Genomic DNA, 72089 nt, shown 5'->3' with positions numbered 1-72089 from the left:
ATACTTGTCTACGATAGGCAACCTATGCTAGTCTTAATATTTACGAACTGGTTTGAAAAAACTCCTGACAAGTAAGGGAAATTCACTTAGTAAGTGAGTAAACTTCACTAAATATTTCTGTCAGTGTGTGGTTATTTTGGTGATGTTTGGTAGCTCTGTGTCAATATATTGAGGCGGGAGATGACATGAATAGTCGTGTTTGTCAACGTGTACACTCGTAGTACGTTGTTCAGCAGCTATTAACAACCGTCACATACATCCGCAAGCATCTTGTGCTGCCTTTGTAGAAATCAGGATAATTCTGGGATATAGAAGGTGTGTCCAGAAACCTAAAGGTGCGTTCTTCCCTTTTGTACTTTTAAAGATCTCTATCTGACTACAATGCATCCAGATGTTATTGTGTGCATGAAACACAGGTGTGGTGTGTGTTTATCAAAATGTGATCAGGCGGCGACCTCTCTCATGCCACAACCTCTCTCATGCCACAACATATTTTACTTTTAATCTAATCTCTGACCAATTCAAAACTAGAGCATGATGTGAAATGTTATTTTGAAAATAGCTCATTGCTTTCGTTGCTTTACAGATCATTGTTGTATCTGACACGCTTAGAATCGGTAAAATACCTCGTGCATGTTACCTAAATAATGACCTATATTTCAACAAATATTATACTGAGATCATGCTGTCCACTGCATGATGACTAATGGTATCACTACATGAAAAACCAGATAACAAGGAATTATCTAGTGAAGTACAGTGCCTTTGCACTATAGGTCCTTGAAGGTTGAATGAATGAATACCATAAACAATTAAACGGAATATTAGGAGAAGAAAATGAATGAAAATATAAACGAATAAATAAAGACTTGTGTAAGACCTTTTATGCTTATACAGTGGATTTGATCACTTTGATCGCACTGTGTACAAGGGCATCAAATGCATGTTTCATGCAAATGCTAGCATAGATGTTGTATCCAACGTTATTTCGTTTGTTATTTTATGAAATTGTGATTGAGAGACGGTGAGTACCACGCTGACTAAAATAAGGTCCATTCTTCGTTACAAACACCGGGTTCCTACATCACAACTATCTACAACATAACGTACCATTGGTCAGTCGACTTTCCCCCTTGAAATAGGCCATCCTCTCGTCGCTCAATTCCCTTTTTCGCTTTCTGGGTGGTGAATTTCGCAATATCCGGGAATTGGTAGCTCACTTCCCAGAACTGACAATCATTCATTACTGGCCAGTTATGACCTATTTCTGACAGTTCTGGTGCTATTCGAATCTGACATCGATCAACTGTTTGTTGACTGTGAGTCATCTGGTCATGTCTGTTTCGACTGTTATTACTTGAGTAAGTGGGTCTGGCTTTTCGCATTCTATTTTCCATAATCCATGAAGGAACTGAACAAATGCCTTACAGAAAAAACGTGCCTCACACATAATATACATGTTGGGGGAATCGAACTCTGGTTTTAGGGTGAACTCTCGTAAACTTAAACCATTTGCCTCCCACCACAGAAACAACACACAATCTAACAAATACACCCCATGTTTATAATATTTGAGGAGCGATCTTTCTTCTGTTTGAATTTACTTTTGAGTCCGTCTACAGGAAAAATAAGTATTTTCACGGACGTCTAGTCGCTTTGTGTTTAAAAATCAGCACTGCTGCAGACAAACCACACATTGTCTTCATTGTGGCCGATGACCTTGGCTGGAATGATGTTGGCTGGATTAACCCCGACATCAAAACCCCGACACTTGACCGCCTCGCCCATAGTGGTGTCATCCTTAACTCCTCCTACGTCCAGCCACTGTGTTCCCCCTCCAGAAACTGCTTCATGTCAGGCAAGTTTCCCTACCACACAGGGCTCCAGGACAGTGTGGTCTTCATAGAACAGCCCAAGTATATGCCAGCTAATCTGACCACCATCCCACAGAGGCTGAAGACCCTCGGCTATGATACCCACATGGTCGGCAAATGGCACCTAGGCTTCTGTGATTGAAAGTACACGCCCACCTACAGAGGCTTTGACACCTTCATGGGCTACTATGCAGGTATGGAGGACTACTTCACACATGTCAGGGACGAGGTGGCTGAATACTATGGTTATGACTTCAGGAACATGACAGATGTGTACAAAGGCGCTCAAGGGGAATACTCCACATACGTGTTTGCACAGAGAGCCATTGACATCATAATGAACCACGACAAGTCCAAGCCGATGTATCTATATCTGCCGTTTCAAGCTGTACATGGGCCACTGCAGGTGCCTGTCAAATATTCAGACAGATACAGCCACATTCATGATTTAAATAGGAAGGTTTACAGTGGCATGGTGAGCGCTTTGGACGATGCTGTGTACAACATCACCACTGTCCTTGAGGACCGTGGATTCATGGACAACCTACTTCTTGTGTTTACAACAGACAACGGTGGGCCTCCTTCAGAAGGTGCCAATAACTGGCCTCTGAGGGGCGGAAAAAACACACTATGGGAGGGAGGTACCAGGGGAGCGGGTTTCGTCTACAGCAAGACTCTGCTGAAAAAGAAAGGTTACACTCACCCTGGTCTGTTCCACGCTGTGGACTGGTACCCCACGTTACTGGACATAGCAGGGGGAGACTCCAGCCAACTGGACATTGATGGGTTGAGTCAGGTCGACATGATCCTCAATGGAGACAGTAGCGTAAGGAATCAATTTGTCTACAACATCTATGACGACCACTATGCTGCAGCTCTCAGGTGGGGAGACCTGAAGTTGATCGTTGGAGACCCTGGATACTCGGGATGGTACCCTCTCCCTGGTTTTGACTTAGACGTCCCAATCATGGACGATTCTCCCCTTCCTAGCGTCATGCTGTACAATATCAGCGCCGACCCAACAGAGCACCAGGACATCTCCAAGGACAACCCCGACCTTGTCAACTTCCTGCTGCAGATGCTTGCCCGGAAGAATGGGACTCGGGTGCCTGCAATGGACCCACCCTCTGACCCTCGATCTAACCCAGTCAACTTTAATGGTAGCTGGAGCCCCGGCTGGTGCTAGAAATTGCTTCGATATAGTCACGTGACCAGTTGACCCACCGAGAGACGTGTTGTGCCTAAAGTCACGTGACCATTCGATCCCCCGAGAGACGTGTTGTGCCTAAAGTCATGTGATTATTTTGTATCTGATTTGCTTGACTATACGTAATTCCTCTGTAAAACCGGATCATGTAGGAAAATAATGTCCTATTTTGGAATAAAGTGATGCATTCCTCTCTGGAACTGTGATATAAATCTTGTTTGAAAAAATTAAATTGTCAGTCTACGATGCCCTTTCTGTTGGTTTATTGTTTCATTCGAGGAAGCAATTCTTGTTGTTGTGACACTTCCATGGGTATTAGAGAAGTACTTCCACCTTTATCAGAGCGCTTCAGGACCATTGATGTCATCGTGACGTCAACATTATATGGGATAAATATATCAACGCATCGCGTCCAAAGGGCCGTTTTTATTATCTATTTATTTGTATTTTAATGGAAAGTGCATTTTTAGAAATTATTTGTTCAACATTATTCCAGATTAGAACAACTCCTCAGGCTACCGTCAGCTTCTAAATGCTTGTCAGAGATGACATTAAGGGACTATTTTACTCGGAAATTGAAATAGAATGATGAAATATTGAGATTCGAATTGAAGGAAGATTCCGGCATGTGGGCGAATACTTATAAACGAAGAACAAGCCATTCTGGCGATGAGGAATATTACTTACAAAAATTGTGCAGTGCACTTTTTGCAAGCGAAATCAGCATTGATTATGGTAGATAAGGAGTGGCAGTCTGGTGACCGTGGGCGTTTACATCTACATGTTCTTGCTGTTCGTGCTGTTAATACAAGTTCAGCACTATTGATTCTATTTCAAGTGGTGATGTCCATACATGATCCGAAAAAATGTAATGGTTATTGCCAGGTTTCTGTGATTCGCCATTTTAGGAAATATTTGTATAACCTCCCTGTTTAAGATAACATGACAATTGTAGACAAAACAGTACCACTCATTCACAAATCAAACACCACATGAATACAGGGCCCTCGACACACTGCAGCTAACAAACAGGAGTCTCTGAATTTGTCACGTCCTTACCAACGAAGGTTTATGATATACGTCCTTTTGTCCTGCCACAACGCAAGGTGAAATAATCCTGCCACTGAAGAAAGTTCTTGGTCACTCCAGGTTCCTCAGGACATCATTGAAAATAATGTCCGTGACACAATTACACTCAACAAAGTGTTGGATCGTGAGGAGATTTGACACACAATTGAAATTTTGTTTAATGATTTGGATACTCCAAAGCCAGAAGCCGGTACACATGTAAGGTTGGTCTTGTATGAGTATTTTTGTAACCAGACAAACCTAAATGAACTAAAAACATCGTGGTCGTTAACGACTGCTCTGTTGACTACAGTTCTCCATGGTGTTTTGTTAGGAAACACTGACTCATATAGTAAAATACAAGAAATGTTCTGATGCTTTTAACACGGCAGCAAACTCTTTGTTTATCAGATTACATATACAAAAACATAATTCTTCAAATTTGTTCAACAAGCTGTGAACTCCCCTTGTGAACGTTGAAAGGCTAAGAACGGCTGATGGAATCAGAACATCAGAACATTATCTCGAAGAAAATACATTGTTGATTCAAATTTAAATGGAAACAAACTGCACTGAGAAAAAGGTTACACAGACACATTTAGAAGAAAAGAAATCAATATTCATTCACTAGTTCCTTTTTGATATGTTTCATTCTTATTTGCGGTTACCTCCCATACTTACCGAATTCATAAACACCGTCCAGAGGGTGTTAAAGTGTAATAACTTTATTGTCCCCTTGAGAGGGTATGTGAGACCATATCATTCAAAGTATGTATGTTTCTACCACCATTTACTCGTTGAATACTTGTTTCTTTTAATTTTGGCCTAAACTTACTGAAACAGAAGGAGGAAGCAGAAGTATCCGCGCGCGCGCGTGTGTATGTGTGTGTGATTGTGGTTATGTGAGTGTGTGTGTGTGTGTGAGAGAGTCCATTCCTTAAAAACAATGGAGCCAAGGCCCACAGAAATCGTTAAAGTAAATAAATAATTTGAATATTATGTTGTGTTATAGTTTGATTTTATAACAATGTTCATATTTAAAGCAATTTTAACCTTTTAACCTTTGACGAGAAAAACATCAGGCAAATATATATATCCTTGTTCTGGTCTCTATATTTCCTGTGAGCCCCGTCAACATGTATATATCGTGCAAGTGATTGATGAAATGCTACTTTAGGACCCCAAGAAAATATGAAGAGTTGGATACCATGCATTATAAATGTTAGCTGGCGATGGAGATTGGTGCATGTGCAACAGCAGCAACGGACATATTCTTCATGCATCACTCAAGGGAGACTCACGCAGAATGAATACTGGCTTCAAAAAGCTCTCGTCTATTTTGTACATATTTTCCATAAAACAGTATTTCATCAAAGTGTAAATGTAGGGGTGTGTTTTAATGAGTAGAATATTCTTGTTAATGGTGCCTTGTTCCATTTTTTTTAAAGGAATGGAGAGAATGACCTCACATATGTGTTGTCCGGGTCGCCATTTTGAGACAGGTAGATAATTATGAGTCAGAGTGTTAGGTAGATATTGACCTTGTAAAGTTGTTAATGTTATTTGTTTATGACTGACAACATTTAACACTTAATAGCATGTGCTCAATGAAGAAGCGAGGTTTGTTAAGTTTGCCAGTGAAAAACCAAATGGCTTATTCTACCATGCCGCTCAAAATCATTATGTTTTACCTGTATTGTTTATGGTTTGATATTTTTTCTTTTGCAAATTGTAATCAGCAGGTGTCAACAGGGTTCGCACAATGAGCAAGAAACGACCCTTTATTGAAATGTAATTAAAGTAAAACTAACTAAAAGTTTAGTAAATGTACCATTGCAATTTGTAAATTATGAGAGGAAAATTCTTTGAAAGATGTTCAAGTAATCGCAACGAACTGTTCAGTAAACTAAGATCATGCTGTCCATTTAGGAGATAAATATTTCGTTTTGTAAAAACAGGCAAAGATTTTGAGCCAGTGAAGCGTTTGAGTCTCAAAACTTTGGGAGACATGAACAAGAAGATCAGCGTTACAACCACTGCAAACAAAGTAGTCCAGTATAAGCAACAGGGAAACATTGCTTTTCAGTTGTTCATCAAATTCCAAAATCAAGGGATACAACTCGATATGAAGGAATTCCTGACATAACTCCAGCATTGGGACGGCTTCCTTGCAAGGACAGACAAGGCAAAGGCTTTCCATCACCTGACCAAGGAACTGGAGGACGCTGGTGTCCCTCCTGCTAATGAAATTATTGTAATCCATGATGGCAACGCTTGTTTTTACTACTTGAAAGACATTCCTGGTAACTTCAGACAAATTTGATATCATGTCAAAAACCGGTGATGTTGTGATCAGCACAGAAAGCTTTGTGGCAAACTCTGCCAAATCCATGGAGCGACAAAGAAAGGGATGTGGAGAGAAACTCATTGTCAAAGGAGAGAATACGAACAAACCCACGTACTGGAAGCAGTTCCTATCCAATGATATGAACAAGCACCAGTTCATCACTTTTCTTACTGGACTCTGGAGCCAAGATAAATTCGCAAAAACCTACACGGTAGAAAAGAAACAGTAGTATGTGAAGGCTCTGCATACGAATGTACTTCTGATGACGGTCTGAAAACACAGTGTACAGAAATACCAGTCCTCAAGTCTTCCCAGGAGGAGACAGATTCCAGGATCATCCTTTATTGTGAATATGCCAGGTTCCAAAACTACAAGTATGTAAGAGTAAAGAGCCCAGATACTGACATTTAGTTTATCGTTCTCAATTATGTACTCAAGAATATCAAAATTCTCTTTAAAACCGACACTGGTAATAAAAATAGATTGAATGATGTAAGTGATGTAAGTGAAGTTGCTCTGTCCCATACTCAGCAACACTGAGGTGGGGGTGGGGGGCTGATGTTCATCGAATCTGCGTTGGAATTTTATGTATGTGTTCATCTATCTTTTTATGTTTCACTGTCTTATGTCAAAATATTTTAGCTCCCCAGGAGGTATTGCAGCCAGAAGATTTTGAAGAGGTTCCCATCCATGATGCCCTGTACTGTTTTTGCATCAAGCCATGCGAAGTGGTCACTGGAAATTAGTCTATTTTTTAAACTTTTTTTGTCCTTTGGTCAAGCCCAATAAAACTACATCAATTATGATTATGATTGTGTAATTAATGGGAAAAAAATTCATTTACCATCAGTGTCTTTATGTATCTCAGAAAATGAATAGACGTCCCATTTGCTCAATACTTCATCGAAATCTCCCGTGTGGAAGTAAGGGAAAAGTTCAATCTGTTCCTCCATGTTGATGATTTAAAAATAGTTCCATTGATTAATGTTTGCATACATGGTAATGAGACAAAACAAATTCAGTGATGTCATTCTCACTCGACAGCACTTTTTAACCAGTCAGATCAGAGAAAATACCTATTTTTTGGTCACAATGCTTAATGACTAACAGTATTACTACATGAAAAGTCAGCTTACTATGAATGTACCTAGTGCAGGACAGTGCTTTGGTGCTTTAGGTCCATGAGGCAAATGTTGAATGAATCTCACAAGCAATTAAACACTGAATCTTGATGACTGTTTGTGTTCTGGCTTAGACATAGCCAGCACATGGATTAACGGTCGCACCTTCACCTGACCTGGTTGCCACTTACTTAAGAGAGATAGTGTCAACTCTTCGTTATCACACGAGTTAGTGGGTCTGGCTTTTCGCCTTATTTTCTATAATCCTTGAAGGAGCTGGACATATGCCCTACAGAAAAAACGTGCCTTACACATGATATACATGTTGGGGGAATCGAACTCGGATTTTAGGGTGAACTCTTGGAAACTTAAACCATTTGCCTCCCATCACAGAAAAAACACACGCTCTTACAAGCACACACCATGTGATGTATTGAGAAACATTCTTATTTTCGTATGTATTAACTTTAAGTCCCTCACTCACACTAACTAGGAAAATGAAATAGTTTCACGGACATCTATGTGATAAGTTTTATAACATTAATGTAAAGATGATAAGAATGCACTTGTGTGTGCCCTGAAAAGAGTGAGAGAGATATTGCTCTTAACACTGCAGGAGACACAGATAAGGCTTTGTCATTAGGTATATATACTGACTCACCACATGTAGTGGTATTACTTCATAAATATGGAGCTTACAGTTGCCATTGCTCTTATAGTTCCTTCGTGTTTAAACATCAGCACTGCTGCAGACAAACCACACATTGTCTTCATCGTAGCAGATGACCTTGGCTGGAACGACATTTGATGGATCAACCCTGACATCCAGACACCGACAATTGACCGTCGCGCCCGTAGCGGCGTCATCCTCAACTCCTCTTATGTCCAGCCGCTGTGTTCCCCCTCCAGAAACTGCTTCATGTCAGGCAAGTTTCTATACCACACAGGGCTTCAGGATAATGTTGTCTTCATAGAGCAACCCAAGTACATGCCAGCGGACTTGACCACCATCCCACGGAGGCTGAAGACCCTCGGCTATGATACCCACATGGTCGGCAAATGGCACATTGGCTTCTGTAATTGGAAGTACACGCCCACCTACAGAGGCTTTGACACATTCATGGGCTACTATGCAGGTATGGAGGACTACTTCACACATGTCAGGGAGAGGTGGCTGATTACTATGGATATGACTTCAGGAACATGACAGATGTTTACAAGGGTGCTCAAGGGGAATACTCCACATACGTGTTTGCGAAGAGAGCCATTGATATCATAATGAATCATGACAAATCCAAGCCGATGTTCCTGTATCTGCCGTTCCAAGCTGTACATGGGCCACTGCAGGTGCCCGCTAAATATTCACCGATACAGCCACATTCATGATTTGAACAGGATAGTTAACAGTGGCATGGTAAGTGCTTTGGATGAAGCTGTGCTCAACATCACCACTGTCCTCGAGAACTATGGATTCATGGACAACCTACTGCTTGTGTTTACAACAGACAGTTGGGGGCCTCCCAGACATGGAGCAAATAACTGGCCTCTGAGGGGCGGGAAAGCCACACTGTGGGAGGGAGGTAACAGGGGAGCGGGATTTGTCTACAGCAAGACTCTTCTGAAGAAGAAAGGCTACATACACCCTGGTCTGTTCCACGCAGTGGACTGGTATCCCACGTTAATGGACATAGCTCGGGGAGACTCCAGCCAGCTGGACATAGACGGGTTGAGTCAGGTCAACATGATCATCAACGGAGGTGGCAGCGTCAGAAACGAATTTGTCTACAACATCTACGACGACCACTAAGCTGCAGCTCTCAGGTGGGGAGACCTGAAGTTGATGGTTGGTGAAATCTCACACGCAAATTGGACGACTCTCTCCTCCCTAGCGTCATGCTGTACAATATCAACGCCGACCCCACGGAGCACCAGGACATCTCCAAGGATAACCCCGGCCTTGTCAACTTCCTACTGCAGATGCCGGCCCTGAAGAATGGGACTCGGATGCCTGCGATGGACCCACCCTCTGACCCTCGATCTAACCCAGTCAACTTCAATGGCGTCTGGAGTCCTGGCTGGTGCTAGAAATTGCTTCATGACTACAGTGCTTCAGTAGTCACATAAAACATTCGAACCACCGAGAACTGTTTTATCACCGAGTCACGTGACAGTATGTGTAATTTACGTGATTATTCGTTCACATCTGTCTTTGTGCCTGTGTATTAGTTTGTCATATAGACCCTGAAACAAATATTTCCAATACAGCCCATGCAAGTCTATAATACACGTCTAGATTACGCCAGTATCACCACTCCCCATGACCCCACACTGAGCCCAGACGCGATCCTGCTCTTGACCATGCAGCTGCCACTCTGACAAAACAACATGGGTGATTACTTTGGAGACTTGGAAACATATCAAATGTCTGTGTGTTTTTTCTTTAGTTCGTTGATTGTTAACCTGCTGAGGACAGGGGAGGATTTCCAAACGTTTTGCATTTCTGGGTAAAAATGAATAGGGGCATTGAAGAGTTAAATCGCTTTATCGCTGATGAAAGCAAGTATGCAGAACATCAGTCTACAGTTCCGTAGGGTGGTTGGGAAGCCTAGTGGTTAGAGTGTTCGCTCGTCACGTCGAAGACCTGGGTTTGATTCCCCACATGGGTACAATGTGTGAAGCCCTTTTCTGGTGTCCCCCGCCGTGATATTGCTGGAGTATTGCTAAAAGCGGCATAAAACCATACTCACTCACTCAGTTCCGTAGAACTGTTACAAATAAATAAATGTCTTTTTAAATGATGTCAAAAGTCGTCTTACAATATTGTCCACTAAAGTTTCATCAACTAGACTTTTTCGACACACATCATACATTGAAAATTCCTGATGTACTAACACTTTTGAAACTTTTTCAATCAGAAGATATGCTCCGTCCTAGTGAAAACTTTTCCTCGTGTTCGATGCTATATCAATCAAACTGCCATTTATAGTGCAAACCAAACATTTTGACTTTGGAGAAATATTACGTCACTTTGAAATCTTTGGTTGAGTTTTGGAGAGATCAAGTTATCTAGCCATAGGAATCACACAAGACTAACATCTTGTCCCTGAAAAGAACATATTGAAAAGAAAACAAAGTTGTTAAATTATAGTTATTAAATATAATAAAAAGGAGTCAAGAAACGTTCTTCCTGAAACTGCAGTAATCTAGACTTATCAAATATTATAGACTTGCAATGGTTATATTGGATATATTGAGTATTTGTTTCAGGGTCTGTATGACAGATTAGAATCACGCTTAATGCCGACCCTTAGCTAGTATCCCTAAACTTCTCAAATTCATGGATTTCTGGACATTTGACACTTGCAACCCTCTAATAGGCCCACCACTGGCAGTGAGAAGGGGTGTTTGGGGAGGAGTAGTAGGGGTAGTAAATACCCTTGTCGCACCCACTTTTAGTAGCATGTCAGTGATGAGTGATAGCAATCTGTACATGTGTTGTGAAATTCTAAGCATTTATAGCTCTGCAGATTTGGTCTCTGAAAATGAAGAAAATCACTGGGCTCCTTTTTATTATATTTTATAGCTATAATTTAACAATTTTGTTTTCTGTAAAATATGTTCATTTCAGAGACTGGATGTTAGTCTACATATGTATGACTGGAACGTGTAAAACGATACCTTCATATTGCAGATAATGTGACGCATTTTGTGAACTTTCCTGTCTGCCACGTTGATTGAGAGCTGCGATGTATATCTTGGATGAAAATCATCTTGTCAGTATTCGGTCTTCAATCGTCTTCAGATTGCGCCAGCTGTCTTTTGATTGTTTGAGAAAAGTGATTCTGCAGGAAGGAATTGTTGTGGTTGTGACACCCCTCTGTACGTATTGGAGAAGTACTTTCATCTTTATCAGAGCTCTTCAGGACCATTGACGTGACGTCATTGTGACGTCGTTGAGTCACAGGGGAAGTATATCAATGCATCGTGTCTTAAGGGATGTTTTTATCCCATTGGCCTTCATGTTTTCATTTTTTATGGAAAGTGCATTGTAAGGATAGTTATGATAAGTCGAGCATTGGTTCGTACTAGTACAATTCTTTTTTTTGCCATCAGCTACTGAGTGCTTGTCTGAGATGATGTCTAGGGTCTCTAGTCCTGGCAACTTGAAATAGAATCGCGAAATATCAAGATTATTATTTAACGAAGTTCGCTGCATGTCTTTTAATATTCATAAAGTAAAAACCAAGCCATCACGGTGGTGAGGGATACTACTTACAAAAAACTGCCAAGTGAGCTTTTTGAGAAATATTAATTTGGCTAGCGATAAACATCATAAAGGAGTTTTGACCATGTGGTTACATTACGGGAAAGGAAGGCAGTCAGGTAACTGAGAGCGGTTATATCTGCATGTTTTCTGTTTCAGTTCGTGCTTGTAATGCACGTAAAGCGCTATTGATTCTATTTTGTTATCCGAAAAAATGATGTGGTCATTGACAGGATTCTGTGATTTGCCTTTATAAGAAATGTTTGTGTCACAGACCAGCCACATCTCTGTGTAAGATAACATGACAAATGTAAACAAAACAGAACCATCATTCACAGATCACACAAGGTCATTCACATACAATACCAACTCACTAAAAACACTACATACATCAGGTCATTGATCATTGCAACTGACAAGCAAACACAAACAGCTTAACATAAATGCCAACCCGGAATCCTACCATGATCTCTCTGGACCTGCCACATCCTTGCCAACGCAGGCTTAGGAGCCTGCTTGCCTGCCATACCCATGTTTAGAGTCCTCCAACAGAGCAAACTCAAATAGGCCTACCACACATGAGGCGAAATAGTCCTGCCAGTGATGAAAGTTTACAGTCCCTCCAGGTTCCTTCGGAGTCCTGACCAACTATGACGTCCCTTTGACGTCATCAAGAGTGACGTCATCCGTGTCCGCATTGCTTCCCACATCAAGTTAGTACTTCGTTTGTACATGTTATTATAAGTTTAGGGGCAGATTACAGCTTAGCCTGTGAAACTTTTCATAAAGTTTAACATCTGGCAAGAAATAATACAGAAACAGAAGTCTTCCATTCACTAAATTAAACACCAAAAACGGTAAGGATAATTTCACTGTCCGTATGGCCATTTGGTTTTTTTAAAATGAAAAAAAAAAAAATCTTTAGTTTATACTTTACATTATTTTGCGTTGCCTCACGCGCACTTGACGTAATCCGTCTTGTGTTGACAACTTCGGGGGAACACGATCAAATTTTACCTGCATATTGGAGGTGAAACTCGAGGCTATTCCTTTCACAAAAGATTATGGTTTAAGTTAAGGGGAGTGGTTTACTTTATATGAAGAGGGTAGAAACTACCAGAGACCCTATATCAGTATAGAGACCACATTTCAATGTAATGTTGTCTTCCTTGTCCGGAATATAACATGCCTCAACTCACTACAGTCCGTTTGCTGCAGAAGCGTATCGCCGAAATGCAAAATAGATATATATCCAAAGGCAACAATTCGTCTTAAATGGCATTAGAATAGTTTATTTGTCCAACTCGTCATCATAATTTCAGACACTGTCTTGAAGTATAGAAAAACATGTTTAAGAAGCGACATATCATGTCATTGTGTGTGGTTCAATGCTTGTTGTTACAAGGATGTCTGTGCAATCAACAAAGCACCCGAAGGGCATCGCGAAACACAGGAATTGTCTCAAACGTCTATTCCGAATTATTTACTTTGTAACTCTCACTGTTTCTGTCAACTGAAGTAATAATTTGACTGAAACTTCCCTGATCTAAACCATCTCTTTTACAATATGAAGCTTTCATTCCGGTCTCAACTTTGTCAGTACACCCCCTCCAGCTTGCAATAACTATAAACGTGAAATACCAAGGTTTTCAAATCATCTGTGATTTTCATCATGTACCATATTGTAATGATATATTGAGCTCGTTTTGTTTATTTTATTATTTGAAATTAGCTGAATAGAAATACCAAGAACATCATTAACATTGCTTTGAGAATATTTTACAGATTCCCATTGTATATTCCGTTTAATAACTACTGCAGAAAGATACGCTTCTGATTTAGACTTTTCATTTGACAGAATTTTATTACAGAAAAAAACAGTAGTAGCCTAGCCGAACACATGCGAATTTCACGTGCGAATGTAGGGATGTTCAGTTTACAGTGCGGACCCCCTTATAAAAACAGGCATTACACCACCAACAATTACATGCATGACAGTTTCTTACACAGCTTTTTCCACACCTCATGACAATGTCTGAAATTATTTTGACGAGTCGGTTTGGACAAATAAAAATCTTTCATACCATTTAAGACCAAGTTTTGCTTTCAAATGTATATCTATTTTGCATTTTATCGGTATGATTTTGCAGTAAACGGACCATAGGTGGACGCGTCAATCGGTGTGAATCTGCATTGTAGTAACGTTACGATGAAATATAAGATGCTTAAAAAGTCACAGATAAACGTTCACAATGTTTCTGTCGCCAGCATTTCCAATACCGACGTACACAATTCACTTTCCTCATGGCAAACATCCTGAAAAAGGTGAATTCTTCCTCCACGATTATTCTTTGAGATGACTGTAATAACAATACAATGCATCGACAGGCACTTAACTTTGAAACAGAATCGTAGTTACGGGGAAACGTATGTTTTTCCCCACGAAATGTATGTTGAAGAAGGAACTATGACCGTCAGTATGGAAAATAAATAAAGACTAATTTCAACTATATTCCAACCATAAGGCCTCGCTACCCTCACGACTCTTCGCTAGTAATCACGAAGTACGTACAACTTTGTTATTAAGGTGGCTAGAGACATGGCTTGCTGTTCAAAAGTTGTACAGCCATGGGCATGCATGGGGGTGCTCCATAACCGGAAGTACTTATTACGTTTGCTTCTAAGGGAGCTTAAGGCATGGGACTTTTTGTTACCAGTGTACTGCCCTGGGTATGTGCGCCTACAAACCAGAAAGAGATTAATGTTGTTTTTTAAACTGAAAGTTATGTTTTGTTGAACAGGAATCATTAGGAAGCCGGTGAGGCATTTAAGGGGATGTTGGCTTGGGCTACTGAAGGGAAGGCAATGCGGAGTTGGGGCGATTAAAATATTATTACTTGGTTTGTCATAGAATAAGTTTAGGTCCGAGCATGCATTTGAGTTTAATACAGATAAATCTGAATTTGTTATTTTGTTTTTTAACGCCGCAGTCAACAACATTCAATTATATGACGGCGGTCTCTAAATAATTGAGTCTGGCACAGACAATCCAGTGATTGTCATAATGCGCATAGATCGACGCATTTGGGATACGATGACACTCATCATCCAAGTCAGGGAGCCTGACCACCCGATCCCGATATACGCCTCTTACGACAAGCAAAGTCGCCTCTTACCAAATGCATCGGTTCTAAGATGTGTACAGAGGGTGGTGGCCATGGGTTGTTTGGAAGTAATCTTGGATCCGTGGGGAATGAGAGCAAGGACGCGGACATGTGAGATGACAATATGTGGATTGGGAATAGTTTGAAGTGTGAAGCTAGTGTATAATATATAGTAAGTTTGAAGTTTGGAGTATTGGGAGCGCGGTCGTGGGGAAACAGTATTGAGGTTTAGCTGTGTGTGTTGTTAAAACACTATAGCACGGACGTGGAAAGGGACAACTTATTGTAAGTGATAGAGACAGTTACAGGTTTGGAGCTGAGGTAGACATTTAGACGCGCGGACCATGAAGGTGAAATCTAGACTCAGGCACCTCATTGAGGACAACCAAGTAAAGTGTGGCTTGTGAGAGATGTTGGTGGTGTTGCGGATTTTTGGGTTTTTGCGGATGTTGTGGTGGGTTTTTTATGTATTCTATTATTTCATATGGAAAGGGTTTTGTCGCTTTATTTATACAGATGTCCTTTGCATTAATAGCATATTTGTTCTGTTGTTTGCGATGTGTTAGCATGTAGGGCATATTCCAGTGTGGTGGGGATTTGTAATTTGAAGGTGGTTGTTCTTTTGTTACTGACAGGTAAAACTTGTTTTAGTGTTGATTTCATTTGGGGGATTTATCAACGTATTGTATTTTGTTTCTGTAAATATAAGTGTGTTTAGGGAAGCAAGAGTTGCCTGTGCGTCTTATTAGTGCTTTATTCATTGACTTACATATTTACTGTATGTTAATGGTAGTCAGTGTGTGCGTGACCATGTGTATGCAGTGAGGCCAGTGTAGTTGCATGTCTCCTGCACTGACAAAAAGTGTTTCCTACAAACTTAATAAGTAACAGCGGCCAGAAGGTTCTTAAACAGCGAATTTACTATCCTGCCTGGTAGATATCACGCTGCAACGGTGAAGAGAAGGGGTATCCCATGTGGAGGGGAAAGTCCGAGTAACTCTTCATTCCTTAAAGATAATGTAGCCGAGGCCCACCGAATAATCTTTATTTAAAGCTAACAAAAATAACATGTTCATAATTCTGAGCTACTTTTGGATACTATAACTGTGTTCATATTTTAAGCAATCAGAGTAACTTTTGACGAGAAAAGAAGCAGGTAAACATGTATATCCTTGTCCAGGTCTATATATCTCCTATAATCTCCGTCAGCTTGTATTAACAACACGCGATTGATAAAATGCTACTTTAGGATCCCAAGAAATTATGATGAGCCGTGTACCATGTATTCTAAATATCAGCTTGCGAGAGAGCTTGGTGCTCGTGCAACAACAGCAAAGAACATATTCCTCGTACATCAAGCAGGGGTAACGCACACAGATTATACTAGCTATAAAGAGCTCTGTTCTATTTTTAAGATATATAAATCCAGTTTCCAGCCTTGCCGAACTGTTTCCCTCCTTTTGACCAAAGAGATTCCACCTCTTATAGCCCTTGCATTAGCTTGAAATAAAATGGCGGCGCACAGTAAAGACAATCTGATCAATAATCAAGACCTCTATTGTAATAAAACAGGTCTTACTTCACGCAGTGCATCAAATCACTTGACTACTTCATTTAAAAACATAAAAATATTTCGAAAATATCTGTCGACGCCCAGTTGGAGGTAAACCTGCTTTGAAATCTACACTTTGAAATACATTTTATTTGAGAATCGGATGTCTAGTTTGTCACATGACTTTGATTGGACTTTGCATAAACTTGTTAGTCAAGCCAAAATGTAACTCGGCAATTCCAACCTTGTTCGGCAGAGTGGTGACTGGATTTTTGTAGTCATTGCCTGGGGATTATGCTCATCACTTCCGCCTTGGTCCGTGTCGGGGGAGCCATTTTGAGACAACAAATAGGTGAATATTGGCCTTGTAACGTTGTTAATGTTTAAAACTTTACACCAAGATTTAAATGAAGTAGGAAGGTTTGTTAAGTTTGCCAGTGTAAAACAATATTTGTTTATTTTAGGGATCTGGCAATTGATTTTTCGTAGTATTTTGTAAATAAATATAAAATGTCAGCGAAAATCATTATATGTCACCTATATTGTTTATGTCATTCACGTTTTTCCTTTGCAAATTGTATTCAGCAGATGTCAACAGGGATGCAAAATGAGCAAGACAGATTGATACTAATTGATACTGACTGTTTTATAAATTGAACTTGCCTACGAGGGGCCACCTCTGCTAGTCTTAATATTTACGGGGGGGGCACGGGTAGCCCAGTCGTCTAAGGCGCCGCTATTCGCTGTGCAGAGTTGCGTCCCTTGGGCACGCCAGAAACCTATGATTGTGGGTTCGAATCCCGGTTCGCACCGATTATGTTTCTAGGTTTGTCAGCACCATACCCGTGCTCGTGGGTTTCACCGAAGTGGTAAACGTCTGAGACCTGCATCACTTCGGGCTTTCCTCCCACAGTAAGCTGACACGCCGCGATATAACTGGAATAATGTTAAAAGCGGCGTTAAACCTAACTCACTCACTCGATTAATATTTACGAACTGGTTTGAAAAAACTCCTGACAAGTTAGTGAAATTCACTTCGGAAGTGAGTAAACTTCACTAAATATTTCTGTCAGTGTGTGGTTAGTTTGGTGATTTTTGGTAGCTCTGTGTCTGTATATTGAGGCGGGAGGTGACATGAATAGTCGTGTATGTTTGTCATCGTGTATGCTCGTAGTAGGTTGTTCAGCAGCAAGTAACAACCGTCACATCAATCCGCAAGCATCTTGTACTGCCTTTGTCAGATCTCTTAACAAGTGCAGTCATATTACGATCTCATCCTGCCGGGTACCATTTTGACGTTGATATGAAATAGCTGATACCTCAGGTAGGTATGCCTGCATTATCTTGATACATACAGAACATAAACTTATCTAAAGAGAAATACTAGTAACTATGACAACGAAAGCATTATTATTCATACAGTTACAGGATATAGAAATCGGGATAATACTGTGATATAGAAGGTGTGTCCAGAAACTAAAAGGGGGCGTTCTTCCCTTTTGTACTTTCAAAGATCTATATTCAATAATCCATGAAGGAGCTCGACATATGCCTTACAGAAAAACGTGCCTCACACACAGTATACATGTTGGGGGAATCAAACTCGGGTTTTAGGGTGATCTCTCGAAAACTTTGACCATTTGCCTCCCACCACAGAAACAACACACACTCTAACAAATACACCCTATGTTTATATCATTTGAGAAGCGATCTTTCTTCTGTTTGTAGTTACTTTTGAGTCCGTCACTTACATTTAACAGGAAAAAAAGTATTTTCACAGACGTCTATGTATTAAATTTTATAACAATAAAGAAACGATGATAAGAATGTAGCCTTGCACATGTAACGTGACCTGATAAGAGTGAAACAGATATTGACCTAAATGCTGCAGGAGACATAGACTACACCTTCTCCTCAGGTATATATACTATCTCGCCACATGTATAGGTGTTACTTCATTAACATGGAGCTTTCAGTTGTCATCGCTATTATATTCGCTTCGTGTTTAAAAATCAGCACTGCTGCAGACAAACCACACATTGTCTTCATTGTGGCCGATGACCTTGGCTGGAATGATGTTGGCTGGATTAACCCTGACATCAAGACCCCGACACTTGACCGTCTCGCCCGTAGTGGTGTCATCCTTAACTCCTCCTATGTCCAGCCGCTGTGTTCCCCCTCCAGAAACTGCTTCATGTCAGGCAAGTTCCCATACCACACAGGGCTCCAGGATAAAGTTGTCTTCATAGAACAGCCCAAGTACATGCCAGCTAATCTGACCACCATCCCACAGAGGCTGAAGACCCTCGGCTATGATACCCACATGGTCGGCAAATGGCACCTAGGCTTCTGTAATTGGAAGTACACGCCCACCTACAGAGGCTTTGACACCTTCATGGGCTACTATGCAGGTATGGAGGACTACTTCACACATGTCAGGGACGAGGTGGCTGATTACTATGGTTATGACTTCAGGAACATGACAGATGTGTACAAGGGCGCCCAAGGAGAGTACTCTACACATCTGTTTGCGAATAGAGCCATTGATATCATAATGAACCATGACAAATCCAAGCCGATGTATCTGTATCTGCCGTTCCAAGCTGTACATGGACCACTGCAGGTGCCCGCCAAATATTCAGACCAATACAGTCATATACATGATTTGAATAGGATGGTTTACAGTGGCATGGTGAGTGCTTTGGATGAAGCTGTGCTCAACATCACCACTGTCCTCGAGAACTATGGATTCATGGACAACCTACTTCTTGTGTTTACAACAGACAATGGTGGGCCTCCCAGACATGGAGCAAATAACTGGCCTCTGAGGGGCGGGAAAGCCACACTGTGGGAGGGAGGCACCAGAGGAGTGGGTTTCGTCTACAGCAAGACTCTGCTGAAAAAGAAAGGTTACACTCACCCTGGTCTGTTCCACGCTGTGGACTGGTACCCCACGTTACTGGACATAGCAGGGGGAGACTCCAGCCAGCTGGACATAGACGGGTTGAGTCAGGTCGACATGATCATCAACGGAGGTGGCAGCGTCAGGAAGGAATTTGTCTACAACATCTACGACGACCACTATGCTGCAGCTTTCAGGTGGGGAGACCTGAAGTTGATGGTTGGTGAAATCTCACATGCAGGTTGGTATCCACCTGCTGGGTCTGACTTAGATGTCCCCGTCATGGACGACTCTCTCCTCCCTAGCGTCATGCTGTACAATATCAGCGCCGACCCCACTGAGCACCAGGACATCTCCAAGGACAACCCCGACCTTGTCAACTTCCTGCTGCAGATGCTGGCCCAGAAGAATGGGACTCGGATGCCAGCAATGGACCCACCCTCTGACCCTCGATCTAACCCAGTCAACTTCAATGGCGTCTGGAGCCCCGGCTGGTGCTAGAGATTGCTTGAGTACATTACTTCAGTGCAGATTGTGACCTTTCGAACCACCGAGAAATGTGTTATCACCAAGTCACGTAACAGTATTTCATATTTACGTGATTAAATTCACATCTGTGTCTATACCTGTGTAAAACTGGATCGTGTAGGAAAATACCAAATGCTGTACATAAAGTGACACATTGCGAACATTTCTGTTTGGCAAACTGGCTGAGTGCTGCGATATATATCTTGGTTGAAAATTAAATTGTCTGTAAACCGTCTTCAGATATCGATTGTCCAAGCTTTCTGTTGGTTATATGATAAACATGATTATTGCAGGAAGCAATTCTTGTGGTTGTGACACCTCTGTACGTACACAAACAGTATACAAACAACCAAATTGCACATAATAACATCGACTTTTACCTTTTGACCACGAAATTTATTCAGTTTCATAACATTGCAATCATAATCACAAAGTAAACTGATAATTGACAAAAATACAGTTATAGCACGAACAATAACATACTCACAACTGAACAGTATACTTGAATTCCACATGAACTACTGGTTGAGTTCAAGGGAGGTGTTCCCACAAATAGTCCAGTGGGTGACGTGGAGCTTGCTTTGACTTCAACAAAACTGATTAGATTAGCTTGTGAATTTTTTCTGGCAAAAATAACAGGTCTTCCGTTCTCTAAATTAAACACCAAAAACGGTAAGGGCAATTTCACTGACCTATACAAATGAGAAACAAACAATCATCAGTTTATAATTTATATTATTTTGCGTTGTCTCACGCGCACTGACAATGTGGACCTGTGCTGACAAGTTCGGGGGAACGAACACGATCAGATTTTACCTGCATATTGAAGGTGAAACTCGAAGCTATTCCTTTCACAAATGATTATGGTTTTGGTTAAGGGGAGTGGTTTACGTTTGATTCGTCCCCCCTTGTAACAATAGGCAGAGTCATTGGACCACCAACAATTAAATAAGAGCTTTTTCTACCCCTCATAACACTGTCGGAAATTATGGTGACGAGTTGGTATGAACAAATAAGTAACTTTAATTTCATTTAAGACGAATTTTTGCCTTCGTTTATCATATTCATTTTGCATTTCATCAGTACGGATCTATAGGCAGGCTTCATTGGAAACGTTCCGATAAAATAAGACAAAATTAAGCTAATATAGATACGTTCCGAATGTATCTGTCGCCAGAATTCTCGATACCTAAGGACAAAATTCAGTTTCTTCAGCGCCATAATTCTAAAATAGGTGAATCCTTCCTCCACAATTATACTTCACCACGACCGTATAGACAGTATAGTGCACAGACAGGTACTTAATTTTGAAACGTATCGTAGTTACGGAAACGCATGTTTTTTACCATGAAATTGTTTTGCCGAAGGAACTCTTATTAAACCGGAATTACTTATAACTTTTGCTGACAGGGTAGCTTAAGGCTAGGACTTTCTGTTTCCAAACTGTGCTTTATTTTGCAGGTGCTTGAATACGGAGTGTTTGGATACCGATAAGGCTTAGAGGAACAGCATCGATTTGAGGCGAGGAGTGAGTGAATATGGTTTTACGCAGCGTTTAGTAATATTCCAGCAATATCACGGCGGGGGACACCAGAAATGGGCTTCACACATTGTACCCATGTCGGAAATCAAACCTGGGTTAGTGAAAGCTTTAACCACTAAGCTACCCGACCGTCCCTTGAGCTTAGGACTTGTAATGTGAATATGGCCTACATGAGCTTTGTGCTAACAGGTAAAATCGTTTTAGTATTGATTGAATTTGTGGAATGTACTGATTAATGACCCCTACAAGCTAAAATATGAAGTTTTATATCTTTTTGATACGTGCACAAAGTGCAATTAGTGATTCTCGAAGCTGAGTGGTCGTATAAACAAAGATAAATATAATTGGACGATAGGACGATTTCTTCCTCATTTAGTTTTTCTCTCACCCAGCATTCATTCAGATGTTTCATGTGCAACAATCACAGATTCGAGATTCAAGAAAGATAATTTCACATTATTTCACATGATTTTTAGTTTACAATGAACATAATTACAAAAAACAAAACTATGTCTGCGTTGTTTGTAAACAAGTATGGCTGACCATTTGACACCTGTCAAGTAAATGACCTCGTTAAAGTAGATAATGTCTAACAGGAAGAGGTATTCGTCAAATTCAACCTCTGAACACATTTAATATCTTTGTTGTTAAAAATTACAAATGGCCTGATTGAAGTTTTAAGATTCACATTGCGAGTGTTGCCAGAAACTGTTTCTGGGGCGCCGAGATCAACAATATGAAGTCCGGGTTTACAGCGTCTGTGCTGGGGGACTTGCTGTTTGACGACTTTTTGACTACCCGAATCCAAGCAACAAATTGAGCATTAATTTAGTTCCCAAATATATTTTCTAAATTGTATTACCTAAATGACACAAGAAAGGTTGAGAAATTGGCCCAACTAACTCAACTAAATACAATTCTGTGCAAATATTTTATTTTGGCGGAAATCAGATGGTTCAGACTACGTTGTCTACTTTGACGGGGATCAAGCGTAGCATAGTGTTACCTTAAGTGACATGATTACCGACATCTACTCGCCAGGTCGATACACTTTGCTGAACCGAAGGGGTGTTGAAATCATTACAAAAGTCACTTAAAAAACAAGGGAAGGAAAACTTCACCACCTAGGTGATTCTGTATCCGATATTGAACTGAATATTGAATATTGAGCTCCGTGAATGTTATGTAATGGTATGGGGATGTGTTTCTTTAAATTGTAAACTTAACGTGATCGCTGTGCATGGTAATCAGAACGTATCTTGATATCAGCATGACATCTTGGAGACTTCAGATATGCCCCACATTTGCAATCACTGGACCTGTCTTCAGGGATGATAATACTGGACCTCACGGACTATTTTGGAATGCGAAAGTCAGAATGGGATCGAGACACTTCCTTGTCCAGATCTTAATCCAATTAACATATGTGGGACATTTTAAGCTGTCAATTTGGACAGACACCACCGGTCCAAATTTAGGTGAAGCTGCTGCTGATTTGCATAGGGATGAGCTGGAATATCGCACCGTCAAGTGATTGATGACGCAAGTAAGCATTAATCATCATTGGTTATTTCACACGCACTATGCACAGGGGTAGTCTTCTTTAAATAATTAATAATGATACTACACTTTGATACTTCTTGGAAATATGTTAGCTCCTATTGCCAGAATTCACCAGTCGGTAGGTACTGACATCTGGTAATCCTAAGATAGCTGGCACTAGTGTAGTTAAAATCAACTAATGGTGAGATACGTTAGAGAAATTGCACAATATCTGATAACTGCCTCTGAATGACTGTTATGTTGGCATTCCTGTGACGTCACTTTCGATTCTGATGACGTAATTTCAGTTTCTGTGGATGATCTCCAATGACGCCACCTCTGGATCATGACGCAATCTATGTCATCCAACTTCCTCTGAACTCTGTCTAGGAGTGATATTGTGGAAATGCGTATACAGAAATCCCTTCCCAGTATAGCCTCCTTCATAACATTCTCTGAACTCGTTCCCCCTTGAATATATTCTACCACCGTTATGTTGTATGTAGCTATCACAACTGTCTTAATCACTGCTTCAGTCTACTGAGTGTGTGAAAAAATGCCCTAATCAAAAACAGTTGATCTCGTGAGCCAGCCGTTCTCTTTGGAGTGTTGCCCCGCCCATGAGCGGGATGCGTCTGTGTAAAGATGATGTTCGGGCGAAGGGAGCATCAGAGGAATCACTGGCACAACAGATCCATCACCAATTCAACTACTTGAAAGGAGTTGGACCAATCATCTCTAGATTCCTCCATGGTGTGTTGGGACGTAGCTGATGTTTTGTCTTGTATGTTAGATCCTGCAGATACGTTCCCGCCTTACGCATGCACAGAGGCATTTGTCAGAGGCAAACAATTTACCTAACAACGAGTTAGAGGATAACTGTCACTAGAGGGGACTTCTGTTGAAGATCTCAAGATTTTATGGTGTGACGACAACCAAAATACTGGATTTATCTTGTCAAGCGCTATTAACATACATGTCTATGTGAATTTGGCGCCGTTCAAGTTACCATATTATTATTATCATTAAAGAAGTTTATTCTGCTGCATACATGACAAATGAGTTGAGGAAAATGAAGTCAGAAAAATAAGTTGACGTCAGCTTCTTGCGGTTAACACTGTATATAAAGCATCCAAATCCTTGAAACAAATAGCAGACACGGTATTGGAAAACCTTCTCTCGAATTACATTCCCTCGTTACTGAAGGCTTTGAGGTGATCACCAATTACTACATTTATTCTGTCAGAAAGAATAAACAAGGATCCTCATTGGACGTTGCCTATTTGTCCAAGTTAAGTATGAGTGACTTGGTATTTATTATGCAGGTTGTAAATGTCGGTGATGGACAATTGTCTGTGTGCTACACAGCTGTGTCGCTATGTAGCGAGTGCTGGTCATCATGGAGGCGCAGGTTGTTATCCGTGCATTCATCTCCTGGCATTGAGAAAACATCTGGTCGATGCCGACCAGGTGGATCTTCAAGAGGACCCTCTGACTTAGGCATTGATAAGTCGTATTTCTGGAACCAAAAACACAACGCATGACGACTTCATCTAGAAAGGGATATTATGTTCATGCAGTAAGCTGAGGCGCTATAAATGCATTATAATGATGTGGTGAGCATGCACGATGATGTTATATAATGTGATTCACCTTCATACCAGTAGTAGCGTATTCTGGACTTTACAAAATGGTGTCAATGGTATCAATGTTACAACAGTTATTAACATTTCAAACCCATTTACACGATTACGTATCAATCCCATTGACTGACCCCTTTGTGGTTGACCCCAAATCTGAGGGGTTTGAGGATCTTCTCCGGCAAACAGGGGAAGAGATTGTCGAACAGCGGACAGATGAGACGAGGGTCGATACTGGAGGGTTCTCGGGGGCCTGTCATGGAACAACCATTACACGTAACATGGAGTTATCAACCTGAGATTCTTGAAACTGAAATGCCAGTCGGGCTTCAAGTGAAACATGCTGCAAAACGTAAATGTCAAATTATTATGTCATCTATGGACGGGGCCATGTGGTGGCCATGTGGTGAAAAGCGTGTGCTCGTCACGCCGAAGACCCGGGTTCGGTTCCCGACATGGGTACAATGTGTGAAGCCTATTTCTAGTGTCCCCCGCCGTGATATTGCTGGGGTATTTCTAAAAGCGGTGTAAAACTATAATCACTCATCTATAGACCAAAGTATTTGGTTGGCATCTACAAGTCTACAAGCGGAGTCTTGACTCTCTTGCGCCGGTCCGTCGTACACATGCACACACATTTACAAGGACTTAAGAGTTCCTGGCAACAGTTATTCATGATGAACGTCAATATGGCCTGCAACAACGTCGGTACGAGTTAAAGGTCCGGGTCAATTAAGAATATGGCTATAATGACGACACTTATTCAAGGAGAGGGTCCCTATGTCATTCAGCAATGACGACACAATTTCAAGGAGAGGGCCCCTATGTCATTCTACAATGACGACACTAATTGACGGAGATTGTCCATACGTCCTGCTACAATGGCGACGCTAATTCAAGGAGAGGGCCCCTATGTCCTTCTACAATGACGACACTAATTGACGGAGAGGGTCCATATGTCCTGCTACAATGGCGACGCTAATTCAAGAAGAGGGTCCCTATGTCCTGCTACAATGGCGACGCTAATTCAAGGAGAGGGCCCCTATGTCCTTCTGCAATGACGACACTAATTGACGGAGATTGTCCATACGTCCTGCTGCAATGGCGACGCTAATTCAAGGAGAGGGTCCATATGTCCTGCTACAATGACGACACTATTTCAAGGAGAGGGTCCATATGTCGTGCAACAATGGCGGCGCTAATTCAAAGAGAGGGTCCTTATGTCGTGCTACAGTGACGACACTAATTGACGGAGAGTTTTAATGTGGCATGCAGTAGTGGCTGCACCTGTTTATCGAAAAAAACATGAAGATAAGGTCGTGCTTTACAAACCTGTTATAAAACTAACGATGAGTCCCACGATAAGGAGGATGGCCATGGCTGTCGGGGTGTAATACAGATAGCTGAGCGTGTACATTCTGTAGAACGGGTCGCTGAGAATAGAGACAGTCAAGTTGTAACATCAACCAGTATCACTAATAATATTGACACGAGGCTAACCTGACACTGACATAACCATGTCCCACCGTTGAAGTATAGTTTGTCTATAAACATTGGTATCGGTTGCAATGGAATAGTAATATGTGTATAAACATTGGAATCCGTTGCTGTGGAAGTGTAACTGTAGTGTATAAACATTTGTATCCTTTGCTGTGGAAGTGTAACTAACTAGTGTATAAACATTGACATCCTTTGCTGTGGAAGAGTAACTGTAGTGTATAAATATAGGTATCCGTTGCTGTTGAATTGTAACAATAGTGTGTAAACATGGCATTGGTATCCGTTGCTGTGGAAGTGTAGCTATAATGCATAAACATTGGTATCTGTTGCTGTGGAGAAGCATCTATAGTGTATAAACATTGGTATCCGTCCTTGCGGAAGTGTAACTATAGTGTATAAACATTTATATTCTTTGCTGTGGAAGTGTAACTTAATGTATACACATTCATATCCGTTGCTGTGGAAGTGTAACTATAGTGTATAAACATTTATATTCGTTGCTGTGGAAGTGAATCTTCAGTGCATAAACATTGCTATCCGTTGCTGTGGAAGTGTAACTCTTGTGCATTAACATTGGTATTTGTTGCTGTGGAAGTGGAACTCTTGTGCATAAACAATGGTATTTGTTGCTGTGGAAGAGTAACTTGTGTATAAACATTGATATCCGTTGCTGTTGAAGTGTATGTATAGTGTATGAATATGCATATCCGTTGCTGTGGAAGTGTAACTTGTGTATAAACATTGGTATCCGTTGCTGTGGAAGTGTAACCATAGTGTATAAGCATTTATATCTGTTGCTGTGGAAGTGTAACCATAGCGTATAAACATTGTATTTGTTGTTGTTGAAGTGCAACTATAGTGTATAAACATTTACACCCGTGGTTGTGGAAGTGTAACTATAGTGTATAAACATTTATATCCGTTGCTATGGAAGTGTAACTATAGTGTATAAACATTGATATCCGTTGGTGTGGAAGTGTAACTATAGTGTATAAACATTGGTATCCGTTGGTATGGAAGTGTAACTATGGTGCATAAACATTGGTATTTGTTGCTGTGGAAGTGTAACTTATGTATAAACATTGATAACCGTTGCTGTTGAAGTGTACGTTTAGTGTATAAATATGTATATCCGTTGCTGTGGAAGTGTAACTGTAGTGTATAAACATTGCATTGGTATCTGTTGTTGTGTAAATGTACTTGTTGTTGAAGTGCATCTATATAAACAATGGTATTCGAAATTGTTTAAGTGGTCTTTAATGTTCTCGGAGAAGCAAATGAATGCTATTACCGTGATTCTGAGGATTGGGCAAGACTATGTGTCACGTTGCTGCTTGGCATGGTCGAAAGATCAGCCGCCGTCGTTGTAGTGTTGGTGACGTTCCAGTTGCAACCCCGAGTGAGGACAGGAGACTTAACGCTAGTAGTTGCCTTGGTAACGAAAGCTCCGATGCCCACCCAGAACATGAACAACGTTGAAACGAAGAAACCAACAATGGCGCCCTGAAGATGAAGATTTCAAATACGCAAACATCAGTCGACAAATTTCCGTAACATTATGTAACATAACAATACAGAAAAACAAATAATGTATTGTTGACCTCTCAGATGCACATACACTGTGCAGGACTTACAATGTTGTTCGCCCATGGGAAGATCATGCCGAGAACAAAGACGCCGAATATGGGGCCGTTGAAGATGGCGTAGACACTGTAGGAGGCTTGTAACACAGTGCCCATCTGGGACACCATGAACGCCAGGACAATCATCACTGCTCCAGACAAAAGTACTACATCGAACATACAAATAAAACATGTCATATAAATATATATGTCATACTGTAACATCAACATTGGACTTGCACTATAGTATGTATACCACAACACATACAGTGTACACCTCCGTGTAAATAACACATCGCACATCTGTACATACACCTTAATAACTCGCACGTATAAATAACACATCGCATTCCTGTACTTGTATGTATGGTGAGTTAGTTGCCTCTTTGAACAGTACTCCAGTTATATGTTTGTTTGTTTGTTTGTTTGGGTATGTATACGTAAGAATACCACAATACACACTTGTACTCGCTCGTCTAAATCTATACTCTCACGTACAAGTACCACAACACACACCATATGCCAATTATTAATTCGGGTCAAACGAGTGTTCTCAAAAGCGGACGGAATAGAATGGCTGGAAATGACACAGTGGTAGAGTAGATATATTAGTATGGCTAGAGAGGACACTGTCTGGCAGTGAAGATACGCTAGAGAGATCACTGTGACATAAGTGGCATTGGACAAAAGTTAATAAGGCTAGACAGGACACTGTCTGGCAGTGGAGATACGCTAGAGAGAACATTGTGACATAAGTGGCAGTGGACAAAAGTTAATAAGGCTAGACAGGACACTGTCTGGCAGTGGAGATACGCTAGAGAGAACATTGTGACATAAGTGGCAGTGGACAAAAGTTAATAAGGCTAAACTGGACACTGTGTGGTAGTGGATATAAATTAATATGGCTGTAGAGGACACCGTCTGCAAGTGGACATACGCTAAGTAGGTAGGCGTGAAGGAATGGTTATTCATTACGGTTGGGAGATGAGGTAGTCGTTGTATACTACCGACCTATGACCTTTGACATGATGGTGGCCTTCCGGTCTGTGAGGTGAGGAAGGAAGTAGGGTCTAACGATGTCTTGTGGAATGACAGCCGCCATTGCGTTCAGGTTACTGGACAGCGAGCTGGTGGAGAGAGGGCGAACATCACATTATGAAACTGCAGCCCTGCTAGTTCCTTTACACAGGGTGCGCGGTTGGCCGATTCGTCTAACGGGCCGCAAGTCCTTGTGCAGAGTTGCATCCCTTGGGCGTGCTAGGATCCCCTTTTCGTACTGATTACGATCGATTGTTTCTGTACGTAAGCACCATACCCGTGTTTCTTGCAACCAGGAGTGACCAGAATAATTCCGAGTTAACTGGTGTTGATTAAAGATAACTTTGAGCAGTAAATATAGCACAAACATTGCAACCTTAGAAAAAACAGCATCGCTAAAACACACTTCTATGATAGGCTAACAAGCGTTTCATTGTTTGACAAAGCTGCCATGGTACCGTTCTATTTCATACACATAAAACGACCTGATATTCAATGTAACGCGTAGAACACCAGAGATGCAAAATCGTCATCATTATTGGTTCTAAAGTATAAACTAGTATATAAATATAATCAATATGTTATGAGAATACATATACACTGTCAATACCTAGTTGACCTAAGTCGTCAAGGATTTTGAATTTGAACGCAAACACTGTTCAAATTGTCATTTAAATCAACCAACAGTCTCACTCTTGTTGTCATATTCCAGGAGCTATAGTAACGGGTAAGATACTTGGAGAATGTAAACAGAAACTCCGGACATAGCTCTGGGCTTCCATTTTGTCAGCATTGTTTTTTCACTCCAGCTTGTCTTTATGTCTGGTGTATGAACCGGAGCAGCGCTGTGTTCAGCTGCTGTATCCACCGGAGCAGCGCTGTGTTCAGCTGCTGTAATATGCGCAGCTACAACGGCGGACGTGTTACCTAAGACTGCCACTGAACAGGCTGGACACGAAGATGCCAGGAACTCCAGGTGTATCCGCCAGTATGTCCATCACGTACAGCGGCACCAGCTGTAACATGTGTAACAACAACGCAACACCTGTAACACGTGTAATGTCAGCACAACATCTGTAACACGTTAACAATATAACACCTGTAACACGTGTAACAACACAACATGTGAAACACGTGTAACAATACAACACCTGTAACACGTGTAACAATACAACACCTGTAACATATGTAACGACAACACAACACTAGTAACATGTGTAACACCTCAACACCTGTAACACGTGTAACAACACAACACCTGTAACACGTGTAACGACAACATAACACGTGTAACACGTGTAACAACAGCAGAACACCTGCAACACGTGTAACAATACAACACCTGTAACATGTGTAACAACACAACACCTGTAACCTATGTAACGACAACATAATACGTGTAACAACAGCATAACACCTGTAACACGTGTAACAACAACTGCAACACGTGTAACGACATCATAACACATGTTAACACAACACAACACCTGTAACTTGTGTAATGACAACACACCACCTGTAACACGTGTAATGACAACACGCCACCTGTAATACGTGCAACGACAACACAACACCTGTAACTTGTGGAATGACAACACACCACCTGTAACACGTGTCACGACAACACAACATCTGTAACACGTGTAACATCAACACAACATCTGTTACACGTGTAACATCAACGCATCTGTAACACTTGTAACAGCACCACAACACTTGTAACACGTGTAGCAACAGCACGGAGCCTGTAACACGTGCCACAACAGCACAGGACATGTAACACGTGTACGACAGCACATTACCTGTAACACGTGTAACAACAGCACAGAACATGTAACACATATAACACATGTAACAACAATGTAGCACCTGTAGTTTAAAGATTTAAAGCCAAATAAAAACATTTATCAGCACTTTTATTTTTTCACACACATTCCAAGAAACGGGCGTAAAATATCTCTTCCTGCGTACATGTAGCCTCGAAATGAATTCTGTAAGTCATTGTGTTTATGAGCGCCACAAAGTCGCAAGTTCAATCAAACAGCAATAAAATAGATTCCGCAAATGTCCTTAAGTTAGAATTTTAAGGTAAGTTACGTAGATTGTGTTCAAACTTAAAATATATCTCCAATAAGGGACAGTCCACATATTACATTCGTCACCACTCGCATGTTTCCGTAACCAATAAGACTCGAGCATAGAGGAAACGGTTCAATTTCACATTATCACTCGACCTGGCTGTCCAAAACGACAATCCGTGCGATATCCAAATGTTTAATATACTAAGGGTTGAACTGTTTGAATATGCATTAATTAGAAGTTGACAGATGACAAAGTAGAGATAATTTATGGATAACAACATGGTATTGTCTCATATCATATATAGTTGTTTGTCTGTCTGTCTGTATACAGTCGTATGTGTTTTAATCTGTTTATATTGGTAAAAAAAACTATCTGTCTGTTTGTCTGCCAAAATTAAAGCTTTAAACTCAGGTTACGTTAAAACTGTAATTTAATCCGTTTCTTTAAACTCAAAGTGGTCTACTTCTACTCAATGAATTTAAGGTATTGTTCTTATCTTAACCATGATTTCTTTTTACTAGATAACAGATACACATACACACAATACTTTTCCAACTTGTACATGTCTGTCAAAGAGTTAAACCTGTTTGACAACAGATCAATCTCATTAAAATCAGATGTTAGTTCTCGCTGTCGCTAAACAAAGATCTGAGGACATACCATTACGGGTAAGGTCAGATCTTTTTTAGCGTCAGCGAGAACTTAGATCTGATTTAATGTGATTGGACACAGACAGACAGAGAGGCAAATATTACAATGACATTTTGTTGTAAGAACATTAATGTATTGGTCGTGCAGCACCACTTGTATATTGGATCTGAACAGACGTACACATTTGAGTTTTATTAATATTCAATGTATCATCTTTCTTTCAAATATCTTAATAACAACACTGCAAGTCTGAGAAGATTGTGGCCATTTTTCCTGTTCAATAACTGTACAAATGTTCTTTGTGTTGGATACGTATAGTAATAGTTAGGCAGGAATTTGATTCTAATATCTTCATATACTGGACATATTAATTGTATTCATCTTCGTGGTACTATTTGCATTGTGGACAAATCGATGTCAAAACATCTTTATCTTTGGAATGACTGTAGCAGTGCATATTTAGGGTATGTATATGTATACCCGACCTCCGTTAAACATCTTCGTAAACAGATCAAGTAGTTGATAAATATATTTGTGGTATTATATCCATCATAAACATGGAATAAACATGTGACAGGTAAGACACCAAGAACAAATTTACAAAATGTTGTATGGATCTTTTCATTACTGTGGCGATATAAGTTTCCCCAAAGTTCCGAGTTCCGTGGCTGTATTTTACTATCAATTATCCTAAACAGCTATTAAACAGGTATATTTCTAAATTTATTAATGAACTGCTCAGCTGAATGCATTGATGTATCTGCTTGCCTTGATAGTACTTCACATGCCTTTGTAAATAAATGTCGACATGAAATTGTTGAGTCAAGATACATGTTGTGTGTCAAGTCTTTCTGGACCGAAGAACCATTTCTCATGTTTAGATATCTTTCCCCCTTTCTTGAAAACAACAACTTTAGTTTTGTTGGTAATTACATATACTCCCCCTTTAGTACAATATTAATTTAGACCATATATCCTTTTCTGTAAATTTAGAACACTATCTGCAAATATTAAAACTTCATCCACTAATAGTAACATCGGTAGTGCCTGTAAACTTCGTCTACATAAATACAACTACAATCAGGGTTCACGATATCATTCACAAGTTCATTAGTGTACAAGATAAAGAGGAATGGGGATAATATACACCCCTGTCTTACACCTGCACTTGTTTTGAATACATCAGTCATAGTATTTTTACGACATCTTAAAGTTGCTTTTACGTTTCTATATATACTTCTTAGTAGTGTACTTATCTTACCATGTATACTTTTACCAAGCAACGTAAAAAGAAGGTTATTTTTGCAAATCGAAAGCGCCGTAAAAACAGCAGAAGACGTCCCTATAGGTATATATTATGTGTGCCTCACCTGGTCGGTCCTGGAGATGAGGTTGTTGAAGCCGATGGGGTGGCAGTCGGAGTAGAAGGCGAACATCACGACTCCGACCATGCAGCAAATGCTGATGAGGAAGAAGAGTCCCGGTATGTTCACCAGCATCGCCCTGGTTGATGATATAGAGGCTGGAGATGTGTTACAGGATCGGGCATATGGCGGGGAATATCGCTTGATTGATATTGAGTCGATGTTTTGTGCTGCTGGACTTAAGTCCCAGAGTTTCATTATAAGCTCAGTAGCGTTTAACATTTATGCTGCGTCAACTACAACAGATAGGTTGTGGCCTAGACATTAACACTCTTCCCTCCCTCCCTCCCTCCCTCCCCAAGTTGCAAAACGAACGCATTTCCTAAACTTTAACTTTAACCTAGAAGCAGCAAAATATCTGTACTTGTACATAGCAGACCTAATTTATTATGAACGTATGGTAAACATAACGCCACCACGTTACTGGATGTCCTGTCTGGTCCATCATTTGATTGTCTGTTTTGTTTACAGTCCATCGTCGCATAGCCGTGGTACTCTTGTGTGGCCTCAGGCAATACATACTGACTTTGTTATGCAAATTGTGGGAGTGGCGGGTGCTACAGGTAGGGCAGACTTACACTTTCCGCGAACACCTGGTGCTATCCTAAATTTTCACTGATCCATTCATATAATTTTCCTTGCTATTTTACCTTACGGACAATGGACTCGGCAGATAATCGAGACTGGTTATTCTCTGGCGTTGAAGTTTTATATTTACTGTATCATGGATATGACGAAGATGAACATGATGGTCCATGCCACCCGAAGTATGGCCGGCTACAGTAAGCCGACGCACCGTCAGTATACATTTTTTGCGTGACGTCATTAAACTAATACCAGTCACTCACTCAGTAATCTGTATTTTCGTGCTGCAGTGTTGAACGTCACATTGGTATACTCACAACTGCGCCTTCTTGACGCTCGGGCAGGAAACAGCTCTCTGAACCTGGGCTTGGTTAGCTCCATACAGCGACATCCACAAGAAACCGCCGCCTACCACCAAGGCCCACCAGGAATGACGAGTGGAAGGGTCAGGGTCGAAGCTATCCAACAAGGATGTTATTGTTGAAGTAGTGTTGGAAATATAAATACATTCATGTTTGGCCCTCACTTGTGATTTTTGATAGAAAGACAATGATCAGTGGCATATATACAAAACTAACAAATTTCTTTCTAATTTGACCGATGGCCTTAGTCATCAAATCATCTATTAACAATCATATGTACACGTAAAAAATGTACAAAGTAAAAGACAAATACGCATTGATATTTTTTCCATATTAGCGCAATGTCTCGTGGGTCCAATAACATTTTTAAAAAATGATCCAGCTTGTTTTTTTATTCCATTTTCTCTTAACATAAAGTTACGAAGTGCGTGCGTGCGTATTTTTGTGTGTGTTTGTTGTATAAAGCTGTACAATGTTCCGGTTATACGATGGCTATTGTTATATGGTGTTTCAGTGCTGCTCAAGTAAAGTAATATCTGGGGCCTTCATTTGGCCGTATTGTGTTTCTTATAAATTGTCCTTATCTTCACATTGTTCTCTGTCCTTTTCACACGATAAGCAGTAATAAAAGATACATGAAATTCTATCTCTGACAGTTCTTTATTACGGTAGTATAGAATTACTAATGCATGTGTTTGTCGTGAGTCACGTTTTGCGTAATCAGCGAGAACGGGCGACTCTAAGGCCAAACCCTGTCATTACGCGATGTGTTGCTCATTCCCATGGTTTGGGCCAAATACGTATTTAGATCCACATACGTCTTTGTTGAGACAATTAACTAATCTGCAAAATCCCTTAGTGCAGGCAATCAAAGCATATACGTTTAGATAGGGATGCATTAGAGTGGCTCTAAGTCGTTTCAAAGTAGGCCCGCGACGGAGTATAACAATCAATTTGAGAATCTGATCAAGAAGACTTCTCCGTTTTCATAAGGCGTGAATGTAAAGAGACTGTAAGCGATGTCATAGCCGCGCAACGCCAGTCAGTGTCTGGAATCAGTACACGTCATCTTTTAGAAGAGCCCCTTGGTAGGTTCAGTATAAGGCGCCAGTACATGTGATCTTTTAGAAGAGCCCATTGGTAGGTTCAGTATAAGGCGCCAGTACATGCGATCTATTGGAAGAGCCCCTTGGTAGGTTTCAGTGTATGGAGACAGCACATGTGATCTGGATCTGTATTTCATTGAGGTATTTTCTTAATAATCTCTGTGTTATCCAATCGATGCAGGTAAGGAAGTTAGAGTTGCATTACTTCATCATGTAAATGAATTATCAAACCTATACACTAAAAGATTTATGTTCATCAGCGGAAGTCGTTGCTCATTCTATGGGATTATACAACGAAGCGTACCCAATGGGGCAGTTGCTTAATAAAAGTCATCACCACATATATACGAATTGCCAAGGTTTTGCTTCGAATGAAATCAGTTATATCCGGAATTTGGTTTCATTTTATTTAAGCTGTTGCCGTTACAGAACGGCTCTCACATGTGGGAACTGTACACGTGATTTGGACACATGTGCACACCTGAATGAAACTAAACATTCACCGCTAATTTTCAATCTACAAAGCTACATGGAGTTTCAATATCACGTGTCCATGCACCCTGCCAGGGTGATTATTAATATTAAAAAATGCCACTTGTATTTCTGAAGGCTGTTTGATCAATATACTCGACCTACTCGTCAAACACTACTCGGGAGCGTTCGTGCGCTATCGACCACGCGTTCCCGAATCCTCCCACGACGCTGGAACCCCGTATGAGCACAGCGATCAGCCCCAGAAACATGACCCCGGCCTGGAAGGTGTCCGTCCACAACACAGCCTTCATTCCGCCCTGGTGTACAAAACAAAGCTACATCGCCTGGCAGGAAAAATATTATCGATGTTTTGAATCGCAAATTCAACTAATTAAGGGAAGCGACCTCTATTTATCCCGATAACAGTTTATTATTTCATTTTGTGTACTTACCGAGAATCTGCACAGTAAAAAACACGTACTACACATACATGCACGCACACAGCACACACGCACACGCGCACCACGTACCATACACGCAAGAAACAAAATGGTTTAATCAATGTATGGAACATGTGTTTAAAGTAATCCACGACACAATGGATGTATATCCACGACACAATCATGCAAATAAAATGTAAAGAAATACACACCAGGGCCGTATACATTGTAGACACCAAGCCCACGGCAGCCACAGAGCCCCACAGGTCGAACCCAGTCACTGAAACATTGCATGAGTCACTGATCAATACTATACATAGAAGTCAGAGGATCTTAAACTGCCTGTTACGTCAGGAAGGTTTGCATTCACACTTCCACCTCACCCTCCCGGGTACCCAGCCGATGCACGATGAACACAGCAGGCGCTGTCCAGTGACGAGAAGAGGGCAACCATGCTGAACAAGTTCACCTACACTCGCCATCACTGCTCCATTTTGCCGGACGTTTGACCCTCATGCCTAAAATTTCGGCTTCGTTGCCATGATTTCCTGTGCTTAAACAATGGGCGTCTTGGCCGAAACACTGCTGCTTTGTTCAGTGAAGAGTACACCTACACTTTCCTCACGTACTACAAGTCACGAAAACGTGCTACAAGTCACGAAAACGTACTACAAGTCACGAAAACGTACTACAAGTCACGAAAACGTACTACAAGTCACGAAAACGTGCTACAAGTCACGAAAACGTGCTACAAGTCACGAAAACGTACTACAAGTCACGAAAACGTACTACAAGTCACGAAAACGTACTACAAGTCACGAAAACGTGCTACAAGTCACGAAAACGTACTACAAGTCACGAAAACGTACTACAAGTCACGAAAACGTGCTACAAGTCACGAAAACGTGCTACAAGTCACGAAAACGTACTACAAGTCACGAAAACGTACTACAAGTCACGAAAGAGAACTGCAAGTCAAGAAAACTGTACACTTTTGCGCTTTGAATGCTAAGTGGGAACCTTCCGATCTGCCACCGAAGTAAAAGCAATGGAGTGAGTGATGTTAGCATTGTACCGGGAAGCAGGGTCAGTGATGTTAGCATTGTACCAGGAAGCAGGGTAAGTGATGTTAGCATTGTACCAGAAAGCAGGGTGAGTGATGTTAGCATTGTACCAGGAAGCAGGGTAAGTGATGTTAGCATTGTACCAGGAAGCAGGGTGAGTGATGTTAGCATTGTACCAGGAAGCAGGGTGAGTGATGTTAGCATTGTACCATGAAGCAGGGTGAGTGATGTTAGCAATGTACCGGGAAGCAGGGTAAGTGATGTAAGCATTGTACAAGGAAGCAGGGTGAGTGATATTAGCATAGTACAAGGAAGCAGGGTGAGTGATGTTAGCATTGTACCAGGAAGCAGGGTGAGTGATGTTAGCATTGTACCGGGAAGCAGGGTGAGTGATGTTAGCATTGTATCGGGAAGCAGGGTAAGTGATGTTAGCATTGTACAAGGAAGCAGGGTGAGTGATGTTAGCATTGTACAAGGAAGCAGGGTGAGTGATGTTAGCATTGTACCAGGAAGCAGGGTGAGTGATGTTAGCATTGTACCAGGAAGCAGGGTGAGTGATGTTAGCATTGTACCAGGAAGCAGGGTAAGTGATGTTAGCATTGTACCAGAAAGCAGGGTGAGTGATGTTAGCATTGTAGCAGGAAGCAGGGTAAGTGATGTTAGCATTGTACCAGGAAGCAGGGTAAGTGATGTTAGCATTGTACCAGAAAGCAGGGTGAGTGATGTTAGCATTGTACCAGGAAGCAGGGTAAGTGATGTTAGCATTGTACCAGAAAGCAGGGTGAGTGATGTTAGCATTGTAGCAGGGTAAGTGATGTTAGCATTGTACAAGGAAGCAGGGTGTGTGATGTTAGCATTGTACCAGGAAGCAGAGTGAGTGATGTTAGCATTGTACCAGGAAGCAGGGTAAGTGATGTTAGCATTGTACCAGGAAGCTGGGTGAGTGATGTTAGCATTGTACAAGGAAGCAGGGTAAGTGATGTTAGCATTGTACGAGGAAGCAGGGTAAGTGATGCTAGCATTGTACCAGGAAGCAGGGTAAGTGATGTTAGCATTGTACCAGGAACCAGGGTAAGTGATGTTAGCATTGTACGAGGAAGCAGGGTAAGTGATGCTAGCACTGTACCAGGAAGCAGGGTGAGTGATGTTAGCATTGTACCAGGAAGCAGGGTAAGTGATGTTAGCATTGTACCAGGAAGCAGGGTGAGTGATGTAAGACACGGACAAGGGTGCATTGCGTTTGTTGGTTGGTTTGAAAAAGGCTTACGCCGCACTGGGCATTATTCCTGCTTTATGACGGCTGTCTGAACATGATCCAGTCTGGGCCAGACAGTCCAGTGATTGACATCATGAGCATCGATAATCATGTGAATATGAAACTATGCATTGAAAACGCAGATTGAAGCAGTGAGACGGTAAAGGACTTATAACGAGGACTTGGAGTTGCCTCACCTGCATTCAGGGCCAGGGAAGGGGCGTACAGGACGAAGGACATGTAGATCATCTGCAACAAAAGCGATACCTGCTGTCATTGGATCAATTCACGCGTAGAATTGTTCTGAATGCGATATACACTTTAACATGTGCGTGGGCGGTCGCCTTGGGTTTGCTTAGAAGAAAAGAAAAAGGTTAGCCACTGCGAATCCAAGATGGTTGCCATTTATCAAAATAACTGCCGAGTTTTCTTTAAAAAATCCATTTCAACTTAAAAGATGTAGGTGTTTTACCATACACTGTTCCTAGTGTGCACATGCATGCTTGCTATCATGCCGAGTGTAATGTTACTGTGCCATGCTCCAAAATAGTCCAGGGAACAACCAACAAAAATAGCCTTTCCTTTATATGTCAGTATAGTTCTGCTATTGGTAGATCAGCATAGTTCTGCTATTTGTAAATCAGTATAGTTCTGCTATTTGTAGATCAGTATAGTTCCGTTATTTGTAGATCAGTATAGTTCTGCTATTTGTAGATCAGTATAGTTACGTTATTTGTAGATCGGTATAGTTCTGCTATTTGTAGATCGGTATAGTTCTGTTATTTGTAGATCGGTATAGTTCTGCAATTTGTAGATCAGTATAGTTCAGCTATATGTAGGTAAGTAGAGCCCTGCTATTCCACATTAGCCATCCTGACTTTTGGCAACCATCTTGGATTCGCAGGTGACTGTGTTTTCAAAGTTTCATGCATGTGTCATCGTGTGAACAATTCCCCACCGTCATCAAGGAGACAAAGTGGACAAACAAACACACACGTGGACACACACACAGACACACACGGACACAGACACGTGGACACATACACGTGGACACATACACAGACACGTGGACACACACACGGACACAGACACGTGGACACATATACAGACACACACACACATGGACACACACACGGACACATACACAGACACACACACATTACCGTTTGTAGGATAAAGGTGAGGGAACCTGCCAGTCTCATTGCCCGTCCGAACCGCATCTCCAGGTACTGCAACACCACACAGCACACTACATTACACACCATGGAGGTACAACAGATATCATGGTACAGCAATTATTTTGGCTTTATTCAAAATTTAAATCTGGGAGTAAACGCGGGACTCGTCGTCATAATTATGTCATCTGACACTTGCATTTAAATTGTAACATAGTCCCTGTTTTGACGTATCAATCAGTGGCATTATTGCTCCGTGGGAAAACATTGTTACGTCAGTACACCTTCCTTTTCCATCAAATTCAGCTAAATGCACTTGACTGAAGCGCCACATACACAGTCGACCTTATTTAGTCGTTTCAGAGCCCCGTCCCGCTTTTAACGAATGAAGTGCACTTGAAATCTGATAAACGTATCAAACGAGGTGATTATCAATAATGACGTTTTGACATCGATCGGTTTTTTGTATGACGTGTTGACATCGATCGGTTTTCCATATGACGTGTCGACATCGATCGGTTTTCCATTTGACGTGCTGACATCGATCGGTTTTCCATTTGACGTGCTGACATCGATCGGTTTTCTATATGACGTGTTGACACAGATCGGTCTTCCATATGACGTGCTGACATCGATCGGTCTTCCATAAGAAATATTGACATCGATCGATGTTCCGTATAGACGCCTGGTGATATACAACAAAGGCAGCCGTGAGAACCTTCTTAAAAGTGTTAAGAAGTATCTGTTAAAAGCCGTGTCCATTTTACGATTCCGACTGTATCAGAGTCGTGTTTAGGAATCACTAATGGTGATACCAGTCGTCCATAAAATGATGAACAATCTCAACTCCGATTATCTTGTAGCAAAATATCAAAGAACTCATTTCATTTCAAATGACCCACCCTGCTCTTGTGGCGCTATTGATGAAAATACCATTCATTACATGATACGTTGTCAGCCGACCTCGAGGCGCATATGGTGTGATGTGCCTACATAGGCTCACCCACAGGGTACATCACACCATATGCCCCGAGCGATCGGCTGACAACGAATTTATCTTACCGACATTCGTAGCAGACTACGCAAACTATCCGAGTTATTTCATTTACCCAATGCATTCGCATAAACATCGGTTCAATTCAGCTCAACAATACTAATGTGAGATAAGCAAGTTCCCTACGGTTTGTTCCGATTGATTTATATCAGTATATATACATACATACATACATACATACATACATACATACATACATACATACATACATGCATACATACATACATACATACATACATACATACATACATACATACGTACATACATACATACGGTTGTGTACTGCTCCGTTAAAATCTGGGTTTGTGGTGTGCTTATTTCCGGTTTAGATTTGTAGTAATTTTAGAAGCATGTTTAGAAACTATTTTCAATCCAACATCATCAATATACCATGCAACCGTATTTTGTTAAGGAAAATAATACACCAATGTTGTGAATGACTTGCACAATACATATACCTGTTGATTATCTATGTATCCGGCTAAAACGAAGTTAATACGAAACAAACCATGTTTGAACTACCGTATGAAACGGTATGATCCTAACATTACACACTTGAACTACTTGATCAGCTGTGCAAGCACTAAACAATGACTACATACATGTATATGAAGACATCTAATGACAAACCTCTCATATCAAACCATTGTTTGACTGTGGCCCGTTTCTGGTCCTCGTATACCTGTCTTTGTCGAAGGATCCTGCTAATGATCTGGTGGTTAGATTTGTGACCTGCACGGGTGTTATGTGTCATGCTCTTGAAGATCGTTACATATGATTTCGCCACTACCCCGCTTGTTTATTACAACTGGGGCGTCGTTAAAGCGTCCGCGCGTCACGCCGAAGACCCGGATTCGATTCCCCATATGGGTACAATGTGTGAAGCCCATTTCTGGTGTCCTCCGCCGTGATATTGCTGGAATATTGATAAAAGTGGCGCAAATACTCACTCGCTCACAGCTGGAAAACTGGAATATTTCTGACTGCAGCGAAGAAGTAGCTATAACATTGCCTGTGTACATATGTTAAGTGGTAGCTTTGATTCAGTCCTGCTTTTCTAGACATGTATCCTAGTTCGAGTTTTACAGACTAACAAAGGTGCACGCGTGTACGAGCAACGTGTTCTATGTGGCCCTACAACGGTGACATTGTTTACACACAGCGATGATGGCGGTCGTTGCGTTGCCGCCGATGTGTCGTGTCCGTACACCGTGTTCGTACCATGCTGCCCTTTATTTTCAAACGAAAAGAAATCAATATGCAGTACATACCTCAAAAATACTGGTAAGCCCAAGTTTGTAGAAAAAAGGTATGAAAATCAACGTTGCCCCGGCAACTGACACAAAATAACCCAAACATAGCCACCAGAACATTGTGTTGTAGTTGTACACTTCGGCTGGCGTTCCAAGCAACGTTAATGCCGAGAGAAACGTCACCAGCAAGGACATAGCCACAGGTATCACATGCATTTTGCGTCCACCGAAAAGAAACTCCCCCGTGGAGACGTTGTCGCGATCTCTGATGGCCACGTAGACTCCAATTGCGGCAGATAAAATCAGTGTCACCGCAAATACCACGTAGTCAACGACACTGAACGTTTTGATGTAGCCGGTGACGATGCTGTAGTCAGCTGCCATGTTGTATTCCACGCACAAAGTCCGGGGATCCTGCAGCTTTCAAGGGCGCGAAATTAAAAGCCTCAAGCTCAGTGCTGCCTGGTAGAGGAAATGGTTAGCAATAGAGACAGGGGCTATATACCCACGACTCATGTTTCACACGTCGTACAGATGTATTAAGCTGGTGGCTTATCAACAGATGATAGCAGGGCTGGATGAAGAGTGGGAGCAAGAGAAAGAGCAAGCTCTGCAACTCTCATCAGCAGCCATTAAGATAAGCGGCAAGTTTATGGCAGTTGTGAGACGTGGGTCTGATGGGGTCACAGGGGTCAAGAAAAATGAACTTCTGAACAGATGGGCCTTGACAAATTGTTCCTCACAGTTCTTCAAACCGCTTGGATACAGGAGTATGGAGGTGAGAACACAATAAGAATATTCCACCAACATTCCACCAACGTTCGACCAACATTCTGCCCCCATAAACAGATTTTATAGTGGTCTCTCATGATATCGTCGGAATCGTACATTCGCCTCTGCATTTCTAATCATGTAATGAATATGGAAAGGGTTTTGCCGCTTTGATCTGCTGCATCGACAAAAAACTCCACCATCTTACACTATACATATGTGACCCGTGAAGATCCGGCTCAGAATTGATCTTCAGCAAACCCATGCTTGCCGTGAGAGGCGACTACTTTTGATTGTCCTAGGCGACTAATGGGATCGGGTAGTCAGATGCATCGTATCCCAATTTACGTAGATCGATGCTCATAATTTTAATCACTGGATTGTCTGGTCCAGATTTGATTATTTACGGACCGCTGGAAATATTGCTGAGTGAGGCGTTAACCCGCTGGGTGCCGAGGTTTTTTTCTGACGCACATTTTCCTAAGATCTGAAAAGTGAACGTTGTGCGAGAATTGCGCTCACGCGGCACTGGATCTACCTCTGGCTACACAGTTACGCAGATATTTAGAATATTTAATTTCCTATCTGATGGTGTAAATTGTACTTATTGTATTATACCAGTTTTCAAAAAAGGCATTGCTAAGTGTTGTCCGAGAATATATCGTGTGTTGAAAAACAGGATTTTTTTCCGCATTTAGCAGCTTTACCGAAACTGTGAGATAGCAAAATACGAGCTAATATCTGAACGACATAGATATATATCAAATGGAGTTATATGCTTATGTATAGCGACATAAAATCAGTGCCTGTCGTAAATGACGAAAAGATGCGAAGTTACACACGTACAAAGAATAGGGGGCATAAGTCCGATATGCTCAGCACTAGTTTATTGTAATGAATGAGTATGGTTTTACGCCGCTTTTAGCAATATTCCAGCAATATCACAAGGGCTCCATAGTAGACAACACATCGTACATGAACCAGAACGTCTGTGAGGATAAGCTCTACACAGTGCACGGTGAGAGTTCCAACAAAAGTTGATTCCACCTTGTGTGAGTTCCTTGGAGTATGAACATCCACAGACTGAGGGCAGAAAGGCAAGGACGTCGGAGCTTGCGACGATACTGGATTAGTTTGGATATGAATTTCTTCGGGTTTTTTCACTAGGATGGGTCGGAGCGAAGATATTGGTAAACGATCATGCAGTCAAACTCTCTGACGTTTCTCAATGAACACTAAAACGCCGATTTCAGGATTATAGGGTCTAAATGATCAGAAACAACGCTTCTGTATGTATTCATTATAGGGAATTCCCAGGAGTGGTGGAAGTAGTCCGTCAGTGTTTACGTCATTTCCAAAACACGGTCTCGTCAAATTGTGTCGTTTATACATGTATGAACATCCATCTCGCCGTCATGTGACCGACCTCTCGTCCAATCGAAAAGCCGTATTTCGTGTAAACTTTGAATTAAAAACTTATATATTCATAAACACAAGTAGACTTGTTGAAGGAGTTTGACGTTGGTCGACGTGATGTTGAATGTAGACAGCTTGATCACACAGCACCAGCACTCTCAGGGAGGGGTAAGGAGTAACACATGCTGAATCTAGGATAACACTGTTTTACTGGATTACAGATTCTAATACTATTTTGGGTTGAGTCCCATCTATTCGAACCCACACTCTTAGAATGAGGCACCTCATTACCAACACTCAATGTCAGCGATCTAATCCACTCAGAGACCGAGATTTCCACAAAAGCGAAGTCCGACAACTGATAGTTTAGATCACGTACTTTGTGTACCCCTCTGAAAAGTGTAAACTGGCACGGCTCCCATGGCCAAAAGCACATTGCTAGATCTAGTTGTAGATGCGGATGATTTTGTCACGGCTGCAGGCTATAGACTGCTGCCATGTCGCTGGTGATCAGGTGAGCTGGGCTACTGTCTGTCGTGAACCTTTTACATATTCAAATCTATTCGAATAAGATTTAATCGGACTATCAGGAAATGTGAGCGAGTGCGGTTTTACGCCGCTTTTAGCAATATTCCAACAATGTCACGGCGGGGGACACCAGAAATGGGCTTCACACATTGTACCCATGTCGGGAATCAAATCCGGGTCTTCGGCGTGGCGAGCGAACGCTTTAACCGCTAGCCTACCCGACCGTCCCTCAGGAAATGTGAATAACTTACAGACGTATAAAACAAATATTATTAGTGGTTGTGACAAAGCTACATGTACGCTACGCTTCTGTACGAACACCAAGCCTGTAAATGTATCTGGTAACCAAACTACAAAAAGTGCCACTGCATACATTCGCTCTGCTCACCTCTCCTTTTGAGTACAGAAACTACGGTTATAACGAACTCAAAGTGACCACTAAGTTTAGTTTGTTATAACCGAAATTCGTTATGAGCATACATATAACATACATACAGCAACGGACGGGACCCCCGAAAACGGCTCGTTTTATACGTCAGTTCGTTATGAGCGTGTTCGTTATAAATGAAGTTTACTGTACTATTTTGTTCCGCGTCACAGCTGGTTCTTGAGACGATGCGGTGTAAACATGAAGTCACACGTACTAAATGAAGACTATTTGAGGTATAAAATAGTTAATGCCACGAGTCAAACTTAGCGGCAGCCACTTCGCAAGCTACGACTTTTATTCAGTTTGGACCTCCCTCACACACAATGGAAACATCTCTTCTTAATGTACATACTTTTCTGTTTGTTCGTATGGGTCGCGTTTATTTTGGCGGTGAGTATATATCAAGAATTGACTTTCACTTAGTGTGAGTTCATTGAGACATGAACCTTCATAGAGGGAGGTCCAAACTGAATAAAAGTCGTAGCTGCTGTTACTGCGTGTTGTTGGTTTATTAATAAAATATTGTTTTACAAGCCACCACACACAGCGATTACATAGTGAGTGAGTTTGGTTTAACGCCGCTTTTAACATTATTTCAGTTATATCGCGGCGTGTCAGCTCAATGTGGGTTTTAAAACGTGAAATGAAATGTAAGCATTTAATATAATTCCACTGCGATTGTTCACCCTTGTATTTACTTTACTCTCTCCTTGTTTGCCCCAATACAGTCCGACACTGTTCCTGGGTTGGACTAAACTAGCGGACGTTGCTTTGTTGCTGATAATTAATAACATGCCATCACCAATGGGATGGGGTCAGAATAGAGGGAACAGTACTTGACCGACCTTCATATCACGGAAACAAGAGCCCGATACGGTCGTAGTATCACTGACAGGTATGCATTTTGAACGTGTATGAATTATTGTTAAAAACGAAGTATGTTTATTTCTGTATTAGAGCCTTACTGGAGGGATTGTAATCAGTGGTAGGGGTGCGTGCATGTGTCTTGTAGGTGTATGTGAATGTCGATAGTTTACAAGTATCTATTCTTTAAGAATGGGAGACATGGGTGGCAGAGTTGCGTCCCTTGGCAACGCCAGAACCCTATGATTTAGGGATCGAGTCCCATTTCGCGCCGATTCTCTCTAGGTTTGTCAGCACCATAACCGTCGCAAGGGTTCCACAGAAGTGGTAAACGTCTGAGACCTACATCACTTCGAGCTTTCCTTCCACATTATGCTGACACGCCGTGGTATAAGTGAAATACTACTCAAACCGGCATTAAACCGAACTCACTCACTCATGATCACTCTTTAAGCAAAACTCTCAGCCCCAGAATATCAAGTGGAATGAGCTGTCCCTTTAGCTGAATTGATGGACGTTTTTCAGTAACATGGATATTTACATTATATAAGCAATTTCCCTTAAACGTGTTCTAGATTCAATGAGGACGGTGGGGTAGCGTAGTAGTTCAAGCGATCGCTCGTCACGCCGAAGACCCAGGTTCGATTCCCCACAGGGGCAAAATGTGTGAAGCCTATTCCTAGTGTACCCCGCCGTGACATTGCTGGAATATAGCTAAAAGCGGCGTAAAACCATTCTCACTCACTCCAGATTCAATGGATATCTGTGTATAGGTGTATTATTCATCACATTTATTTTTCAGAGGTGGAAATTAGAAATGATCTTTGTTTCTTTACTTAATGATCAGGATTCGCTTTACTAAGGTGGGACGAGAGAATCCCTTCAGTTCAATATCATCAACAACCTATTATTCACTCTTGGTGACAAGTACATAAACACTATGATTGAGTTCATTCTTTTTGGACAAACAGTAACGTTCTGGAGAATATTTTTCGGATAGGCATTGAACGCTACAGATGATACAAATAATGTCCATTGTTTCAGAAAAAAATGTTATACAGTAAGTAACCATGTAGGTCATCTTTTCACAGTTTTGAAAATTAATTCTGACCAAAGTAATATTTATATTTGCGGACAAGTATAACCTAGTAATTGCCAAAGTACAACAAACGCAAGGGATGTATCTTCTCCTAAAATGACTATTCAGGAATACGATGAATTTCTCGATGACAGATATGTGTTTGGTGTTCAATAATTCACCAAACTTAAAGATGTTTGGCCTATCGTAATAATACTTATCAATCAAAATGGTTCGTTTCTAGCGATTGAAAATGTAACAGAGAGTGGGATGAGCTGATGACACCACTTCTCGATGATTGGATAAACGTGGAGGTTATTCTCAAGTTGAAATAAAATGTGCGCTTTGTTATAATCACCAGGGGATTCAAATATACAGGTAAGACCACAGTTATTAAATACATTTTTGATATGATCAAGCCATAGAAGGGAGGTATCCTTCATTTTATTGTGATTTATCATAAATTTTAACATAAAAGACGCGATGTTATTTCATGTTGTGAAGGCTGACTCAGCTCGCACCAATAACTTACCATTATTTTAACACTTTTTATTACTGAGCGCTTCTCGCCCGAGTTCGTCGTATACCATGAAATTTGGTGTGGACCGTTTGAACGTGCAGCTCGCTTTAAGAAATGTAGATGTACAATTTCGATTGTTTCGGTGTAATGAACACCACATACTTCAGAACCATAAAATATAATAGTAATTTTATCAAACGTTTCGATAAGACAATCTAGTGGTACATGTAAATTTCTGACATATTTTACAAGGTTCATTGTAGCTTTCATGGCGATTTGAGCAATATATTTTACAGATGTATTCATTTTTCTATTGCGGTGTAAAGGGATACCTAAATAACAATAGCTTTCAATTACGTATGTAGCTGTTGTCTGCTTTCTCCAAGCAGTACTGTATCATCAGCTTATAGAAGTAATAGAAGTTTGATAAAACTAACGATTCATTCCCGTTACTCTATTGTAAATGAATTCTTTCACACTTATTATCAATGAGATATTGTTCTAAATCATTTAGGTATACAGTAAATAAGATTGCTGGCAGATGTTTTCTTTGTCTAACGCCAGTTAAGCAAGGGAAAACGTCGGTCATATTACCAGGTATCATCACACATCAGTGGGAATCCACATGCAGCTATCGTCATGCCGACATGCAGTGAGTCAGAAATCGGTCAACTGGCAATGACTCTTGAATGATTATTGTCTTGATAGTGTCGATAGCTACACTTCAATTGATATTCAATGTTCAGTTATACGAGATACAACAATCGTATCCATATTTTCAAGATTAACATACCGCTGTATTAAACACTGTTATCAGTCACGGTTCTACTGTTCCCACAGAAGTAATAAAGCGTCAACCACCACCACCATCGGCCAGCAGAGGCGGCAAGCAGTCACAAGAACAACAGTTAGTTGGCCACCATGGACGGAGACGGTTACAGCATCGTCACTGGCCAAGTCAGGACCTTCCACACGGCAGACTACGTCGTTCTCGCGGCAACATTGGCGGTATCCGCTGGTATTGGCTTCTTTTACGCCGTCAAAGACCGTAACAATGTTTCCACTAGCGAGTTCCTGTTGGGAGGACGTAAGATGCACGTCATCCCCATCGCCATGTCGCTGCTGGTGACGTTCCATTCAGCGTTGACTATTTTGGGCACGCCAGCTGAAGTATATACCTACAATTCCATGTTCTGGTGGATCTGTGTGGGGTTTGTCCTCGCCACGGTGGGAGCGGTCCGAGTATTCATACCCTTCTTCTACTTCGACTTGGGACGACCAGCGTGTTCGAGGCAAGACATTACAAATGATTTTCACTGCTTGCTAATGCGATCTTTAAAACCATTTCCGTTTGTTTGTTTGTTGTTTAACGCCGCACTCAGCAATACTGCAGTTGTTTGACGGTGGTATGTAAATAGCCGAGTCTGAACCAGACAATCCAGTGATTGATATCATGATCATCGATCCCACGCAAATAGGATACAATGACATACATCAACCAAGTCAGCAAGCCTGACCCCCCGATCCCTTTCGTCGCCTTTTACGACAAGCAAAGTCGCCTTTAACGACAACCATGGGACGCTGAAGGCCTACTCTAACCCGGACATTCACGCATCTGTTTCAAATATGTAAAACAAACCTAGTTGTAATGCAAGGTATGGCAGCTAAATACATTTAATATACGTATTTTTGAACGAAAGCATTATGTCGAGAGAGATTAGAGCCGTCATTACTTTGTCCGTTGTCAGGAACAAAGTGGCCTTGTACCGCTGTGGAAACGCCTTTGTGTATCACCCAACTTTCCAAAATGATCCACTGGGCTCTAAATCTCAATCATCTCGAACCAATATTTAGCATTCTTTGTTATCAAGTAATCCAATGTATGTTGTCTTTTCAATTGCAGTACCTGGAAATGCGCTTTGGCCGGAGTGTTCGATTCATCGTGTCTCTCCTGTTCGTTATTCAAATAGTAGGTGTTCCACATCTCGAGCTGCGTTCACAACAACCCCGTTTATTAACAAGCACAGCTCTGGTTGTGTATTAGTATGTTGGTTTGAGAGAAGTGTTCTGCTACAGACGCGTATGTTGGTATGAGAGAAGTGTTTTGCTACAGCCGCGTATGTTGGTATGATAGAAGTGTTCTGCTACAGCCGCGTATGTTGGTATGAGAGAAGTGTTCTGCTACAGCCGCGTATGTTGGTATGAGAGAAGTGTTCTGCTACAGCCGCGTATGTTGGTATGAGAGAAGTGGGCTGCTACAGCCGCGTATGTTGGTATGAGAGAAGTGTTCTGCTACAGCCGCGTATGTTGGTATGAGAGAAGTGTTCTGCTACAGCCGCGTATGTTGGTATGAGAGAAGTGTTCTGCTACAGCCGCGTATGTTGCTATGAGACAAGTGGGCTGCTACTGCCGCGTATGTTAGTATGAGAGAAGTGTTCATGCTTCAGCCGCGTAAGTTGGTATGAGAGAAGTGTTCTGCTACAGCCGCGTATGTTGGTATGAGAGAAGCGTCTGCTATAGCCGAGTATGTTGCTATGAGAGAAGTGGGCTGCTACTGCCGCGTATGTTGGTATGAGAGAAGTGTTCTGCTACAGCCGCGTATTGGTATGAGAGAAGTGTTTTGGTACAGCCGCGTATGTTGGAATGAGAGAAGAGTTCTGCTACAGCCGCGTATGTTGGTATGAGAGAAGAGTTCTGCTACAGCCGCGTATGTTGGTTTGAGAAACATGTTATGCTACAGACGCGTGTGTTGGTATGATAGAAGTGTTCTGCTACAGCCGCGTATTGGTATGAGAGAAGTGATCTGCTACAGCCGCGTATGTTGGTATGAGAGAAGTGTTCTGCTACAGCCGCGTATGTTGGTATGAGAAACATGTTAAGCTATAGCCGCGTATGTTGGTATGAGAGAAGTGTTCTGCTACAGCCGCGTATGTTGGTATGAGAGAAGTGTTCTGCTACAGCCGCGTATGTTGGTTTGAGAAACATGTTATCCTACAGCCGCGTATGTTGGTATGAGAGAAGTGTGCTGCTACTGGCGCGTATTGGTATGTGAGAAGTGTTCTGCTCGGCCGCGTATATTGGTATGAGAAACATGTTATGCTACAGCCGCGTAAATCATCTGCTGGAGACCCAATGTTGTTGCAGATGCTGTATATGTCCTTCGTCCTGTACGCACCCTGCCTCGCGCTTAGTGCAGGTAAGTCGGTAGGATTATGCAATTCTAATTTCTCAAGTTACCCCTTATCATCACAACATATTAAGTTTGGGACAACACTTTCTCAGATTCTTGAACGTTTGTGGGATTCGAACCAACACTCTCAGAGTGAGGCACCTAATGTCCACTTTCTAAATGGCATTGTGTATTCTTAGCTTTCGGCCATGGGTGCCGCGCGAATATTTACACTTATCAGGGGCAAAGTAAGTGATCTTGACTACCAGTTGTTGGACTTTGATTTTGTGGAGTAGGTTAGATCGCTTACTTTGTGTGCTGGGGATTAGGTACCTCATTGTGAGAGTGTAGGTTCGAAACCCGGTGCGGACTCTAGCCCCAAAAGTACTAGAATTCGTACTTTACTTAGAAAGTGTTGCCTCAAATATATTGAACAACAAAAGTTCCTGTGACATTGAATAAGATTTAATGTATAATAATGTTTTGTTTACCAAATCTGAAACAATTTCGGTTGCAACAGATAAAAGACTCCTGTAAGTGTTCAAATGGTTTAATTTGCCACACGACTTCAGAAAATGCGTAATTTCATATAAAAAAAACATGAACATGCCAAAATGTCAATTGACAAATCAATAGCGTGTGTGTCCACCTCTGGTTGCGATGCAAGCAACACATCTTCGTCTCATGGAATGTACCAGGCGTCGCAGAAAGTCCTGTGGGATATCTGTCCATATCTGCTGGAGCATGTTTCGAAGTACCTGAAGTGTCTGCGGAACGTCTGTGGTTGACGTCGAAGGCGCCGATGCATCTCATCCCACATGTTCTCGATTGGTGAGAGATCAGGGAAGCGAGCCGGTCACGGGATGACATTCACGTTGTTTTGTTGAAGAGAATCCTGAATCCAAATAGAGCAATATGAGGCCGGGCTTTGTCATGTTGAAAGGTAATGCCTGAGCCATGCCGACGCAAAAACGGTAGAACAACAGGACCGATGATCTCGTCGCGCCAGCGCTGTCCAATGAGATTTCTCTCTACAACTATGAAACGGGTCCTCTGTCTTGCTGTAACCCCACCCTTTACCATAACGCTGCCGCCCCCGAACCGATCTTCTTCCATGACACAATGATTGACGTAACGTTCACCTCGACGTCGGTACACTCGAATCCGTCCTTCGCTGTGGCTGAGGTGAAAACGAGACTCGTCTGTGAATAGAACTTGTCCCCACTGCATGGCCGTCCAGCGTAGACGCTGTCTGCACCACTGTAGACGTGCTTGACGATGGTTTCCTGTCAAAATGGGACGTCTGGCGGGTCTTCTGGCGACAATCCCTGCACATCTGAGGCGACGACATACGGTTTGTGAAGATATTCGTCGAAGGCCAGGGATGCTTCCTGCAGTCACTGTTGCTGGCTGGAATCGATTTCGTAGGTGTGTTGTTCGAATCCAGTTGTCTTGTCGATCTTTGGTTACGCATGTTCTGCCACTCCGAGGATGGTCTCTGACTGCATTCGTATGTTGCCAACGTTGCCAAAAATACCAAATGGTGTTTCTGTGGACGTTAAATTGTCTTGCAACATCACGTTGACTTGATCCGGCTTCAAGCATACCAATGGCTTGCAGACGCTCATTTTCGGACAGGCGTGGCATTGCGTAATGTTGACTTATTGCGTAATTTTGTTGTTTTTCTGAGTGGTTGTTGTCAGCACGATGCTAAACAATGCATATGGAATCTCGTTAACTCACATGTTTCTATACCCATTCTTGTGTAGTGAAATGCATAGGGCTTGCATAAAGGTCAACTTTTGCATGGAATGCATGCTTTTCTGTAGCAGTTGCGTTTTTGTGACTTGATTCCATACATGTACTACAACATTGAAAACCAAACTTTACTTGTTTGAAAAAAACACTGAAATATTGGTGTCACAGGAACTTTTGTTGTTGAGTATATACATGTATATAGATTTTCATACTATAAACAAAAAAGGCTATGTCTATCCAGTCAAATTAAAAATAAGCTTTATCTATTTTTAACAATCGGATCATTGTACCATCAAACTGGATGTAATCTGTTATCAGATTGAAAGGTAATTAGTTTGAAGTTTGCAAATTTGTTAATATCATTACTTTTTATAGTTTGAAATTGCCATGTTTTTTGTTAAGAGAACAAAGTGGTGTATTTGGTGAATGTCCTTTAATTTCAGAATTTTCGAACATGAACCAGGGAACATGGACATAGTTATATCTAGCAGCAAGCTGTGTCACAAAAACCAATACTATATTTTTTTTCACTGTTTTGTTGAGTTTATTTTGTCTGTGTTTCTGTATATATGTAATATATGGGACAGTTACAAAACAAATTGGCATTTAATATATTCCTAATATTACAAGAATTCAGATTTTGTATTAGTTATCTAATTTTAATTTTTTTTAAATATTATTCTCACAATTCCTTTGTAATGGTTGGCATCGTGTGGATATTGCGGTTGTCTAAACTACATAAAAAAACCTTATAAATTGCCGGGCACAATACAGTATACACACATGTTTGATGATGTCTAAAAATGAAACAAACAAGAAATCGTTATTCGATGGTGATGCATTGATACGGATGTCATAGTTGTGTTTTGGACCTTAACTTTGCTTCGGCGACTGCTTTTAGATTATCACGTTTCATGGCGTTTGTAAGTTTGAGTCAAATCCAGTTTTCAAGTGCTTTCTTTTGCACGCAGTTTGATTTAAGTAAATTTAGTAAAATTCTATTCCAAGTTAGAAACTTATGTTGGTGATTGTCTGGTGGATTCCGATATCATTCACAGATAACACTGCGTATCTCCTGTGAATCTTCTGAAAATTAGAACAAATAAAGTCGCACTTAAAACGATTAAACTTTGAAGTATCCTGTTAGAGTTATGTGTGACATTAAGTTTACAAGTGGAAATATTAAGATTGTTGAGATATCTGTTCATGTAATTGTGGAGAGTTTATTTGCGTAGGCAATGTATGAAGATGTACCGTCTTGCTCGCTATTGATTTTGTTAGCATATCACTACATCAATATGTTTCATTTTCTCAATTATTTAACTGACATAAGATATCTACTCAAAAGAATATATGTCAATTTGTTAACATTATAGTGAGTGAGTGAGTGAGTGAGTTGGGTTTAACGCCGCTTTTAACAGTATTCCAGTTATATCACGGCGTGTCAGCTTAATGTGGGAGGAAAGCCCGAAGTGATGCAGGTCTCAGACGTTTACCACTTCGGTGAAACCCACGAGCACGGGTATGGTGCTGACAAACCTAGAAACATAATCGGGGCGAACCGGGATTCGAACCCACAATCATAGGTTTCTGGCGTACCCAAGGGACGCAACTCTGCACAGCGAATCGCGGCGCCTTAGACGACTGGACCACCTGTGCCTCCACACTATAATGAAAATTGTAAGAACTCCCTGTTAACCTCTGTCCGTCGCTTGGTAAATTCCTGTTCGTACCTCATATGCCGAAGAAGTCGGACCTGTGGGAAAATGCTGTTCTGTTCTATTTATTCTGTTCTGTTCTGTTCTATTCTGATCTGTTCTATTCATTCTGCTCTGCTCTATTCATTCTGTTCCGTTCTGTTCTGTTCTGTTCATTCTGTTCTGTTCTGAGATTATTGAAATCAGTCAGAAATATCTACAACAAATGTTTCCACTAAATCCCGTAACCAATGTAGTTGATCCAAAATATCAAAATAGTAAAATAAAAATATAGAGGACATGTCATGTGTCTGGTGACGTATGATGTATGTTTTATGGAGTGACGTGTAAAATGAGATAATTTCACAGTGGCGCGTGTCAACGTCACTTTTCCACTTTGACGTTACACATTACATTGTAAAATCACCTATCTGAAATATGCGCCTGGCAAAAGGTTCAACTTAAAAAAATTGATCCAAACGCCTTCCTGAAATAATGAACGCCTGTCCAAAATAAGCAACGAGTCACGTCCTTTTGAAATAAATAAAATAAGAGCCCTCATTTAGGGATTTGCCTTGAAGGGCATTAACATTATTTTTAACTTGATTGCTATTTTGCTATGAAGAACAAGTTACAGAACCAGCAACTGTTAATAATATGTATGTAATATGCACATTGTTGGCACATGGCCTGTGCCCGGTCGAGAAAGGACCAGACAATGATATGTTTGTCCTGTTAAACTACACTAGCATGTCAAGTGACCAGCGATGTCCCATTTAGTGCACTTTAGGCAACATTGATCACGATACACAAAACTGTTATCTTTGCCTCATCCAGACTGTCAGTCGTGAGACATGTCCTCGAAATCTATTCTAGCCTACACGTTGATACGGTGGGCTGGATGGGATTCTTCCATTGGTACATTAACGGTGAGGATGGGGCGGTGTGTGTGTGTGTGTGTGTGTGTGTGTGTGTGTGTGTGTGTGTGTGTGTGTGTGTGTTGGGGGGAGGGGGAGTCTAATGGTCAATGCCAACGCTATAACCTATTGTATTGATGTATTTTGAGAATGAGTATGACCTGAGAACGGTTTCTTACCGCAGCTCTACATTTAGTGCCGCAATCAACGTGGAGGTTCTTAAATCAGTCCGCTATTTTACTGTCAAAAGTGAAGGACTCGAATATTAGTTATTTTTGGGGTAAAATATTGAAATTGTGATGCTGCATTCCTTTAACTCGGACACCGCTAGCTCCAGCTTACGGTTACAGGTTAATTTCATTTTTTTACATAATATAAAGTCGCCAACTGTAATCTGATTTTCCCTGGAGCAGTATCTACAAAGTACATAAGCAATGTTTTCCCTGTGTACCAATCCGGATTTCATTTACAAAAAAACGAATGTGTTAAAGTCATAAAATATCGCTATGAATCGGTGACTTGATGACTGCAATGCGCGATGTAACAACACTCTATAAAACATGGGTTATTGGTTGCTTCTGTAAAATCTAGCGTTTCTTGCGTTCCTTTCACCAAAGCGGTTACGGTCACGTCGTGGGGCGCTTTGTGCTTTCCTCGTATTTGGCTGACACACCGTGATATTTGAGTGAGTGAGTGAGTGAGTTGGGTTTAACGCCGCTTTTAACAGTATTCCAGTTATATCACGGCGTGTCAGCTTAATGTGGGAGGAAAGCCCGAAGTGATGCAGGTCTCAGACGTTTACCACTTCGGTGAAACCCACGAGCACGGGTATGGTGCTGACAAACCTAGAAACATAATCGGGGCGAACCGGGATTCGAACAAACAATCATAGGTTTCTGGCGTGCCCAAGAGACGCAACTCTGCACAGCGAATCGCGGCGCCTTAGACGACTGGGCCACCCGTGCCCCCTCCCTGATACTGGAATGAGGTCATGTCTGTCAGTGGACTATGAGCAGTGCAGTCTAACTGCAATGTCAGCTGTATTCGAGTGATAGTGATGGGGTTAACTGCAACGGAAGAATGTCAAGCAAAGACAGAAGTGAGTGACTAAAGCGGCCTGTGGCCTGCGTCACTGGTGAAATAAGTGAAGATCGATAGCTGGTGGATAGGTCAAGCCGAAGACCCGGAGCCGAGTGTGTGCAGCTCACTCACTCACTCACTCACTCACTCACTCACTCACTCACTCACTCACTCACTCACTTACTCACTCACTCACTCCGTTAATGTGTTTCCTTTACGGAACCCTACACACGTAGTGGGTAAATGTTGTTTTAGGCCGGTGTCAGCACTGTTCTAAACATATCACGTTCGTGTGTAAATAATCAAGTCTGGCGGTTGATCATCCCACGCCATCAGGTGAAGCTTATCATATCAGGCTATCTGTTACATTGATGCACCGTTTGAGTGACCTGTATACATAGAAAAGGAGATATCCACCGCCGAGCTCTTGCAGCTATCTTGCTGCGTGGTTATCAGGTTCCACGGGCTCCCGGCGACGCATTCAGTCTGCCATCGGAGACGTCCCTCCAGCTACTGGATTCGACAGGTACGACACGGCTGGGAGGCATTGGTCATCTGTATGTACGTAGTTCTTTTAACGGGTATGACCATAGAATCTGGGAAATTGGGAATTTTGAACTTGGTTCGTTAGTATCAGTACAAGTCGGAGAAACGGTAACTGGCATTACATCAGATTCCAGGTTGTACCTACAATGTAACCGTAAGTCAATTTAACACACCCTTCAAACCTACAGTGACTTTTTAAGAAGGGAAGTGGGGACGAAAAGATACTGTTTTGAAAGACTGTTCTAAACCTTGAAACGCTTTCGAAGGCTCACGAGGGTACTGACAGTCTGACGTATCTGTCTACTAGAAGCAATGACAAGGCATATTGCATCCCTAGTGGTACAAGTGTTTGCCTGTGGTAGTAATGTGCACAGCTGACACGCAACAGCTTCAACTGATTGCGGGGTTTTGTTACTTTGTTTGTTATTTAACGTCACACTGAGTAATATTCCAGCTGTATGACGGCGGTTTAAATAATCCAGTATGAACCAGACAATCCAGTGATTTACATCATCGATCTACGCAAATGGAATACGATGATATGCATCAACTAGGTCAGCGATCCTCACCACCCAATCCCGATAGTCGCCTCTTACTAACTTGAAGACAAATTCTAACTCAGTCACCTCATGGGTTGCTGAAGACCAATTTTAACTCAGATCTTCACTCATGTGTTGTTTACAGACTGACTGAATGTTCGACGTAGATGCAGTTTGGTTGTATGATAACCATTATTATATATATTATATTTTATCATCTTAAAATAGAGACTGCTGTTTTTGAAGTCATCCCTGACGTCATCATGCCGATGTGTGTGTTGTACACCAACCTGAAGGACATATGCTCACGTTACTAATATGTACACTAGGTTGACGGAATTTTGTAACCAATTAGTTTGGGTAGGTCGAAATAAATAATGAAATATAATAACTGACTGTTAAAGTTCAGCGTATGTTTAACGCCGAACTCATCAATATTCCAGCTATATGACGGTCTGTAAATAATTGAGTCTGGACCAGACAATCCAGAGATTGACATCATGAACATCGATCTACGTACGCAACTGGAATACGAAGACATGCATCAACCAAGTCAGCGAGCCTGACCACCCGTTCCTGTTAGTCGCCTCTTACGACAAGCATAGTCACCTTTTACGGCAAGCATGGGTTGCTGAAGACCTATTCTATCCCGGATCTTCATGGGTTTCGACAAGATGGTATACGTCTACAAGCGGCTCCCGTTGGGTGCTCCTCCCACAATAAGCTGAGATGTCTTGATATAACTGAAACACTCTTCAAAGCCGCGCTGAGCCGTGATTGGGTTGGGTTGAGAACTGATTGGTTTTAACACATTATGCTTTAATGAGGTTTGAATCCCGGATCTTTCACATGGCACAGTTGGCCCCGTGGTCTGAGACGCCGCGTTTCGCCGTGCAGAGTTGCATCGCTTTGCTGTGTCCGTATCTAGTCATGAGTTCAAATCGCCCGGGTTTGTCAGCACCATAAGCATGTGTTTGTTGTATATCTCTTTGTCCTGAGCGGCGGTTGGGTAACTTTGTGGTTAAAGCGTTCGTCAAGCTGAAGACCCGGATTCGATTCCCGACATGGGTACAAAAGGGTACCATTTTTTTTGTCCACTGCCGTGTTATTGCTGGAAAAAAACCGCGATGTAAAACCATACTTACTCACTCACTCATTCACTACTCACTCACTCACTCACTCACTCACTCACTCACTCACTCACTCACTCACTCACTCACTCACTCACTCACTCACTCTTTGTCCTGTATTCCCTCTGCCAGCAACTCAACGTGTTGGTCCTGTCGGGGCAGCGTCAGTTCCGCCTCCACAACACCGACCCCGCCTGCTTCCTCCAGATCACCTGCATTGCCGCCTTCGACAAGGACAGAAACCCGACCTACACACCGCCCATACTGGACTTCCTCAAGAGCAACCTCAAACTTAAAGCTGAAAGGTCAGTGTTCAGCAATCCTGATCTCGTATGAAAGCTGAGAATTTGTCAAAGACACTCGCCTCATTGTCTGTATAATGCATGGGCACAAACATTCTGGGAGTGTTTGGACGCTGTATTCTAGATCTGTTTATTTCTGGTTATCCACACCAAATTCAACTGGAAAGAAAACAAACTATAGCTAATTGTTTATCATTTGGTCTGTTAGATGATGTCTTAATAGTTCCAGCTTCATAGTTTTTTAAATGAAAACCTCCTTGTTAAAAAACTATCATCTGTGGGGGGCGGTCGGGTAGCCTCGTGTTTAAATCGTTCGCTCGTCACGCCGAAGACCCGGGTACTCACTCACTCACTATCATCTGTGTTAAAAGAAGGGCAAGCAGTAACTGCCACGTTGGAAGGGCGCTCTCCTTCACGGAGACTAAATATCTTGACAATATTTTGAGATGTGTATTTTCCTCGCATATTTTTTATTCCTGTTGCGTAACTTGTTGTCATAAACAGATACAACGTACATCGTTGTATTTGTTGTGTCCATTCGCTCAAAAATAAAGGACCGCCTCCGTGGTCTAGTGGTAGAGCGTCCGCCCGGAGAGCAGAAGGTCCGCGGTTCGATCCCCGAACGCGTCATACCGAACGACGTCTGGCGTTCATACCCTGTCTGGCGCTCTGCATTAAGGGGCTAAAACAAGGACTGGTCGGCTCGGAGTATACTGTGTTTGAGTGGGGTATTCATGTTCAACTGTGGCATGGTATCTCAATGGGCTAGCACTATAAAATCGGCATCATTCCGGACTAGTACATACACACACGCACACACACACACACACACACACACACACACACACGCACACGCACAATAATAGTGCAATAATAAGTACAATAATCCTGAACGCGACATTAAGCCCTCACCTCACACATCTTAAAACATAGAGTTAGTGAGTTAGGTTTTACTCCGCTTTAGCGGTATTTTATCAATATCAAGGCGGGAGGTACAAAAAATAGACAACAAGGGGAATAGAATCTGGGTCTTCACTGTGACGAACAAACACTTCAGTCACAAACTATAGCCTTCCCTATCACACGTTAAGTATAGTGCGGACATGTCCAAAGACCAGACCAACAGAGACCTGACTTGAAAGATGGAAACAACAGTCAACAAGGCTACATTTTCTTTGTTTCAGAATCCTTATCCAGTATCTGCCAGCAGAAAAACACCAGTTTAATGCTTAATGTAGCCCCATAGATACAGGCGGTGTACAGAGTGGAGCTGAGTGAACAGATCTGATACCATTCCATGAACGCTGTACTGTCTCTCACATATATCACCCTGAATATCAAACATGACATAAAATTTAAATAAACTACTGCATATTCAAGAGGTCTTTCTTTCATCGAGTTTCCATGGATACTGACTGGTGTTTTTATATCCTAGATGACATCCACCAGCCCTGAATGGTTTATCGTGTTGTTTGCGCTACCTACCTTTGCGTCCGTATTTTATAAATAATAAGCTACATATGGATATAGTTTTAACCGGTTATATTTTCTTGCTTCACAGAATCGTAGCTTCTTCGTTGTCCTAGTAACACAATGGTTGTCATTTAATCGCCAAAAGCAAATTGTCTTCTTTAAAAAGGTGGCATGACACTGAGCCCTCATAAGGAAATGCCATGGGCTTGATTGCTCATATCAACTGTTTGGGACAAAATCTATTATTGAAGTGTTTTTTAAGCATATTCACGTAGCAGCAATCACTTGTCAAATAAAATAATACGTTAATAATCGCGGTTTCCCTGCATGGTACATAAATAAATATTATTGATGATATACAAAAGAAATGTATGTGCGTATCATACACGACAGATATATTTTCCAGAATCTAACTGCCCATAATTAAGGGTGCATATAAAACACGAGGGCGTATTATACACGAAAAAATAAGTCTTGTATACATTGATCAATCGGAAGGGGTGCTAACTGGGATTGTTCACTAGCCAAAATATTAGCAAATATCGCCGTGGGCGCTTATTAGAGTGGGGCGCTTATTACGTCGAATACGGTACACATAACTATTTTGTTATTAGGAAAAACATCAGGCCACGGTGCTCAAAGGTAACGAGATACGTGTACACGAACGTAGCCTTACTAGTTTTGGAGAAATACATTTCTAATATCCTTATTATATACGTGATGTATCACCACATCATAATTTATTTAGCGATAATGTCGTTCAGTCTTGTTTGTGCCTATAATCGAATGCAATTTGTTGAATCATGATTCATTTATCATGAAGAGCATTCTTGATGCACATCGTCAATATTTCAAATTACTGGATATCCGTGAAGATACGGGTTAGAATAGGTCTTCATCAACCCATGCTTGCCGTAAAATTCGACTATGCTTGTCGTAAGCGGCGACTGACGGGGTCGGGTGGTCAGGCTCGCTGACTTGGTTGATATGCATGTCATCGTATCCCAATTGCGTAGATCGATGCTCATGATGTTAATCTCTGTATTGTCTGGTCCAGTCTCGATTATTTACAGACCGCCGTCATATAGCTGGAATATTGCTGTGTGTGGCGTTAAACAACAGACAAACAAAATAAATAGACTACTTCACCAGGACAACTGTTTTATGGCCCAATAAGAACATTAATTCACGCGCTTGTGTGGTGTTGTGTTGATGATGTTTTAATATGTGTTAATATTTTAACAACATGACGACAGACATCATGATGTCTAAACCGCAAGGCTATTTTTCACAACAGCTTCCTCTGGCGAATGTTCCTTTCTCAACAGTTGATGATCGTGGAGATCATTTGGTAACAAAGACTTGTTTGTTTCAGAATCGTCATCCAATATCTGTCAGCGGAAATCCATCATTTCGGCCTCGAATCCTAGTAGTTCAGCGCCACAGTGACCAGTTGTCATGACAACACTGTGAAAGACAGTATTAGCCACTTTTCAAATTATTTTTCTCAGTTTATGATAGTTCGGCCTTGTGTCCTTGCAAATCAGATCCCGTTTCTAGTTTTCTAGTAAAGCTGCTATAGGAACTCTTAGCCACTGGCCAACTATTGTTTTCAATGTTATTTTAGTGTATTGTAATAAAACAGCACACTCAAAATGAAATTAATGATCTTTTTCATTTCGTAACACGTGAGACTGCAATATTATCTCTGTGTTACTTTAACGCGGAGAGCAGGTAGGGAAACAACAATTACCATCGTTAACATCTTATCTTTTAGAATGACGTGGACCACGGACCTTCAGCTCTATCCACTTAACCACGGATGCGGATCATCAACATTGACTCTTCCCGTCAGTTTATTCAGCTTACACCAGCCAACACCATGATACAGTTTATTTCCAAAGTTGTTATTATGAGATACATTTGTTCTTAGATTTGCGGGTTATATTCAGTATTTGATCCTCACAATATGTAATATTTGAAACCTTCTGAAAAAATGAAATTCTTCAATCACAACCAAATATAAGATACCGCATGAGTGTTTAATAATACAGGAGACAAAACCTTTTCATGGCTGCAAGAAATCGCTGCTACAAGCAAAGTAGCAATGTGTTATTTTCATTGAACTCTTTCTATCAGAATATTTCCAGGAACGTAAAGACATTAACAAATAATGTTAAGTGCATATTTGTATTGCTGTTATTAATCACCCAGTGAAATATCAAGTGTTATGTTCACTTCAGTGAAATATCAAGTGTTACGTTCACTGTAGTGAATTATCAAGTGTTAAGTTCACTGCAGTGAAATATCAAGTGTTACGTTCACTGTAGTGAATTATCAAGTGTTAAGTTCACTTCAGTGAAATATCAAGTGTTAAGTTCACTTCAGTGAAATATCAAGTGTTATGTTCACTGCAGTGAAATATCAAGTGTTACGTTCACTGTAGTGAAATATCAAGTGTTAAGTTCACTGCAGTGAAATATCCAGTGTATGTTCACTGTAGTGAAATATCGAGTGTTATGTTCACTTCAATGACATATCGAGTGTTATGTTGACTGCAATGAAAATATCACTTTTCTCAACTTTTCTCAACTTTCACTGAATAAAAGTGACATTCATCTCATCCACCAAGGTACACGCATTCATTGCTGGGTGTATTGAGGCATTTGTCAACAGAGTCACTTTCCCATGGAGACTATTTTTCAACTTAATCCTCTCCGAGGTTCTCAAACTTCTGTCAACGATGCTGAAGTGCCCGCAATGTTGTAAAATGGCTTCCTCCTGGTAGTGTTAAACGTCATCCACAGCAGAAATGTCGTCATCATCATTGCGCAATGCTTGCCAGTTAGTTCTTTCTTCAATATTTGAAGAGGTGATGATTTGACAGTGCCGAATATGTTGAATACGGACGGTGTTCAATGCTGTTCTCACGCAGTTGCCTGAGAGTATCAGCCCAATATTGGCCTTGCATTGTCTTACCTTTCGGGGGGTAATCAACACTAGGATTCCATTGGCATCCCACAAAACCGAAGTCATCACCTTGGCAGCTGATTTCTTCAGAAGAGGAGACGTAACTCTTTAGCCGATAGTGGTGAAATCACAAATCGTCCACGGCTTCAAATATCTCAACAAAATAAGCTGGGTCTGATTAAAAACGACGTAATTTCTCACGAGATCACGTGTTTCTGATCAGGAGTCTGGAGCCATGAAACCCAGCGTGCTGAAACCTTTGCCATGGCCAGTTCACTCATCAGAGTGTTCTCAACTCTTTCATGAGAGATGGCGAATGTATCGGCTGTGTGACGTGTGCTGAATCGTCGATTATCCACAATCACATTGCCCATCATCAACATTTGCCTTTGTGGTTGCAGATAAAGGTCTTCCCGAGCTTGAATCATCTTAGAGGCTCTTCTCCCTTTTCTTCTTCAGTTGGAGTTACTTGATGACAGTACGGTAGCCAATTCGGTACATGTTTATCAACGGAGAACAGTTTAATGCCCACGGAATGCCCGTGGTTTTGTATTTGTTCCAATGCAGCCAGTAAGCATGGAAAGCATTGTACTAAATACATATATACTCTTAAGGGTGAACAATACATATTTCTCAGTTTCAGAACATTTCACCCACCCCTTGTATTTATAGCTTCCATGGACCTTGGCAATCTACATAAGACAACTATCTAAGACCCCCACCAATACCTGCTCTCAAGTTGGTACTAGAAGGGTGTAACGGTAAAGTTTCATCTGAAAATGAATACAGAATAGGATTTTAATAAATGGCTGGTCCATATGGAAATATATAGTGCTAAAATATTTGTCCAGGTGAATATCACATTTAAAAAACAAACAAACCTTAAATAAAATCTGTACAGTTTTATTTAGTAATATCTACAGTACAAAATATCAGTGATATATAAAACTTCATGCAGGTCAATTTAGAAAACAAGTAACTCTTTCCTTTGTGGTTCTAAAAATCATTTTTCTATTTCTTTCTTTATTTCATTCAACCTACTATCCTTTTCAGAAAACATTTAAAAAATATGAAAAATCATACCCCTTACAGTTTTGAGAGAAAATATCGTGTATGCCAAGTAATCAGAAACAGAGGTCTTTACATATAATCATCTTCAGCTGTGACCATCATTGTAAGAAATTATTTAACATATTACCTAGAATTTACTTATGAACAAAGGTCGGTTATTACAGAATGTCAGTGGGATGTTCGATGCTATATGTATATGTGTATGTATATGTATCTGTCTAAGAATCTCATTTATATAATATAGAACTTTCAAGCATAATAAAAAAATGTTTGTCAAATATCATAGACAGCTCCTGACTACTCTTCCTCCGACTATATAAGTTTATTTAACTACTGGATATGATAAGAATATGGCTTTTATTGAGAAAAGTAACTTTTTGAGAAACAGTCAGCAACAGTAAGCAAAACATTATTCACGGTTAATACATTCATAATTAAGATACAGATAATACACAAGCCATTCAATCCACAGTTACACATTCAATCAGTCAATTTCTTATACTACTGATCCAAATAGGTGTAAATTTGTAAAAGCTTGAAAGCAAATTAAGCATAGAGAAATGTTGGCATTATGTGTGTAGCTTAAGTATATAACATAATCATTGTAAGACTATAAGAACAACCTAAGGGTGACATAGTTAACTCAACAAAGTCAGCATGTGAGTTACAAACATTTCGGCGATAGCTCAACCATGATTCCAGCAATAAAACTTGTCATTATGATTTTGCTAATTTGTTTCACACAAACACAGTAGTAGTGTGAATAATATAAATGAAACTCTGGCGATCTGAGTTTCTCATAAGTAAATGTTTTCATGTGATAACCATATTTACACAAGTTAAACCAGTGTTCAATTTGTCACTTGATGCACACTGGTACAATGATCGAACAAATGAAGATTTCCCTGTTAATCAGTTGGTCAGTCACCGTTACTCTGAGAGTAGGTTTTTTATTTTGTCTTCAAAATCTATTTCTCTCTTTGGCGATAACTCACAGGACACGCGTGTGTTACGCTTAAGCCCACTGTACATCACCAGCCACAGTGGATCTCTAAACATAACCTCAGGAACCTTCGCGACGACTCTCAGGTGACTTACGTCAAGGACATGGATTGTGTTTTTGGCTTCATCGAGTATGAAACAGATATCCAGAGTGTGTAGTATATCAGACTTGTTTGGAGTTAGGGTGTTGTCTCTTAGGTATTTCCCATTGTATTCCACCCTGATACAGAGGTACTCGTCATGATTCGAACAGGTTACTATGGTTACACTCAATCCTACTGGTTGAAGTGTGTTAGCTTCAATAGGACTGTGAGTAAAAGCTACCTCGAAGATAACTTTGTCTTTTTCTACTGGCTTTATGACAGAGAATGTGACCCTCATGGCACACATGATGCGTTGACCTTTCCCGACAACTAGAGGTGTTGACGCAAGAACACGACGGTTTGATTGCAGGCGGCAACTCGAGGCTGGAGGAGGATGAACAGGCTTTTCATTTGTGACAACAGAACCCGACACCGTCAGCTGTGCATTGGCAGTGCTGCTGTCCCACTCCGGGTCAGCATCTAGAGTAAACAGAATAACATGAATCCACTACACATGATACACATGAATGTATGCCGACCCTTTACTTTACCATCAGTGTAATCAATAGCATTTACAATACTACAGAAATATATAACACAAGAATTTCATAATAACAATTCGAAAATCTAGTCATTCAATCGTAGAAAGAACACAATTTTCAAAATGCACATGCTTTATAATATTAATCTACACCCCTTGGAAAATGAACTCATATGTGCACTAATGGACATAATAGCTGGCAAGACGTCTTGACACTTCAATAAAGATATCAGTTCCAATACACATGCAATGGACGTTCATGAATTAGGACTTGGACATGGTATCAAACAAATCATTAATGCCGAGTACGGGAAACGAAATTATATGTTCCAAACCGAATGCATAATGATGGAGTTTTCCGACTTCTTAAGAGTAACAGAAAGGTCAACAGCTGGATCGTTTTGTGTCTATAAGCATTTCATGAAACACAATAATCATAAATTCAGGAAGTCGGAAACTTATCAGCTTCGAATATCTGCCGAAACAGATTCCGTAGGGCACAAATGGCAAAACGGTGATAAGAATTAAATAAATCCTCAGTACAGTAGAAATGTTTATATAATCCAAGAATGTAACTGGTCTATTCTTTTCTCCGATAATGTCTAAGGATCCCATGACGTATTAGGCGTATCAGGATCCAATGATTGTGGGTTCGAATCCTTGATTTGTCAGCAGCTAAATCTCTTCTAGTAGCAGAATCCGCTGCACGATTCCGACTATATCAAAAGCATGCGGTCTTCGCCCAATGAAACCTGGTCCGTTGGAAAATTGAGACTGGTTATTCTCTTGGACTGACTTTTTATATTTACGAATCACTATCAACTAGTGATGATACCAGGTGTTCGCGAAATGTGAGTGTATCCTGCCCCACCTGTCACAAACACGTGGAAAGGCAAGTCAAGAGTTCACCTTAATGAACATGGGAGCATATGGTACAAGCAAAATATGGAAATGCATCATTCTTGTCACTGATGCGTCAAGTAAGGAAGTCTATAATAACACTTTATGAAACCCTTACTAAGGCCTTGAATGTTGTGCCGTGTCAAACGACTTTTGAGCAAGAGTCGTATAACCTTCTATGAAATCTTCGTGGAAAGAGCATGCTCTATTGTACCACAAGATTTGCGAAATGTGGATTGGAGCTGCAGGAACATTGCTCGATATTAAGGGAATGTGGACTATTGGAAAGTTGAATTCATCTCTCTTCTCATACAGTCATATTGCCACTCTGAATCTTTATGCATAGATCCAAATATGATACAGACGAGGCGGTTTTACTTGCCGCTTGTATCTCTAGTTCAGGTGGGTGAATAAGTTGAAGAGAAATTTGCTATATGACAATTATTGAACTCTATCAGATCATCAATATACCTGAAGTTTAAGTTAAACATGTTGGCCAAATTCCCGTGTTTTGATTTTGCCAATGCGAGCAGAAATTTCGATTCAAATGCATAAAGAAACACAAAAAGGCATAATACCATTGAAGTAACTTCACTCGTTCACATGAAGTGTCACAGATAAGGTATATATTGCCAACTCACAATACATTCTACCTCCTCCTACATGCTCCAGGTTCATATGTTCTGCTGCTGCTGCTGTAAAAGGAAACATTTTGCTTCACATTCTACCATTATAGTTACTTTTGGCGAATTATTTGTATTATTGAATTTTCATTTTCAAATTAGGAACTTCAGATAATTTTATTGAGATGACTACACAATTCGCTCGTAGTTCGCTTTTGGAATATACAGTACAAACTTTGTGAATAGCTAGTTACAAGTATGTTGTTATATTATATTTATTTCTGTCCCGAAGTAAAATTTAGACATACCACTGTTGCAAAAACAAGACATGTTTCCTTGAAATTACAAAAGCTCATGCAGTTGTTCCCTAAAATAGATTTTCTTCTGCTTTAAAAGTTTCCACCCAAAGCGTTTGATTTCCTTTTCAGCCATATTAAAAATACTATAGAAGCTATTATGCTTCTACTTTGATCTGTGGCTAGTGAGCAATTGTATTCACATACAAACATTTTCCCAGTACCCGTGAAGATCCGGGTTAGAATTGATCTTCTGAATCCAATGCTGGTGGTAAAAGGCGACTATCGGGATCGGGTGGTCTGGCTCGGTTGATGCATGTCATCGTATCCCAATTGCGTACATCAATGCTCATGATAATAATCACTGGATTGTCTAGTCCAGACTCGATTATTTACAGATCTTTATATAGTTGAATATTGCTGCGTGCGGCATTAAACAACAAACAAACATTATCACAGTGTGTACCTTTAAAAGAAATGTTAAGATATACTTACCTTGTTCCAAAGTACCTTGGTCCAGAGTGATTGAATTGTATATCCTGTTCAAAGGGACGTCGTCAGGTCTCTGAGCAGGTGAAAATGATACTACTCGCACAATGCCAGCTATCTGCATCAATGATGTTATTTTCTGGAAACATGCAGAAACGAAGCTGATTCCAATCCTGGCAAACCCAACATCTTTAGGTATCTCCGCCAAGATGGAATTCAAAGAGGCAGCTGAAGATCCCATCACTTGTAGATCCTCTATCTTGTCAGCTTTGCCTCTCATCTGTCTCGTGTATTCTGTAGAAGACTTCACTTTAGTCAGCAGCGTTACTGTGGAATCCAATGCCTCCTCTGCTGGCTTCAGAGCTTCATCTGACCTTCTATCAACTTCTGACAACATGATAGTCTTCCTTTGCTGCAATGCCTCCATCAGATTGGTGAAGGCTTTGTTGATATCATCTTTGGCAGTGCTTCTTGTTGACTTTATGTTGTCACATTTCTTTTGTAGATCTTCAGCTGCTTTTTCAAGAGCTTTGCCTTTCTCATCTAATCTCTGCAAGACGTCTTCATTTTCAGCAGCCTTACTTTCATGTGCGTTTTCAACAGACACAACGTTGTGCCCACTCCCTTTATCATGTTCCACTACTGTGCAAGACACACAGACGGCCTGGTCACAAGTGTGGCAGTAGAACTGTAGAGGCTGGTGATGTTGTGTACACTTATGGAGGCGACAGAAGCTCTCAGCTGGTCGTTCCCTCATGTCATCAAAACTGACAGTTTTGTGATCTCGCATAGACTGAAGTCTTTTGTGGGCATTTATACATTCTTGGCACAGGAAGACGCAGCAGTCATCACATCTGGACATGGCAGGGTTACCATCAGGACAATCTGTACATGGCAGATGGAGACCTTTCACAATCTTCAGATGATCCAGGATTCTTTGGATGATAGGCTCTTTGGGCAGAGACTTCACGCCACCCGCCAGATTATGTTGCTGTCGACACATGGGACATGATAACGTTAGGAGTCCTTTGCTGTGCGTCTCTAGACAAGCCTGACATATTGACTGTACACAGCAGGGCATACGACGAGGTGTCCGTCTGGCCTCATCAAAGTGTTTTGTACATATTGGGCACTCGGTGAGGAGGTCCTTGATGAAGGACGCCGATACGTAGTCCGACATGGTTATCTGGAAATGTATTTAATACATATGAGGCATTACGGATTTCCAATATAATTTTTCTTTTCATCTCGTGACAACTGATTCGAAGTCATGGCAGACACAGCCAAACTTGCATGATACGTACACCACTTAAAACTGCAGGAAAAAAAATGTTAGTATTGCTTATTAGCACGACTGTCTTCCTGTACAAAATTCAACGTAATAATATCCTTATTGAGAATATAAGTTCATATTAACAAACAAACAAGAACATGTGACATTGGTGAAGTTACAAGTTATTTAAAATGAAGAAAATGATATTTTGAGGATTTATCAACATATGATCAAAACAGGAAAGGAGCAAATCTAAACTTTGTTTCGTGTAAAATATTTTCTTTGCAGTAAGTGAATTTATAGCCTACCTTATTATGTTTTTAACAACATTCTTATCTTGATGATAATGCATTACCTTGCAAGTGAACATTTCAGACTTGAACAATGTTACTAGTATTTCCTGCTACCAAACATTGTTTAAGTAACATGATTCAGAATAAAAAGGTCCCACTGCGACAATATTTGCTCAGTAGTAGATATTTACCAACGCAAACAGACAGAACTGATGAGCGTATGACAAATAACTGGTTGGGGACATGCAGTCTAAACTATATCCATGGGACTGATGACCATGCCGCACATAATATTATCATGTGACTTCAGCTACAGATAGTGTATTTGCATATCTAGATGTGTGCTCGTGTTATTATCTGTTTTGTTTTCTTCAGTTCCAAATAGGGCCGGTCGCGTAGCCTAGTGGTTAAAGCGTTCGCTCGTCACGCCGAGGACCCGGGTTCGATTCCCGATAAAGGTACAATGTGTGAAGCCCAGTTCATCATATTGCTGGAATATTGCTAAAACCATACTCACTCACTTACTTTAATTCCAAATAGTTGGATCCATAGTGGCACGATTGCATGTAAGAAATAGCATATTCAGACACAGCATAAATCAACCATCGTGAAGTAGATATAATTGAAGTAATGCACACACATATTCTTTGTTTTGGTATATTTTATGGAAGTCTTGCTCATATGTGGAACTTGCCTTTTAAAATTATAGTGACCTTGACCTTGACCTTTCACAAAAGTCAAACAAAGAGTCAAAAGTTTAACAAGACCCTTGTCTATGAGATTATGTATGTATAGTTTGAAGAATATCCTAGCATATAATGTTATTCTGTTTTATGGTGACCTTAAACTCTCACCAACGTCAAACAAAGCATATTTAACAAGTCCATGAAATCATGTATGTCCAGGAGTATCCTGACATATAATGTTCTTCTGGTCATAAACTGTTTGTAAGCCTCTGTCATGGTGACGTTGACTTTGACAGTCGACCAGTCATATTCCAGAATGATCACATAAACATAGTAATGGTTGTTTGAGGTTTCACAACGCTTAAGGTACTGTAAGCATGTAGTGCATTTAGATGCACATATTTAGATTATTATTTTCACCTGATCGACAATCGGACACCTGCAATCGTCAATGCCATTCTTAAACAGGGCGGATCAAGCGTTACTCAATATTGAATTAATTACTGGATGTTATATTCCAAGTTTGAACAATCGTTCTTCCTCAGGATGGAGTCTTATTCATTATTGAGTTACAACTGTAAAACTCATCATTCCAAGATAGTATGCAGGGTTATTCGTTTTAAATACACATGTATGGTGTACTATTCCAAGTTGTTCAGATAAAGTAACCGTTTAAGGTTTTACAGGTATTATTCTTTACACCAGTTAAGTATCATCAATATCAAATTTAGTTCTGAGTGTTTGTAGCCGAAAGCATGAATGCTTCCCACGCAGGTAACAACATCACTGAGCAGGACTAAAATAAGCAGAGATACACATGTATAACTCCCGAGCACTGGACAAACTTGCGGTCACCAAATAACTACACCCAGGACGCCTTCAGACAGGGGACCTAACACCCGCTGATACCCGAGAGATAAGGAACCCATCCCGCCAACACTATAAGTCTGATCCACTGTTAACAAAAAAAAACGCGTGCAGAGAAATGCTTGCTCTTGAAATGCAGAAAGCACACCTTAGGTGGAGGCGTAAATCAATCCCCGGCTCATATCACTCTTGAGTGACTTGGGCCTTCGTTGAGATCACTCCAGAGTGACTTGGGCCTAGGTTGAAATCACTCTAGAATGACTTGGGCTAAGGCTTAGATCACTCTAAAGTAACTTAGGCCAAGGCTGAGATCACTCTCGCGTATTTAGAGCAAAGGCGCAGACACAAAGCATTGCACCCTAGTAGGCCCAAATGACTCCCCGTGTTCAAATCACTTCCCCTAGTATTTCAAATGTACATAGTTGATTGTATGTTAATCATATTTATCTATTCATTATTCCTATTCTAAAAGCGTTTCTTTGCCCAATACACCACTTCGACCCTTACTTTGCCTAGACGGGTGGTGGGATGGGCCCGGTCCTATCGATCGGCTGGTCCCTATGCGCCGAGCCCTGTGCGTTACTTCTGCTTAAATTGTATTCAAACTAAATATGTATGTTTGTATGTTGAATTATTTGCAATTTTGCCGAGTGTCTTAAAGCCCAGAAGGCGGTGGCTAATGGGTCAATCTGGTGGTTCATTTTTTGTAATGTTTCTGTTTAAGTATTCCCTCTTTGTATCCCTGTTGGGGGCCCACTGGCATTTGGCAGAAGTTTGACCATGGACAGAAAACATGTACAAAACATGCCGTTTGTTATCGTTGATGTGGAGGGGATCAAGATGGCAGCTCATGTGAATTTAAATCCAAATACGTTGATTGCTTCGGTCCTCACATGTCCTCCTCTAAAGTGGGTCCAGTGTAGACGTTCGAAATAACCAC

General features: G+C 41.1%; 5 protein-coding genes and 1 pseudogene across 5 annotated transcripts; 3 read left to right on the top strand and 3 right to left on the bottom strand.

Annotated features, from left to right (window-relative positions):
• Window positions 1–1668: 1668 nt before the first annotated feature.
• LOC124137773 (arylsulfatase I-like) lies at window positions 1669–3060 on the top strand. The gene has a single exon (XM_046504212.2). It carries the CDS (start codon window positions 2053–2055, stop codon window positions 3058–3060), a length of 1008 nt encoding a protein of 335 aa, XP_046360168.2. The 5' UTR covers window positions 1669–2052.
• A 5245-nt stretch (window positions 3061–8305) lies between these two features.
• LOC125377777 lies at window positions 8306–9702 on the top strand (annotated as a pseudogene).
• An 8825-nt stretch (window positions 9703–18527) lies between these two features.
• Window positions 18528–20262, top strand: LOC124137774 (arylsulfatase I-like). The gene has a single exon (XM_046504213.2). It carries the CDS (start codon window positions 18537–18539, stop codon window positions 19998–20000), a length of 1464 nt encoding a protein of 487 aa, XP_046360169.2. The 5' UTR covers window positions 18528–18536; the 3' UTR covers window positions 20001–20262.
• A 3896-nt stretch (window positions 20263–24158) lies between these two features.
• LOC124137778 (sodium-dependent multivitamin transporter-like) lies at window positions 24159–26180 on the bottom strand. The gene is made up of 3 exons (XM_046504218.2): window positions 26085–26180; window positions 24887–25005; window positions 24159–24631 (listed from the first exon to the last, which is right to left on the bottom strand). The coding sequence occupies exons 1-3, from the start codon at window positions 26167–26169 to the stop codon at window positions 24473–24475; spliced, it is 363 nt and encodes a 120-aa protein (XP_046360174.2). The 5' UTR covers window positions 26170–26180; the 3' UTR covers window positions 24159–24472.
• Window positions 26181–27539: 1359 nt separating this feature from the next.
• Window positions 27540–42270, bottom strand: LOC124137779 (sodium-dependent multivitamin transporter-like). Its single transcript, XM_046504219.2, has 11 exons — window positions 41856–42270; window positions 39519–39584; window positions 38553–38604; window positions 36249–36316; window positions 35759–35913; window positions 33972–34112; window positions 33016–33148; window positions 29840–29928; window positions 28886–29001; window positions 27887–28041; window positions 27540–27755 (listed from the first exon to the last, which is right to left on the bottom strand). The coding sequence occupies exons 1-11, from the start codon at window positions 42219–42221 to the stop codon at window positions 27540–27542; spliced, it is 1557 nt and encodes a 518-aa protein (XP_046360175.2). The 5' UTR covers window positions 42222–42270.
• A 21642-nt stretch (window positions 42271–63912) lies between these two features.
• Window positions 63913–69212, bottom strand: LOC124120304. Its single transcript, XM_048391799.1, has 3 exons — window positions 68037–69212; window positions 67264–67317; window positions 63913–65661 (listed from the first exon to the last, which is right to left on the bottom strand). Exons 1-3 carry the CDS (start codon window positions 69208–69210, stop codon window positions 65027–65029), a joined length of 1863 nt encoding a protein of 620 aa, XP_048247756.1. The 5' UTR covers window positions 69211–69212; the 3' UTR covers window positions 63913–65026.
• Between the last annotated feature and the right edge of the window lie 2877 nt (window positions 69213–72089).

Source organism: Haliotis rufescens, unplaced genomic scaffold (assembly GCF_023055435.1).
Source record: "Haliotis rufescens isolate VD_foot unplaced genomic scaffold, xgHalRufe1.0.p SCAF_99, whole genome shotgun sequence".
NCBI classification, from domain to species: domain Eukaryota; kingdom Metazoa; phylum Mollusca; class Gastropoda; order Lepetellida; family Haliotidae; genus Haliotis; species Haliotis rufescens.
This window is presented reverse-complemented; position numbering and strand designations above follow the sequence as displayed.

Excerpts from the sequence above, each read along its gene's own strand:
- LOC124137773 (XM_046504212.2), top strand. The coding sequence starts at position 2,053 with ATGGGCTACTATGCAGGTATGGAGGACTACTTCACACATGTCAGGGAC.
- LOC124137774 (XM_046504213.2), top strand. The coding sequence starts at position 18,537 with ATGTATAGGTGTTACTTCATTAACATGGAGCTTTCAGTTGTCATCGCT.
- LOC124137778 (XM_046504218.2), bottom strand. The coding sequence starts at position 26,169 with ATGTACACGCTCAGCTATCTGTATTACACCCCGACAGCCATGGCCATC. Across the intron at positions 25,006-26,084 it reads CATCGTTAGTTTTATAACAG|GCCCCCGAGAACCCTCCAGT; the intron begins GTTTGTAAAGCA and ends GTTCCATGACAG. Across the intron at positions 24,632-24,886 it reads TTGGGGTCAACCACAAAGGG|AAATACGACTTATCAATGCC; the intron begins GTCAGTCAATGG and ends TTTTGGTTCCAG.
- LOC124137779 (XM_046504219.2), bottom strand. The coding sequence starts at position 42,221 with ATGGCAGCTGACTACAGCATCGTCACCGGCTACATCAAAACGTTCAGT. Across the intron at positions 38,605-39,518 it reads TCACCTTTATCCTACAAACG|ATGATCTACATGTCCTTCGT; the intron begins GTAATGTGTGTG and ends CTTTTGTTGCAG. Across the intron at positions 36,317-38,552 it reads TTCCCTGGCCCTGAATGCAG|TGACTGGGTTCGACCTGTGG; the intron begins GTGAGGCAACTC and ends GCAATGTTTCAG.
- LOC124120304 (XM_048391799.1), bottom strand. The coding sequence starts at position 69,210 with ATGTCGGACTACGTATCGGCGTCCTTCATCAAGGACCTCCTCACCGAG. Across the intron at positions 67,318-68,036 it reads CCAAGGTACTTTGGAACAAG|CAGCAGCAGCAGAACATATG; the intron begins GTAAGTATATCT and ends TTCCTTTTACAG. Across the intron at positions 65,662-67,263 it reads AGGAGGAGGTAGAATGTATT|ATGCTGACCCGGAGTGGGAC; the intron begins GTGAGTTGGCAA and ends TGTTTACTCTAG.